This window comes from Diadema antillarum, unplaced genomic scaffold (genome assembly GCF_040938485.1).
Source record: "Diadema antillarum isolate AM-2024a unplaced genomic scaffold, OU_Dant_1.0 scf00000062, whole genome shotgun sequence".
Classification (NCBI taxonomy): Eukaryota; Metazoa; Echinodermata; class Echinoidea; order Diadematoida; family Diadematidae; genus Diadema; species Diadema antillarum.
Window position 1 is genome coordinate 1 of NW_027270951.1, and position 72,089 is coordinate 72,089.

Genomic DNA, 72,089 nt, shown 5'->3' on the forward strand with positions numbered 1-72,089 from the left:
CAACCGAAATCAGGAGTTCTCGCTATCATTCTTCGTCATGGCTGTCCTTATGAATGGTCATTCTCGAAATAATATCGTAATTATTACAATCGTCCCAAGTTCTACTCACTTCTTCTTGAATTCGTAGTAGCGGGCGTTCCTCCGTTTCTGCCGCCTCTTGTGACAGCAGAAGACGAGAACGAAGACGAAGATGAGCAGGATGAGACACGAGCCCGCCGTGGCGCCGGCGATGATGAGGAGGCGGATGAACGATTCTGGAGGAAGATACAGAGAGAGAGAGATCGGTCTGAATATTCATTACTACTATTTTTGTTGGAGTGGAATTCCACACAAAGGCAGTGAAACTGTTCTGCTTGTCTTGAATGAATAGAATCGACTCAAACGAGCATATATACATGTAACATTACAAAGGCATTGTTGTTCCTTTTGTTTACGCGTTTAATTGTTTCGGTTTTGTTTTGCTTTTGTCTCATTTCTAATATCACAGCCGGTACATTCTTTCTAACAGCCAGGAAAAGCCATAGATAAATGGCCCATACAACTTCATCCAAACTTTTAATCTATATCATAAAGTGCCATGATTTGCACGGAGTACGATCATGTTTGTGTGCGCGCGGGTCTAGGGCAATTACCCCCTGGGCAATTACCCCGGACCCTTCCCCTGGCCTTAATCCTAATCCTAATCCTAATCCTGAACCTAATCCTAACCCTAACCCAAACTCCTAACCCTAAACCTAACCCTAATCTTAACTCTAACCTTACCACTAACTAGTATTTAGCCGGGGGGGGGGGGGGGGGGGGGGTAATTGCCCTCTGGGGGTAATTGCCCAGATACGGTGTGCGGTGTGTACATTATATGTACCATCTACTGTTTTGTGTATTGAATGCTTTGCTCGTCGTGATGTATGCCATTTTCAAGGTTCTGCAAATGAGAAATAGGATAAAAATCGAGGAAATTTAAACAGAAGATCCGCAATAAGGTGTAGAAAGTTCAAAGTGCCACACGTTTTCAACCCACACGATTTCAACCCACTGTAATGGTTGGTGCACTCACTTCATGCATATTCAATAAGATGATAATGCCATCACCTCCAAACGGCGCTCCCTTAGTTTGTACAAAAAACTAGAAATGTCGCTACGGCGACTGATGCCTCCGCCATAATGCATGATTCTCCCAATAGGTGTATAGTACAATGTCAGCACAATGTGTGATGACAGTTTCACATAACTGGCAAAATATCGAAATAACAGGTTTGTCAGAAATATCTTGAATGTTCACTTTCCACGAACTGGGTTTGCTATAATTGTCTATTAAAGAGTGCAGGTACACATATTTGGGGCATTGAGAATTTTTACTTGACTTCTGACCGACCTTATTATAAGTTTATGCATTGAGTATAATTTTCAAGGTATGAAGAAAGAGTGTAATTACAGTACAAAATATATCTCTTTTTTTCATTTAAACCTGACCTTTGACCCTTGACCTTTGACCTGCTGGCTGGAAATTTCCAAGAGAATCTCCATTAAGTAATACATGTACATATATTAAATTTTAAAACTAATAATGCAATCATTGCATATACTAGTATATGAGGGAAATAGTAACATTTTGAGGAGTTGACCTTGACCTTTGACCCCCTATTGACCCATGACCCCTATATTCCCTAGATAATCCCTGCCAGTCAGTCCATGCATATGTACCAAGTTCCATGAAGATACATTGAACCATTTGCGAGAAAAGTGATATTGCAACATTTTCACCTAACCTCTGACCTTTTGACCTTTGACCTTATGACATGAAACTCTCTCTGGAGAATCTTTACGCAGTAGTACATGTCTACACTAAGTTTCAAGAAAATAACTGCGGGCATTGCATAGATATGGGGGAAACAGCAACATTTTTTAGCATTTGACCTTGACCTTTTGACCTTTGACCTCTTGTCAATGTCACTAGAATTTACTCAACTAATTGTCCCATCATACATCATCCTTGGACCAAGTTTGGTGAAAGCTGCTTCATCCAGTTTTGAGTTATCACGTAAACAGATAAATTTTAGGATTTGACCTTGATCTTTGACCTTTGACCTCTGTCCGATTTCACTGAAAAACTAATCAAGTAATTTTCCCATCATACATCATCCTCCAACAAAGTTTGGTGAAATTTGCTCCATACAGTCTTAAGTTATTGCGTAAACGGATACAATTTCATGATTTGACCTTGACCTTTGACCTTTGACCTTTAGCCGATTTCACCCAAAATCTAATCAAATCATTGCCCCATCATACTTCATACTTGGACCAAGTTTGGTAAAATTTCAGTAAATATTACTTGAGTTATCGCGTAAACGAAAGCGGACGGACGTACGTACGGACGTACGTACGGACGTACGTACGGACGTACGTACAGACGTACATACGGACGTACGGACGGACGGACGGACGGACGGACAACCCGAAAACATAATGCCTCCGGCACCACTTCGTGGCGGAGGCATAAAAAGAGAGGTTTCTGTTTTTCCCACCCACACTTTAGCGACTGCAAACCTATGGTCCTCGTTGCTCTAGTTGATGACTACACAGCAAAATGGGTCATACAAATTTTCCTTTTTTTTCAGATTCATTAAGAAATTAGAAATTTAGGGATTTAACGACTGTTGATTTGCAGGGTAAAGGGTGATTTATGCAGCGGTGACATATTAACTTCATGTCATAACTAAGCATGATTATGTGATTGGGACTAATAAATGCATTATCTTGTGAATGCACAATAATGGATATGATTGATATTCATCATCACATTACATTTTTATTCGATGTTCAATGTTGATTAAACTTTGGTCATCCTACAGTTGTCTTAGTATCGCTCCATTCAATGGAGTGGTTATATAGATTTGAGGATGAAGATGGATGATTTGCACTGAAGAGGGTCATTACTGCTGCCAAGTATCGCATTGAAGTGATGTCGGGTGGAATTATACACCACACTACACATTGACATTAATCTTGTTAATACGCTAATTATCTTTCTGGAGTTTCGGATTCTGTTTTAAGAGGCGGTCGTTAGGGAAGACAATCAAAGTAATGCTCAAACGCACGCAATTACATTACAATAAAATAGTACAATACCGTATGTCCCCAAAAAGAAATTACAACCAGTCTTTCTGCAACGATAATCTTTAAAATAGTGAATCAATCAAAATGCAATTTCAGGGTATGAAACTATATAACTTATTACCGACATCTTTAATAAAACCCTATCCGATTCGCTTCAGTTGCCACAGAGAAATTGCGCTCCTTGTCGAGCATGCTCGGAAGCCCTCCCCTCCAAGTTCAGACCATTGTCATGATTGTATTTTATGGATGCCAAGAGCATCCCAGTATTAAACTTGGAGGAAATGGATCCATGACATGCTTTACCATGATCCATATTTTTTTGTGACCATTTAAACAAATTTGACTGGGGTTTTCTGCAAGATGTAGATAAGAAGTAGAGATTGGTTTAATTAGTCTGAAAGTCATCAACGCGAAATCTGATTGTATCTTCTTCTTTTTTTTTTTGGGGGGGGGGGGGTGTCATACTGTATGCAAGGCGAGATGAATGCACAGGCTGCCGCGGATTTCACGGATGTGGTCACTGATACCAATGAGGGTGAAAATGATAGCAATATCATCTTCAATATCAGCACTGCGATTACACAATGGTATGAAGGAAAGTAATTACGCCAGCAACTATAGTCATGTTTGATGCGGCTGAACTACTATTGCTAATGATAAGAAAATTAATGAATTACAAGTAGTGATAACAACAGTGGTGACAATAGTAAACTGATTATCGAGCTATCGCTTATAAAATGAAAACAATAATGATGATGATATCAAAAATAATAATAGATATGATAACAGCAAGTATCATTATTACACAAGTCATTATCATTACTATCTTTCAGTGATATTGTTATAATTAGGTTTTCTTCATGTTGTTACTCATTTTCACATGTCACACGTATTTTGTTAATTTACGTTTGTGTAATTATTACAAATATGTTCTGTTTATGATAGAAATGAAAATAAATTTGAACTTTGAACTTTACTACTATCATCATTTACGTTATCATCATATATGATTTTAGCGTTACCAGCGATAACACGTCTAATTGACCATGATTATCAACAAAATCCTATCAAAAGTAAACTGACAGATACAGGAAATGTGACTGTCGAGTTAATCAGTGCTGTGCTGTCTCGGCGTAGTGAAATTTCACGTAACACTCGACCTATAGCCTCTCACCTCCCTGCTTTGACAGAAGAAACGTGCATAATGTGTGCTGACCCCCCAGCACCTGACAATATTTTTGCGACCCCTTGATCCCGACTGTCAAGTTCATTGCTATGTTAATACCCCCCCCCCCTCTATCGCATTTCGCTCCTCCCTGCTCTTTCAAACAATTAGCCGTGTATAATACTCTCCCAACCTATACAGACAGTGAGGTCGTGTTGGTATATAGGGGAGTCCAGAACCACGATAGCTTGAGGATAGCTGAGTACTGCTTTGAGAAGACTGCGGGAGGCCGTCGGGCAAGAATTCCGCCCAGATTGTCTTACTGGCCCCATTCGTTGCGACGACGCAATAGAAGAAGGTGTTATTGAATACGATCCCTCCTTAGCAGTTATCTAAACACTTCCTTCGGTGACGCTTCATCGTTAAAGGGCAATTTTACTATACCGTTTTCAAGTTTGCTGTAATAGATAGGGTAAGGTCAGACGACCGCACTGACAGAAGTTTCACCAAAATCGGATCTAAAGTAAGAATGTTTTGGAACGTTAGAGTCGCACAAATTGAACATGACATTAGTCACATTCATGTAATACATGCCGACTTCATTTTTTTCTTTTTCTTTTTCTTTTCTTCTTCTTCTCCTTCTTCTTCTTCTTCTTCTTCTTCTTCTTCTTCTTCTTCTTCTTCTTTGTCAGACAGTGATATTAGTAGCAGTCACTGTGTCCAATATTATACTGTTCAGGGAAAATATTGAATTTAGAAATCTTTACCTTTCGCTCAACATTTACCATGTTCGTTGAACATAACTCAGCTTAAAACTTTGAAAGCTGGACTATAAATTTCACTCTGAGAGTCTAGCATTACCTTTCATGACACACGAGCGCAATTTGGGATTTTGTTTGCCTGTCTGTTTTAATCTAACGTTACACTTTATTAATGGTTTGACGCTACGCCATAAATGATTCGCAACTGCGATCGTTTAATAATGGTCCGGTTTGAGCGCAGAATCGTTCTTGATGGAATCTTGTTTTGTTTTGTTTTGTTTTGTTTTTCTCTCCCTTTCTCTTCTTGCGTCTGTATCTGCGTCTGGGGCATTGTACGTGTTAACGCAGAGTGGCTGTTGTCGTACATCAAATCACAGAGCTGTCTTGGCAATGTATCCCGCAATCCACACACAGCGCGGTCATGACTCCTCCAAAGACACCCTTGATGATTTGCGAATTGCTTCGCAGCTGCATCCATCATCTATAGATATGTATGTATGTATGTATATGTATGTATGCATGTATGTATGTGTGCGTCACTCCCTCACTCTCATTAAAATACATTATAACTGTACAACCTACTTATATATTTCATGGAGATAATGGCACATACATATTTGTCTCCATACACAGAAAAAGAGAGATGGAGGGAGGGGAATCCAGTGTGAGTGGTGTGTCTACGTGTTTATCCGAGGAGGCGGATACATATTCCTGGGCCCTGTTTTATGAAGAGTTATACTTGATTACAATAGTTGATTTCTATCATAAGTCTATGGTAGCCTGTGTGGTAAGGAAATTCATTATCGATTCTATCTTTTGAACAAACGGGGCCCAGGTCTGTCTGTCTGTGCGTATGACTGTATTTCGTCGCTCGGGTGACAAGATCTAGATTCTTTTATCTCATATTTTGGTGAAAATCACTTTTTTTTTTGCTTAACTGTGAGATAATCAGTTAAGTGATGTCTTATCCTAGCTGTTTTATCCCCCAAAATGAAGCCATCACGGTATTTCAATACAAAGGAGAAACCAATTTGTTACAGTGCTTTGACTGGCCGTCATGTTTGTTTGTTTTTCATTAATTTTTCTTTTCTTTCCTGAACATTTGATACATTTGAGATACAAGGTTTTGTCACGCCAACAGCTATTTGATAAAACCAGACATAAGACCTGCTATCGCCGTGGAAAAGGGCTGCCTTAGACCGACCATGATCGCCCTTGTGTCCGATCTCTCGAGCTGGCGGGTATATTGCATGCTCCGTGATAATTGGCATCGTTCACGCGAACCGACAATTCTGCCGATTTGCGAGCGCGCGGGCCATCATTCATCTCGCGTTGATGACGTTTCGCTCAGCTGTCATGGACAACATTGCACGAATTCTCGGCATTCACGATGAAAAAACAAAGAAATGAATTTATTTTTTTTCTGTCTTGCTCCCTATCCCCACAGAAGGCACAATTGCCAGGCTTGAAAATTTTGCACGATTTGTCAATGGGGGAACAGCGTTCTATATTGCGCCATGAAAACGAAATGGACTCGCAACTAGGCATCAACTTCCGACCCATTATGAAATGCACCTTGCGTTACTATAAGATGCTTATCATATCAAAAAACTAAATGAGTTCCCAACATCGTCCTCTGTGGATCGTGGGGTTTGATATTACTTTGAGATTATGGGACATTTAAGATAACTATTTCACTTCATAGTTTCCTTTCTGTTTACAGTCCGGAGACTTTTGATTTGTTCTGACCATCGACACAAAGCTGATGGACTAATTAAAGGATGAGGCAAAATGGCGTTCAAACCCTTTAATTATCAAATACTGAATACCAGAGGTAAGATAAAGGATTTGAGAACATGAATACATGAATACTTGAGTATAGTGTAACACATTGTGTTCGAATTATCATCTCACATCAGCAGGCCATAAAATTGACATAAAATCTTTCATACAGAGAGCGACAATGCAAGGTATATAGAATGAGTCTATTGTTGAACAGAGTGAAGAACGCAACACACAAGGGACAAATTCCCCTTATTTCCTCTTGTTTTGTCATCGATATGATTATACTTTCAAGCAAAATTAACCTGTTCCCTGGGGGACCTGGAGGCCTGTGTATTTAAAGTCTGTGGGCATTTCAGAATTCAGTATGGAACGGGTTAAGGCAAATCCATGAATGTATATATAGTATAAAGTTCACACCCACCGATTTCTAAATAATGCTTGCATCAAAGTAATTTTCATTTTCTCTTGGTCATTTATAAGCATCTGAAGAGATTGAAAGTGTTCCTTATCGGTTTACGACTAAAGATACAAAAACAAAAACAGACATGTACTGTACTACTAGTAGTATTCTTTCTGGAGATGAGCCTTAAAGGGATCGTGTAGTTTTGGTTCAGACCTAATTTCAGGTTTCTAACATTTTTTGGTGAGATAATGAGAAACCTCTTATGAAATATGAAAGAGCATGTAATTCTATAAGGAATTCAACATTTATTTGATGAAAATTGGTTTTGAAATGGCTGAGATATCCAAAAAAGAGCGATTCTAATAAAGTGTGGGACCCACACTTTCTTACAATCGCTTTGTTTTACTTTGTTTTTGGATGTTTCAGCCATTCCAAACCCGATTTTCATCAAATAAACTTTGAATTTCTCTTAAAATGGTATGCTCTGTACTATATCATAAGTGTTTTCTTGGTATCTCGCAAAAAGTTAAAAGCCCAATTCTCATCTCAACAAATACTGTACCATCCCTTTAAAGCGCAACACAGTCCTTTACTTACCCGTCAAAATTCCGTCAGGTGTGGTAGGGTGTAGAGAGGTGCTGTCGATATTAACCGTGGTTACGTATCTAGTCGTCATAGAAACATTAGATCCATCTGTCGTATTACTCGCCATCACTGATGTCGAGTGAAATGATACTGGCGACGGCAACGTGTCGTTTGAAGTCGATGCCGAGAACGACAGCGTTGTACCTAACTCCATAGACGTGTTCGAGGCGGGAACCGACGTCGTTGAGTTCGAGGCGAGAGCCGACGTCGTTGAGTTCGTGTCGGCAAAGGCAAGACTAGTGCTGCTGGGACTGGTACCATTTGCTTCCGGTCCCTGGGTGACAAGGGGGTCGAGTGCCACGGACGTGTTCTGCGATTGCGTCGTCCCGTTACTGGCCTGCGTGGAAGACAGGTTGACGACTGTCGATGGTGCGGATGATGGCTGCGGCGATGATGAGTTGGAGAATGAGAAGGATGATGAGGAGGATGGAGAAAAAGACGCTGGTGCCGATGTTGAATTCGACTGTGATGACGGAGATTCGGATTCTGTCGCTGATGTCGACGAAGGCGACGACGTCACAGTGGTCTGGTTGGCAAGATCCTTCCCGCTCTCCGCTGGTTGCGTCGACGTCTGTGCGAGACCAGTCGACAGCAGAACTGTATGATTAAGAAAAGCATAAGGTATGGACGGTCATTAGTCATGTTAGGCTGCGCAAACACCACGATTCATCGGTATGGGCGATCATCCGAGCAATGCACGGTGATAATCACGGCTCGTTATTATTGCTACCCAGATGTAAGATGGCACGAAACTTCGCACTTTGGATCGACGAACTGACATGACGCACAGAGCAAACTACAACACACTGTAGCTCGTTGCCCTGTCAAATAATGCGTCCAGCGAACGAACATCTTGAGCGGTGTGATTACAGAAGCGTGAAATTATGATCACCAATAACATGGACAGCCACAAGAATTACATAAGACATAAAATCTACAAACCCGTCTTCTGGCAAGCGTGTTGAACAATAGCGGATCTATACGCAAGCCACACAAGAATTCTGCATACAGGTATATACGCACAAGGATAATGAATATTTCTCCGTCAAGAAAAGGAGCGCAATGCGACGCATGAATCCTTCATGTCTGTATCTATCATTTCCAAGCATTGATTTCCTCATTGGGTTGAATCTCCTCGGCGCGGCTGTGTGATCGATCAATAGCTTCGACATGAATTCGGCACATTTTCTCCGGCGCGCGAGCCGTGACTCGAATTGCATAATTACTTCCTCAAAGTTTGGTGCAAGGATAATAATGCGCCGGAGGCGGTAAGATGATGAGCCGGCGGCAAGACGGGGTGCAGGTTGTTATTTTTGGAATATACCTTCTTATCCGATGTGAATGTCTCGCCAGCAGAGAGAGGGAGAGAATATACAGTACAAGCAAAAAGAGACAGAAAAAATTGAATGAGAGGTAGTAGTAATAGTAGTAGTAGAAGTAGTAGTAGAAGTAGTCGCCGTAGAAGTAGAAGTAGAAGTAGAAGTAGAAGTAGAAGTAGAAGTAGAAGTAGAAGTAGAAGTAGAAGTAAAAGTAGAAGTAGAAGTAGAATTAAAAGTAGAAGTAGAAGTAGAAGTGGTAGTGGTAGTAGTAGTAGTAGTAGTAGTAGTAGTAGTAGTAGTAGTAGTAGTAGTGGTAGTAGTAGTGGTAGTAGTAGTGGTAGTAGCAGTAGTAGTAGTAGTAGTAGTAGTAGTAGTAGTATAGTAGAAGAAGAAAAAGGTAGTAGTAGTAGTATAGCAGTCGGAGGAGGAGGGGGAGAAGAAAAATTAAGGAGGAAAAGGTGAAAACCGACGTGTATAGAAGTATGATAGAAGATGAAACAACTATAAATCTTTTATCAGCCATACAAGACTAATTTACTAACTCCTCTAAAAACGTAAATAGTCATCTATATTTGAAGGTCGTCCCTGACAACAAGAGAAATGGCAACAAAATGAGAATGAAAAGCTATAGATTTTAACCCTTTAAAAATACCTGAAATAACCTGGTGAAGTGAAGAGCTATAGTTATCAGGTCTTCGAGGAAAATTATCCATAAATTTGAGACAAATCACTGCGAATTATTATGTGAGTTCACCCACAGATGAGTTGGGTTTGGTTTGGTATGATTTGGTTATGGTTGAGTTGGGCTGGGTTGGGTTCGATTCGATTCGATTCGTTTCGATGCGTTTCGATTTGATTTACTGGTTTCTGCCTTTATCATTGTATGTCGAACTAGCTTAAATAGCATATCTAATAAGTATCTTTATTTCAGGATAGGCAAGTGGCAAGATACGACGTGGAAACTATATTCATACCGGGTATCTTTAGTCAATACCAACAACATTAATGTTGTTCAGCGACTTGAGATATTGCTTCCACTGCCATCATGCGTATGGCGCGAATCAGACTTATTAGTCTATTCAAAGTCTATTCAAATTTATGGATACTCCCTCCCTGTAACCGGGAATTCATACAATGAGTTTATTCATCACTTTGTGCGTTCTGTCCTTTTGGTGCCTGAACTCTAATTTGTATGCACTTGCAAGATACTGGGTAAACCCCCAGCATTGCCCAGTGGTCTTTCTAGTTTTGAGGAACTTCTTTTGTTTTTTATAGATAAGATTATGCTGAAGAACGCATTTAGATCTGCATGCGTCTTATACCCGATCTGTTGGGAGACTGCCAGGGCTCTCGTGTTACCAGCCGCAGAGTGCCTGTCTCGATACTATTGTGTTCATTGTATAATTTGACGGGTGACTATATAGTGACTTTCAAAACAACCGCTCCCACGCACACCCTGTTTTAAACAGGAAATCAACACTATGCTTTTAACTTAACATATAGAAAAAGAAGAAGAAGAAATGTTGATACATTTGTGTATATCCGCATTTTTGTCTTACAATCTGGCGGTCATAGACCGGTTTTTGAAAATAATATTCACATTAAGCATATTCCGTTAATAGCCCGGGTTGCTCCAGACTGTTTATACCAGAAAGTTCGCCCGTCGCTGGTCAACAAATTAACCATACCTACTTGAATCCAAGTATTGAAGAGTGCTATAAAGTAGGATCTACATATAGGTGGATATATATAGCTTGATGACATGACCATCTATAGGAGAAAAAATACAAATAGATTCAAAATGCATCAATACTTCGGCAAAACTAATACCAGAACCTTCACAATTCGCAAGACCGTTGAAAGCAAGCGCATTGATAAAGATGTTTGAATATTACGTAAAGAACAACACTTTCATTGGTAAATAATTTCATACAGCGATGTAATAGGCACATCAAAAAAATATTCTCACATAACAACGTAAGAGGCTGAGTTTTATAGGGAGTAGACCGGTTAGAAGTTAGTAATAATTCAAATTAATGAGCCCGAATTTTATGCCATCGAAACAAAACAGTAGCAAAGCTATATATCATCCACTCAATTAAACTCGCTCTCCAATCTATGTTTTATGGAAATGTTTTTCACTGCTAGGCAAAGAAACCGTTCAGACGCTGCCCATGACTTCGCATATTACAACTCTGTGTCTTATCTGCCTTTATGTCGTTTTCTCAGATGACCATTATCTGCTCGTGGGCAGAAAGTACATCCGTTCTGGCCTATTAATCAAAACCTCTTTACAGCAACGAGTTTCAGGCTTTTTGCTTACAGCGAAAGCAACAAATATCTCTGAACTCTGGTGTAGGCTCTCGTCAAGCAGAACAGAACGCAAGAGCACACATACACACTATAGGGAGATGTCGCTCCCACACAGTCACTGCATACATATACAAACACACAGACACCAGGGACGGGGAGATGACGGGGGGGGGAGGTGGTATAATCGCCTTTTTGAAGAAGGAAAAAATGAAATAAAATCAACAAAAACAAACAGACAAGAAAACCCATGACAACCCGCGAGGATTCCGCGGGGGGGGGGGGGGGGGGGGGGAGCATTGCTGACACCTCATCCCCACCCCCACCCCCACACCCCATCCCCCCCCCCCCCCACAAACACACATAGACTGTACGGTGCCAAATGCAGTATACAAGTAGTAGACAGAGGATATTTCGTTCATCGTTGATGACCGGTTAAGGTCGGATTAGTCTTTCGCGATGCGATCATCGCACTTGGTAGCCATGGTAACGGAAATGATGTTGACTGAGAGAGTTTAACTGCGAGACAAACTTGAACTGTAAATTTCATTCAATTTTCAGGCATTCCTGAAAGCCACGTGTTTGTCAGTATATTCATAGGCCGTAGTCGACATTCAGCAGTGCACAATAAAACTTTATGTTTACACATTCAAAACGCAATATAATTTTAATCAAAACAAAAATACTCCTGTTCTATACTCCGTGCGTTTTCACAGCCTTGCAAGTACTGCATACGTCATATATATATATATATATTTTTTTTTTTTTGGTAATGTCATATTTCCCTTTTACTAGTAACATGTTTATGGACTTGGATTCGTGTACTTATAATACAAAGTGTTATTTGATACCAGATATAATCTCGAACCTTTTTCTTTATGTTATTTGGGTTCACCCTTTTGCCGTCACTTCTTTCTTTCTCTATTTTTTTTTTTCTTCAGAAAAGTCGCCTGCACTCCCAGGCGACTTTCTGTAGCAAACAATTCTTGACGCCTGATTGGACCTGACAGTATCATTAATGGGACTGCGTTGGTGGGGTGATTTTACAAATTGGTGTTAGCTCTCGTTCTCTCCAGCTCCACGACTGCAATTTTCCCCCCGGTCCATGGCATGGTCGTCTGTCTCGACGACAGGGTCTACAAAGTTCAGCGCATTTCTCCGACTTCATGTCATTGATTTGGGATGTCGATTTTTTTGTTTCCTGATTTACGCACAATGCATACAGTGGACTCCCGTTATAACGAAGTCCTCGGGACCGGCAGTTTGCTTTCGTTATATCGACATTTAGTTATAACCGAACAAATAAACACTAGAAAAAAATAGAACCGATGATTTTGCGACCTGGACTTTTATTTCGTTGTAAGCGGAATTTCGTTATAACCGCGTTCGTCATAACCGGAGTGCACTGTAGTATTGTGGGTATCTTTGTTGCGTCTGTTTCATTTTATTTCTCGCTGGGTTCCTTGTTGTCATAATAGTATTTGAGCTCGCAGTAGAAGGAATCATCACAAAACACAAGAAGCTGGTAACTATACTTTGAACTATATATACGGCTCTTCATACAACTCCTTATGGAAATATGCACTTGAATTAGAGTGATTATTATTTCATGATGCAGTACAATGGGGGGGGGGGTCGTAGGGTTATACTCCTTAAGTTATTCTTGTCCTAATCTTATCCTATAAATCAAATTTGTAATTCCGAATCCTACTGTGCATTCTCTCTTCGAGAAGATTAGATAGAAATATGTATTTTATAATTTGTTAATATTATGAATATAGACGCTATATTCGCTTATTTCATTAAAAGAACTCTATTATCAAATATGCTTCACACTAACGAATCAGATATAACAAATACAAAAAATGTGCTTTTTTAACGCTATATACCAGTACCTATTCTACCTATTTTACCTATTCTACACAAATCAAAAGATACATCACGAAACCAGAAAATGTGGTTTCTGTTGCTTGATTGGGTCAAAACGACAACAAAACTTGTGAACAGCAAAGACTGACACCACATTTCCTTCCCGAAGAACGAATTATTAAAGCGTAGGTTTAAGATCTCACGGGCAATGCTTATCACGACTACACCTGCTAAGAACAGTTAATGTATGTTAAGGTCGGTCCCTCCAGGCTAATCTGAGTTAAAACGCATTGCCGGAGACCCTGCAAGAATTCACAAACAAGTGTCAAAATATATTCGTCGTAGTATTTTACGGACTTGGTTCTTGCTCTTGTCTGCTAATCTGGGCAGCCAAATATAGATCCACACTTTTGGGGGGAAATATATATTCATTTACAATGTTCTATTTTTTTTTTCGTTTCCTACATATACACAAGTTTCATAGACACAAACCTGTCAGCATTTTATTTGACCTTCTAACGTACATATAAAGCATAAGAAAATACTTGTACAACCAGTGAATAAATGTGTAACTAGGCATATCTGCCATACGTTAAACTGATTATCCGCCAATAGATTACTGGGATGCATCATGGATTCAAGACACTCTTAATAATCTCTTTTTTTAATCTAAAGAAAAAGAATTATGAATCTTGATTCATCATCATCGTTCAAATTGCCCAACAGAATGGACATTTGTGAACACTATATTGTGGCTATCGTCCCAAAGCAGTCCCTAAAACAAATTTGATCTTGCGACTCATACGAAAAAGGCGAAGTATCCTCAAACTTGCATGTAATCCATATTCAAATAGTATGATTAGCGAAACAATCAGTGACATTTGAAAAATTAGAACAGTGCATGATGTCAGAATGATACAATGATCGTTCAGAAAATGAAGATAGAATTTCATAAAAAGCGCGCGCACACACACACACACACACACACACACAATTATTAAATGACATCGAAAGAGTGCTTCAGCTAGTTCATCCAGAAGTCACGCTGAATAACATAATCCAATTGGCAAGTGGATATAGAAGATGCGCTTCATGTTAAATGAAAATGGGATGTTTTACTCATCTTTCTACATTCACTGAATCCACACACATTTGGGGAACACAGTCCCCCTTCACAGTTGCCACTTAGATTCACCTTCAGCGTGCAGTTCAGAGGTGAATTTCTTCCTGATCTGGCCCCTATTTTCCAGACTGTTATAACCGACCATCCACTATTCATTTGCTTCCGACTCGCTCCCTCTACGCCAAATCAACTCATACTCTCTCTAGTCGTATTTGTCAACTAATCTGCCTAAACTCGTTCCCTTAAAAAGTGGTGATCTAAAAAATTCCCACGCAAATCAGACGAAATAAACATTACAACACACCTTTTTAGACATTGACAAAACTCGTGCTTTCTTTCTCACGATTTGGCAGTATACAAAGCTAACGATCTACAGGCTACTGCAGCGATCAAAAAGGAGAATCGGAATGTGTTCAATTCCGTTTCGTCTCCAGGTCAGCAGGGGTAAGATTGCTCTTCATTTTATTAGGTGATCCGAGTATCCTCTCGGATCACCTTCTGTATCTGTACGGATTCTTTGTTCTTCTTCTTCTTCTTCTTCTTCTTCTTCTTCTTCTTTCTTTATTTCTGGACAAAAGTTGTGTATCTACTTACTCAAAAAGTGCTCAGAGTATCAACTTCAAACTCATACCATATATGTATCATGTCCCAAAGACGACAAATCTAATGTATCATTGTGATCAGTCGACCGTGACGTCACTATGACGTCATTATATGAAAACACATTCTCAATCATATCTCATTAATGGAATGGAATTTTTCAGTGAAATTTACGTCACATATATTTCAACTGATGCGCATTCTACTCATGTTCTCAAAATTTACATTTTTTCTTGGAACGTGCGCGTACGCGCGCGTTGAAATATTTGTATGCTCAAATCGAGCTCAATTTTTTTTTGCACACGTTTTAGACCATTTGGAGCATTTTTTGAAAAATTGAAAAAATTGAACGGACGCGTACGCGCGCGCGCATATACGCACGCACAGCTCATATGTAATAGAAATTTTCACTTTTTTTACACAGATCGGATGTATGAAATGTCAAGGAATATTTCTACTAAGTTTCAAGTCAATCCGACTCAATATGACGTCATACGGGCCCATCAAAGTTGAAATTCCGCGCGCGCGTCAATGGCGATATACAGTGCAACAATGCCAAAAAACTGCCAATTTTAAATCCGATTTTACTCGTCAGGATGGACGGTGACCCCCCATTTTCTTTACATGTTCTGAAAGCTGATGAGTTGTACATGTCATTTCATGGGTTGGCGATACTGAAAAAATGATTAAAAGATATCAAATTTCTTAATAAAATAAAAAAGTAAATTTTCAAAATGACGTCATCAAATTTCAAGTTTACTCGAGCGTATCTCACTTATCCTTAGCCAATTTTCACCCAGATTTCAGCATGTTGTAGCGTATTTAATGGTCTTTCATTCATAAAATAACAACATTTTGATTGGATGATGGCATCACCTCGTAAAAAGGGATTAAAGGTAACATTGTCAAATTTGACCAGTTTACGTGTTATCTCAATGGGAGTGCAGTTTTTCTGGAAATGAAAACTGACATGACTATCTTTATCGAGCACTAGCTCACTTATGCTTCGGTGAATTTCTCCCAGATTTTAGTATGTTGTAGCTGAGACTTTGGGCTATCGGTAATGTGCCCATTTTTTTTTCATGTGGAGTCAGCATCACGTCCAAAAACTTGGTTGAAATTAAAGCTTATCTTCGATTTATTGAAATATGTCTTTGTTTCTGCAACTTTCTTTGCAATAACTCAAGACAAACATACCCTATCACCACCATATTTTGCACATGTTTAGTTCATGTCACGTACATTATTTCACAAAATAACAACTACTTGCTCAGACACCATCTTGGGTATGTAAATTAGGGTCAAAGGTCATACAAGTTTTATCCTGTATCTTGGTGAATACATGTTCTATCTTTACCATACTTTGCACACGTAAAGACCATGTTACAAGGATCATTTCACAAAATAACCACTTTTTGCTCAGATACCATCTTGTCTGTGGAAAGTGGGGTCAAAGGTCATATGTACGTCTTCCTGTATCTTCGTTAAGACGTATTATCTCTATGGGAGGGAATTTTTCTAGATGTGAAAATTGACATGATTGTCTTTATCGACGACTAGCTCACTTACCCTTCGCTGAAATTCTTCCAGATTTTAGTATGTTGTAGCCAATTTAATACTCTTTAAGTTTTGTTTATCCAAGTTTTAATCGGATGATGTCTTCACCTCGTGAAAATGGATAATATTTAACCTTGTCAAATTTAACCAGTTTACGTGTTATCTTTATGGGAGGGAATTTTTCTGGAAATGAAAATTGACATGACAGTCTTTATCGAGCACTAGCTCACTTACTCTTTGGTGACTTTCTCCCAGATTTTAATATGCTGTAGCTGAGACTTTGGGCTATCGTCAATAATCGCTCCATTTTTTATACGACGCCGAGATTACGTCAAAAAACTTGGTTGAAATCAAACTTATCTTCGATGTTTTGAGATATTTCTATCTTTCTGCAACTTTCTTTGCAATAACTCAAGAAAAACAGCCCCTATCATCCTCATATTTCGCACATGTTTAGTTCATGTCACGTACATTATTTCATAAAATAACAACTACTTAATCAGACACCATCTTGGGTATGTCAATTAGGGTCAAAGGTCATAAATGTTTCAACCTGTATCTTGGTGAATACATGTCCTATATTTCCCATATTTCACACACGCAAAGACCATGTTACAAGAATCATTTCACAAAATAACCTCTTTTTGCTCAGATGCCATCTTGGCTGTGCAAAGTTGGGTCAATGGTCAAATATACTTCATTTTGTATCTTCGTTATAGTGTATACCGAATTTGGTACCAAAGATGGCAGACCTGACTCTCTTTTCTAAATGAGAATCCAAATATCACACGGCCAATGTCCCCTAAACGCAGATGAAACATTTATGGTCATGCCTATTATTGGGATCAGGTTTCAAATCATTGATTTCCAAACAGATCGGATCACCTAATTTGTCAGTCTTGACAAATTCCAAGTCTAGTTCATTTTGACTTTTCAAGCTTTTCTCTTTTTTGTTGTTGTTGTTTGTTTTTATTAGTTAGTTAGAAGTATCACGTTGGAAACACCTCTTATCCTACATCCAGGCTATATGGTGTATCCAGATCACGTGGCCGCTTGCACTGTAAACAGTTGTTGTGTTGTTTAATTTGTCTGTTGTTGTTTTTTAATTAAAATTCACACTAACTTCGTCACTTGAACTCAAATGAGTTTCCTTCAGACGTTTCGTTGAGCCACGGATATGGATGTCAGAAATTAAATCAACGCGATATCTCTCGAACACCTGCGAGTAAGGCTTGGCATTGGTTTAACTTGTTTCTGTTTTTGTTTTATATTTCCCTTTTGATTCGACAGAGAAAATTTTGAAAATATCGTTCTGTCGCTATTTTTTGAAGAGCAAAGCATCGATACGGACAGGTTTATCAATCAGTTGTTAGGAATTCACTTCGATTACACCGGAAGGACGGATCAAAGTCGACCAAGACTAGTCAACCAGTCTTTTGAACTTTATTATGAATTATCCCCGCAATTTCACTTTCCGTGTTTTACGCAAACTTGATTTCTTAATTCACACACATCTTCTCAGAATTTCATCGACGGTTGTTTCGAACTACACGACTCAAAACTTTCCCAGCTCAAACTACGCAATGCAGGAAAACTGTGAACCCTACGAAAATATTAAAGAACTTCATTGTCCTTTTCATGCTTTGCGATTTCATTAAACTTCGAACACTTCATATATAAAGAAATTACGTAAACTCAGGCACTGAGTGCCATAGACAATGAATTACAAATGTGGCCCGCTCAGTAAGAACCATTTCTTTATAATAATGGTAAATTGATATTATAAAACTTCCTTGCTCAGTATCACTGTGGAACATTACACCCGGAAGTGGCATGTTCTAATGCTTCCGGTTCAAGGCAGTGGTTGACCACCACTTTCGAAAATTGGGAAGTGGTAAGCAACATGGCCGAAGGGCATTACTTTCCACAATCTGGTTGAGACCGATAAGAAACTTTATACACGCGAAAGGAGGCGGTCACCACGCAGTCTAGGGTCCATTAGTGCTTTACTCTCACACCAATCGGGAAATGACGAGTGACAAACAAACAACGGAAATGTAACCCGAAGACTATCGAAATCAACCCCGGGCAAACAACAGGTCATGGATGAAAAAAGCCACGAGTACTCATAATCAGCAACACAACAACTTGAATGTTGTCGCAAACAATGTGTAATATGCTCCATCGACTGCAAGCATGCACGTGGCATTTCACGCTTTATAGCGCCCGGCAGCACACTCCCTTCGAGCAGGGAGGTGGTCCCTGCTTCGAATAACCATGATAACTGTAATATAATTTCCAGTGGAGACACCGTGTAAAATAATAACAAGAAAATAACATGTAATATACAAATTCTGTGCCACACACAAACCAGTCACTAAATTTGTGTATATTATGCAAATACACTAATCTGCTTCAAATCCTGAAATTTGCAAGTTTTTTTTTAAATCTGTTAAGAGGTCCTTGAAAGCGGACTATAATGGCTTCACCACCAAAACACTTCGTGTAGCTTCATTAAAACATAAGATACTTAAAGTAAAGTGTCTTCAGCCCTCAAAACGAGGTGCACTTTTTAAGAAATTCACCCCTCACCAACCACAGCAAGTTCATTATTATAAAACCGACATTGTTTGTATTTCGTTAAATTCATTTTAAGTGTATCTTTGGCATACGACAGCTAGAGTGTTGTGGCTCAAGTAGTAGTAGTGCCGAAAGTGGCTTGTTCAGTGACTAAACAGACACAAAAGAAAGAGCTAAAAAATCTGTGGATTGTAAGAAAATTGGCACTATAGTACGTATTTTGATAAGAATGTTGTCCAGTAAAAATAATTTTAGTTCAATTTCCTTTGAGAGCCATATCAGGGTGGTTTTACGTCAAACAACCTCGATAAAAATTAATATCAACCAAGATCTTAATATCAACCAAGATCCCCTTTTTACTTCGTCCCTCTCTATATATCTCCCTCCCTATCTCTCCCTCTCCATCTATCTATCTATCTATCTATCTATCTATCTATCTATCTGTCTGTCTGTCTGTCTATTTTTTTCTCTCCCTGGACTAGAAAGCTATTCCTTTCCTTCCGACTTGCTTCTCTATATGGTTATGGCACTTATTAACGATTATACCATCATCTGCAATCGCATTTGATAGCCACAACTGAGACATTTTTTTTCTTTTTTTTTCTTTTAAATCAATGTTTGGCTTACATGGACATGCTAGGAAGAATCTCTACGTGCCCCCCCCCCCCAAAAAAAAAAAGTGCCCAAAAGTCCGTAATTCATACATAGTGCGCTCAATGTGTCTTCCTGTCGATTTTAGGAAACGGTTTAGAATTTGCCATGAATTATGCCTTTCTTGCTTTCGCGTTTATGCATATTATGACACGAGCAATCAAAATACGCAAAACATAAAAAACTAAGAAAACAGGAAAAAATCACAGTATGTGTACATAACAAAATTGGAAAGCATGAACCCTACATAAGAATACGGTCCATGATCAAAGCAGGAACGGAGTGTATATTAGGTCCTACAATCAATTTATCCGTAATCAAGAAACATGCACGAGTTCATAACTGATCTATATATCGAACACAAAGTTAATAACACTGCTATATAAAGTGTCTTGATCTCTCATACACTGTCACCATGCTTCTGGTACTGCAAGTATATACACCTGCATTCGTTTATATGAAGATCTTCATCATCAGGCAAAACAAGACCTTCGGATGTCTACAGCATTAAAAAAAAAAGAATAGCTCACACCTCCTTTCCTGCAAATTCAAAACCATTTAGATGCACTATTGTGGGTTGAAAATGCATCAATATGTAAAGGCTCTGGATTTTGTACTGATCTGATTTTGATATGCTTGCTTTACCTCCAATCTCACTGCTGATTCTACAGACTGTCGTTCTGAGATTAAAGGAAAAATGAATAAATCGATGGTTAATATAGAATTAAATCATGTACATACTCGGTGTCGAATTTTGAGTGTAGGTTCAGAAACTGCCATTCGGGAGAAATGGCTACATTTTGTTATGAGTGCAGGCTATCCCAAATTCCCTGTCGCTCCAAAGACGACAGTACTGCATGAATGATAATGCTTGGAACTTCTACCTTAAGATTAGAATAATATGCATTATGTTTTTACAGTGCCTGCAAAAAGAAAACACAAAACAACTCGAGCCTGTCAATTAAGCCTATCCAAAACAGTTTTTACTCTCTCGGGAAATAATGCCAAATAATATCAAAGATGATATGATGAAAGATTATGCGGCGTCACTCTGCTAAAGTTTGGACGTACACAGGACAAATACTTCTACTCATGAGCTACGTCAGTTTGTTGTTTTCTTCTTTTTTTATGTAGCCCTTCAAAAGATGCAAGACCAAAAGAACGTCGCACCTTTCTAGAGAGAGAGAGAGGAAGAGAGAAGGGGGGGGGGGAGGGAGGGCAGAGGAAGAACAATACAGGTGCCGTGATCCGTTCCATTCAGATTTGTTCCCCATAGCGCGTTGCCATGGAAACTATTGTTGGAAGGATGTCTCGCAGTATGGACGTGTGGCTGGAAGATCAATCGTGCTGGTTTCTCACAGGGAAGAGACTGCTTCACCAGCTGGGATAGGTGGGCAGGGTTTTTGTTTTCTTTGTCATGTTGCTATTGTTTATTTGATTTTTCTTTTATCTCCTTTGTCTCCTTTTGTGGAGTGAATCACTGCTAGAGTCTAGAGTACTTTCCAAGGATCACGGAATGGTAAAAGTCCATCTAAATGAACTGTCAGTGTGAAGACTACTAATTCGAACTGCACTTCGAGAAGAAATTAGCACCATTTAAGGTCATGGAATGATAAAATGGATTGTCAATGTACCAACCATAACGGTCGATCTGCCTTTATCAGATTAGGGGAACAAGATTACCGCCATTTAATGTCAAAGAATAAAGTTCATCAAATGAATTGTCAGTTCACAAGCTCGTCGTCAAATACGCATTCATTTAATTCTAAACCCGGACGAAAGAATGAGAAAAACAGAAATATTCTCTTTTTTTTGTTGTAGTTGTAGTTGTAGTTGTAGTTGTTGTTATCAAATTCAATGAGAAAAGCAGTTTCCAAGCTGCTAAAATAATGAGTCAACAACAATGTGGAGAGTAAATTAAACAAATTAAATCAGCCAGCTCAAGAGTGGTATATCAGACATTACATTTAGTCCTTCGAGAAAGCATACATCGTTGGAAGAATGAATAAACAGACATCATTAATCTTTCTGTGCCCTCTTCATGAACATTCTTCTCCTCTTTCTCCATCTTCTCTTTCTCATCTTCCTCATAATTCATATTTGCGATAATAGTATGTACTATGATAAGCTGCCCCACCCCTTCCCAAGAAACAATGTCAATTATAACAGTAGAGGGGTTAAACGGTTGCTGTATGATTGAATAAACGCACGAGTCGTCGCCTGAAAATGTCAGATTTCCATAACTTTCATATTTATGTTTGTTCCTTGTAGTGTGCATAACTTAGTGTTCTTTTTCAGTCAGAGAGTGATGTCTGTCGGAATAGATCCTCGCGCAAGGAGAACTAAATGACGGAAGGAAGGTGTGTGTGTGTGGGGGGGGGGGGGGGGGGCTTTTGACCCCGACTGTTTGTACAATCCTCTGGGTCATTGTGCTATGGGATTTTACTAACGTGACCCACTTTCAAAGTAGAATAAATGACAAGAAAGTAAAAGTACTTAGGCCATGTGCTACAGAGTAAAGGACTGGAAAAGGAATAAGATACAAAAAAGAACATGCCTTATATCTGTGGAACTGTGATACGGAACACACAGTGAAAACGATTTTGTACCAGATTCCAATCACTGCGGAGAGAATTCATATAAATGTCATCATTCTGGAAGACAGTGGGTGCGAAGAGGTGACATGTTTTCCCGCCTGTTTTGAAATCTTATATGCATCGAGATATTTATACACTTTTTTTTCGCCCTGGCAAGCGGCGTCTCAGGAGGGAATACGTACAGCGAAAAATATTTGCCCTTTCTCCCCCTTGCCTTGTTTTTGTTTGTTTTATTTTGTTCAAGGGCTGCTCTTGTTTTCGTTTTTATGTTCTTTGTATGTCTCTTTCTCTCTTTATTTTCTGTGTGTGTATGTGGAGTGTTGTAGGGGAGAGGCTGTTTTCAAAGACACATTTAGCAGACAGCTCTTGGTTGCCCTGCATCTGCTGATAGCGAATTATCAGAATGTTCGCCAATTCCCAACGCTGTAGCCGAGAATCTGCAGCTACACTTCCTTGCAGTTTACTTCGATGGAATTTTAAAGGACAAGTCGACTTTCATATACATGTTGTTTTAGTGAATGCAACACTATTAGTAGAGCACATCAGTGAAAGTTTGGGGGGAAATCTGACAATCCCTTCTAAAGTTACGAATTTTTAATGTATCTGCGCACTCACTGCTGGATGAGAAGACTACTACAGTGTATGATGTCACATGCGTACAACGATATAATGAAAATAAAAAGAGAATTTCACAAAACTTTACCTTTTGAATAAAATGCACATTTCTTCGACTCGTTACTGACGTATGTTAAGGGTAATATTGTTCCTCCTGCCTTCTAAAAAAGAGAAGTTGAGTATTCTTTTGTTATGCGAGAAAAGTGAAAATATGTTTAATTTTCTTTATTCTTTCTTTATATAATTGTACACATGTGATATCACAAGCTATATAGTAGTCTTCTCATCCAGCCGTGACTGAGCAGAAACTTCCAAAATTCATAACTTTTGAACGGATTGTCTGATTTTCCTCAAACTCTCACTGATGTGTTCTACTAATATTGCTGCATGCTCTCAACCAACATGTCTATGAAGGTGAACTTGTCCTTTAAGTATATAGAGTCCTCTTTATAACCAGAACACGCTAAAAACACGTGGATGCTCACATTACGGCATTATTTGATTTGATTTGATTTGATTTGATTTGATTTGATTTGATTTATTGGTTTCTGTATCATCATTGTACATATACACATACATGTACAAACATAAATATCACAATATATATAAGTATTTTCTTGTTCATTGCCTGTGTACAATGTACAGCAAAAGTACAACAAAACATACTACAATGAATAATACAGAGGGGCTACAGCATAAGCGTAGCTTGATTTGCGTGCAGCCCCCGTAGCATAACATAATATATAATTTACATCGGAAGGAGAATAGGATGGAGGGATGACTTGCATAGAGATAGGATAGTTGAAAGGAGAAAAGGAAGGGAGAGGCTTGTCTGCTTTCACTAAAGGTTTATACAAAATAAAATCACCTGTATCACTGATTTAGCAAGACATGACAAAATATTTCTTCAACGAGGTACAGGTGGACAGTTGATACAGGTCATGGTCGGTTACATAATCATTATTACATAATAGATTAATTGTGTCGATATTTGTACGAAAGAATTATGGTGATTATTTGAGTGATTCGTGGAGTGACTCCTGCGAGTAGACAACCACTGTATTAATTTCGCCCGGCAAATGGATTCACAAATTCTTCCTCTTTATCCTTATTTCCTAATTCTTCGTCTCCTCTTAGTTGTGACTGCTTTTACTCTTCTTCTTGGATCTTCTTAGATTTCATGTTCCTTTTTTCCATCTCTTCTACTCCTTATATTTTATGTCCTTTAATGTCCTTTTCTAATCGCTCTTTAAATTCCTATATTTCATGTTCCTTTTTTCCATCTCTTCTACTCCTTGTATCTTATGTCCTTTGATGTCCTTCTCCAATCTCTCTTTCAATCCCTATATTTCATGTCCTATTCTTGTATCTCTTCTACTACTTATATTTTATGTTCTTTCTTCCATCTCTTCTACGTCTTGTATTTTATGTTCTTCAATCTCCTTCTCAAATCTCTCTTATACTCCTTATATTTCATGTCCTATTCTTCCATATCTTCTACTCCTTATAATTCATGTCTTTTTCTTCTATGTCTTCTCTTCCTTATAATTCATGTCCTTTTCTTTTATATCTTCTACTCTCCCTATATTTCACGTATTTTTCTCCCATCTCTTCTACACTTTATATTTCATGTCCCTTTCTTCTATGTCTTCTCTTCCTTATAATTCATGTCCTTTTCTTTTATATCTTCTACTCTCCCTATATTTCACGTATTTTTCTCCCATCTCTTCTACACTTTATATTTCATGTCCCTTTCTTCCATTTCTTCTACTCCCTATTTCATATCCTATTCTTCTTTATCTCTTTCCCTGTCTGTTTGTTTCTTCTTGAATTGAATTGAATTGATAAGGTTTATTGTTCCTGAAATTGGCAGCCCAGAGGCTGAAATACATTCAGTTTACAGAGTACATGTACAGTGTGTATATAGATAAAAATCACAGTGCTTCAAAAATAACATTTGAAGGTGTTTACAATAAACATATTGAGAAATTATACATAAAAATCACACAACTGTTAATCTAAAACAACAAAAACTTACATACATGTATACAGTACAACAACGGAGAAAAAAAAACTACTCAATACAATCACTTTCTTTTAAAACTCTGGATTATGAATATTTATAAAAACCCTTAATCTAAGCAACAACAACAAAAATACATCTGCAGGGTTGTACAAAAATGAGGAGACGTTATTGCACAGCAATTACAAAACTTTTCACCACCCCTCCAGCTAAAATTACCAAAATATTGAAAAAAAATCAATGAAATTATTAAACACCAAAAACACCTAACATAGTATAATTCATCAAATATTGCATTTATATTTTACTGTATTATATCATAACAGAATCTATGTAACAATTACACTTCATTTCTTTCCACATACATGTATTGCCAAAATAAAATCATTTCTTCTCTCTTTCCCTCTTTCTCTACTTGTTCTTCTCTAATTTTTCTACCCTATCGGAGTTGCCTATCTTCATCATGTATGACTTCGTCTTCTCCTTTTCTCTTTCTCTTTTTCCATTTCATGATACCGCGTACAATTTTTTTCTTTGTTCACTTTCCTTTCTTCTCTTCGTCTTCCTTCACTTTTATATTCGCCCTTATCTTTCTCTCTGCTTATTTTCATAACGTTTGTGTTCCTTCGCCATACATTTTATCGTATTCTTCTTCTTCTCCTTCTTCATCGCCTCCTCCTCCTCCGTCATTGTCGAAATGTCTGTGAGACGTGGTGACATGACACTTTGCTCCTGCAACAATTGCTCCGGTCTTATCATTTGTCTCCAAGGACTTGGCATTGCTTGGGGTTAGGGTTAGGTTTGTGATAGGGTTTTAGGTTTAGTTTGATGCGAGGATTAGGATTTGGGTTGAGGGTTTTATTTTAGAATGAATCTATGTGTGCCTTAGCGTGCAGATATTTTATTGGAGCAATTGTCGCAGGAGTAAATGTCATAAAACCGTATGACGTAGGTCTAGCTCTTTGCCCCTCAGTATCGCCCAAAGATATTCGTGTTTCTTTCAGCCTATTATTTTGCTTTTACCGGAATTGACACCTTATACAACTAACATAATGCATCACATCATTTACTAATAGTTGAGCAGAGCAACCAATTGTAAGACTGAGCAAACATTTGACGTTCCAATACAGAGGGTAGTTTTTGGTTCCATGATATTTTGCTCCTGCAACAATTGCTCCCATGAAATATTTGCACGCTAGGCCAAATATAAATTCTACCCACAAACATAAATCTAAACCTAATCTTAATCCTAATCCTCACATCAAACTAAACCTAAAACCCTATCACAACCCTAACCCTAACCCTATAATGTCGTTGGAGAAAATACGACCAGAGCAAATGTCGCAGGAGCAAATGTCATGTCACCTCTTCTGAATCCATACAACAATCAACTTATCGACGTATACCATGGCAATATGCACTGCCGCCAATACCACGACCAAGTCTGACGCTACCACGTCGCCAAATCGTAGCTCAGCGGCGACTTACCCGCTATGATATGCGTGGGAACGAGCTGGCAGTGGCTGGGGCAGCGGATTGATATTACAATACATAGGACTTATGCACTTTAATGCGGTAACATGAAAACAATACACGTCTGAGCCGTGCATTGTACCCGAATTTTTTTGCGACGACTCTTTCGTCATGGACCGTGACACGACTTTCAATACCAAACCTCTTGACGCCCTGAATGTTCCCACAGTTCATAGTGGTGAAAAATATTATTTGGCATTAATTCCAATGTGTTAACAAAAATACTGAAAGCCTTAAGGTGCAGCTCACATTTTCCCTTGTGTAATATAATTGGTAATTCGAAACCTGACGGTAAGCAAACATACTCTATGAAAAAAAGAGAAAAATAATAATGCAATATACAAACATATTTTACTTCACACACATAGTCGCCCTAAGCCATGTTGCATAAAACTAGTATATGCAATTAAGCACCGAAAGTCAGAAAATCAAAAGTAAGTCAATTATCAGCCAATCAGCATTGAGGATTCAGACTAAGCTTTTATTTTCTGATTTGTGTTTGATCTCAACTTTAAAGCAACAGGGCACTGGTCCCATACACTCATATTCGTGTTCATGTTGCCACTTCCGGCATGTGCCACACTTTTTACCATGCATGTTACTGGCCCCAAGCTTCGATGTGACTTTCACGTCTCAAGAAGGCGCCATCAGCTTATTGAAACTGCATAACTGTGTGACAATGCTTCTAGTTTCCAGGTTTGTGCCAAAGTGTGAACATTGATATTTTCATATATCTTTCTAGACTTGTCAGAGTCGACTGAATCTGTGATTGTCCAGCCTGACGGCATTCTCTTTATGAAAGTATTAGCCATTGACGTTCTTGTTGGGATTTTTGTTACGAAATGAAATAAATAAAAAGGAAGTAGAATTGAACACAGAGTAGGTGTCCTCCTTCAAAGGCTTTTTCTACATATCACACAGCATTTGTCATGAGTGCATGGGCTTCTCAGAAAGTTCTTGAAGTGGGGAGGAAATCCGTTCGAATCCCCTGGAAATGTCACAAGACAATTGTCACCTCACATCATCTTACTGATCACCATGATAACTTTGTCAGCGAGCTGGAAATGACGTAATCCTTCGAGACATCTCACCTCATGCTCCTCCCATAAACATGAAGAATGATTAAAAGAATGATTTGTGAGCCATCATCACTTTACTTGCATCAAGTCCACCACTAGATTTTGTTACTATAATTTGTTGCAATATCATCTGGGATTATTATCATTTTAATATCATCCTCACTATTATAATTCAGATGATAATAATCAAAATCATCATCATAATCATCACTCTAGTACTTCCGTAATATCCCGGGATCTTTAGTTTTACCTTTGCTGGTTAACTCATGTACTCCTGCATTAACCGGAAGTACATTCACATCCCATGGAAACAAATTATAATCATTCTCTCTTCCGAATTCCTTCTTGACTCTAAGTTTTTAGGGCTGCGACATGAGAAGAAGTGGGTCCAACGAATTTGAATACAATCACAATAAAGTAGGTGAAATGTGCTAGCAACTGAGTATCTTCAAACTGATAATTCATACATCAATGAGGAAATTCAAAGCCCCCTTTTAATCAATCTAAATTGTGATAGGCCTATTGGTGGATGATAGCATGCCAGTTATTCATATTAAAAGGTGCATTAGTGAAAAAAAACTGTATTTTCACATTTTAATACTGTTATGTGAATGAATGTGTATATTAAACACACCTATAGACGATATCAGCAATAATTTTCAGGATGGAAGGCAGCAGATTATAGAATAGAAGAAAACATTCCAAACGATAGAAACATGGCGAGATAATCTCAGCGTCGGGTCAATATGTCAGTCGGCTTACCTGAATCGTGCTCCCAGCTATTCTTAAGTACGCCGAGACTATCCCCTTCACACTGTCACTATAATACACCAAGAGCTCGTCAAGTCCAGATTCTTTGCAAATCTTTCCGTCGAGGGCTGCTTAAAGACCTACACGGACTGGCGGAGGGGCGCAGCAACTCTGTGCACTGAGCTGCAATTTATTGTTCATAATCAAATCTGAATTTGAAGACTGATGATATCAGCGCGACCCAAGCCTGGAGTTCAAGTCGCCAAAACAGTGCAGCACTATAGCAGCAAAGCTGGTCGATGAATGGAGATGGAGCTACGGAAGAACCATGGAGCTTCGTGGAGGAATGAAGGCACCAGTCAAGTGAAAGTATACGCATCTCCAGAAACAGAACTTAGTGCGCCTCGACGTATAGAGATCGCGATAGGCTAGTCTTAAACAAGGCGTATAGGAGACTTGGTAAAAGACAAAGAAAAAAAGCGTGTCACTACAAGGACAAACTGAAGTCTCTGAAGATTCAATGACACGAGTCATTGGACTCTTTTGTGTACAGCTCTCTTTACATAGTTCAGTGTCTGTAAGTCACTTGGAGGTCCTTTTCTTTTTCTCTACGTAAGGATTTGCAAAGACATCTAGTCTAAGCAAAGACATGACCTACGACACGTTTTTTTTTTTTTGTGTGTGTGTGTGTGTGTGGTTTTTTTTTTTCAACGTGTTTCTACTGAGCAATATCCACATAGCCAAGACATTGAAACGGCTTAGTTACATCAGAATATCTAAAAGTGTTGTTTCACGTAACTTATGAAAAATAAAACGAAGGCAATGTTCTTTTGTAACACGTAAAACACGCGCGCAAACACACACACACACACACACACACACACACACGCACACATGCACAAACTTGCAATTACACACGGCAGTTGATATCATATCTCTGAATAGTTACTAACATAACCTCATGATATCACAGACGTTGTACCACACGAAATAACTACTTTGCAATTTTAGTTTCATTTCCAGATGATGCAAACCTACAACATAAGGAAGGAAACATCTCAACACACATATTTACCCATAAAGATAAATTTATTGTGTAACACCTATTTTGTTGCTATAATTCAAAATCGGACAGATATACCAGGTGAGTGGCCCGCTTCAGGCTACAGACATAAAACACAACAAATATTGCATACGTCTTGAAGAAGGTTACAACTACAAACAGTCGGAGCACGCTGCCAAGTGTCCCTACGAGCTCCGGTCATGTAAGGTCAAAGTTGCCATTCCAAAGCGTTAGGTATGCATCCAACGCATTTGAACTCTACACGGAATTGGTATAGGACAACCTTTCTGCCCCTCCTCCCCTCCCCCCCCCCCCCTCTCTCTCTCTCTCTCTCTCTCTCTCCCATTCTCTCCAACCCCTCAAGCTTTACACAGGGTGGGTGAAGCCAAACCTTGAACGAAGTTTCCTGAGACATTTTCCCCCAACAATTTGCAATGATGACTGTGACAAAGTTGTACCCATTATCTTTGATTACTTGTGGACGTTGTATGAAATGCGCGCAAGTGTATGCGTGGAGACACGTGAATTTGCCTTCAACGAACACATACACACATGCACACAAACACATACCACCACCACCACCACTACTACCACCAGCACCACCACCTCACCACCACCACCACCACCACCGCCACACGACCACCAACCCAACACCACCATACTCCATTTCTCTTTAACCCCATCTCTGCTATAGGAATGTGCCATAGAATGAACTTTTCAAACAATTCGCTCTCTCTCCATACCAGAAGATGGTATCTTCCCTACCTGTGTTGTCTACTTTGTAAACTATACAGTTAGAGTGTCCAAAGTCCATTACTCCAAATAACTACATGGTCTGATGTCGCTCCTAAAAACATACCTCTAAAGCACAAGTTTTCAAGTTTTAATTCTCAGTTGATCTTCCCTTTTCTCCTTTATTTTTGTGGTGTGGGAAGCAATCAACAAGTTCATTGTACTTTGCTGTCCTATACTTTATAGATTTTCGGAGCCAACACTATTCATGATTTGTTTGTAAAGTTAAACACAAGGTCGAAATCTATATAGGCATTTTTCCTCTCTCGGATATCCTCTTTAACTGAACATGACACGCACATCTCCTCCTATAGCACTAATAGTAATATAGGTAGGCCTACGTTCTTCTAACCATGGATAGGGTCCATGTTCTAACCATGGCTTTGAGTTGATTGCAAATCAACTCACGATAAAAATCGGATTTTTCCTTTGCTTTCACTGTTGTATTATGATACAGTGCCCTGATTTTTCTTCGCTGTAAGGGAAGAAGAAACCCTTAGCTGCTTAACTTGCATATTCTTCGTTGCTTGACTTCAAAAACGTTGTAGAATAATACAAGACTGAATGAATATACGCACTCGGTGACCAACAATAATAGTCTATCAAGTCTATGACTGTTTGTATAGTGTATTAAAAGGGCTTGATGAAATTCTGAGGTACGCTTATATATGGTCGCCCCCTGGCAGACATTGCTATACAGTCTGTCGTGATCTCTGGAAAGGAAGAAAAAAGTGCTTCGTCCGCCTTCTACCAGGAAGAAATGGATAAAATGTCAACCTAATATAGGATTGTGAGGACTATGAGGATAACATGACATTGTTATCAATAATGTATCAATTTCATCGCCTGTAACTAATCCATACAGCGACAGCACTTGATTCTTTACATAAGATTTTTGGTATCGACAACACGATTAAAGAAAAAAAAAAACATGAGGCGAAAAAAGAAACAACGAGGACTAAACGATTTGAAAATCGTAGACCTGACACAGGTGCGATGATATTGCCGATACTTTACGTTGTTCACTATTGCAAGTGCCTATCCTTCCTATCAGTATCATTTTTCAACATTGTTTAAAGGACAAGTTCACCTTCATATACATGTGGATTGAGTGAAGGCAACAATGTTAGTAGAACAAATCAGTGAAAGTTTGGGGAAAATCCGACAATCCGTTCAAAAGCTATGAATTTTTAAAATATCTGTCCGGACAATCACTGCTGGAGGAGAAGACTACTATAGTGTATGATGTCACATGCGTACAACGATATAACGAAAATAAAAAGAGAATTTCACAAAACTTGACTTTTTGAATAAAGTGCACATTTCCTCGACTTGTTACTGACTTATGTTAGGGGTAATGTTATTCCCCCTGACTTCTGAAAGAGAGAAGTCGAGTGTTCTTTTATTTTGTGAGAAAAGTGAGAATATCTTGAATTTTCTTTATACTTCCTTTATATAGTTGTACTCATATGACATCACAAGCTATAGTAGTCTTCTCATCCAGCTGTGACGGAGCAGAAACTTCAAAAATTCATAACTTTTGAACGGATTGTCCGATTTTTCCTCAAACTCATTGATGTGTTCTACTAATATTGCTGCATTCACTCAACCCACATGTCTATGAAGGTGAACTTGTCCTTTAAAGACTGTAGTCATCATCATAATAAACTTCAGCTATCATTAGTTTAAGGTTCAGCCTAAAACATGAGATTGAAACCAAGAGAGTTTACATCAGTCATTAAAACTATACACCTCGAAGACAAGGACCTTGAAGTACTTAATTTCCATGTCAAGCAGAAGAGTGAATCAAATGCTGCGATATTATTATTAGATCGTGAGCCATCATTAAGCCACAGTGAGCCAAATCGGGTGTGGTAAGGGTATTTCCTTGCCATTTGAGCATGAATTCAATCCCTTTTGTCACTGAATATCACTGAGAAAGGATGGTCTGTCCATCCTCTTGTTTTAGATTTTTTTTTCAATTTCTCTATGATGATATTAATGTGAAATGATTTCCCATTGTCAATACTGTTGTACTTCCTTTTCTATTGGGCAACGTAATATGTGCCACAGAGATGTAAGGTTTTTAATAATCATCTATCTCAACCGTTAAAGTGTGTGTACACTTTTTGGGGTAAACTGCATCATGACGCTAAATTTGTCAAACGAAGGGTCTTTCATGTTGTGGGCAGGGTGAAAAATGTTGATGCTACGCGTTTGTCAGTGAGAGTTGCAGAGAAAAATTGAACGAGAGGATAATCCGGTTTTCTTAACACTTAAAATGAAATTAGCAGTGTTTGAATGATGTTGACAACGAACAATGTAAAGAGCAACCTTGAAATAAGACGTTTCATTAGAGCGCCACCTACGATATGTATATCGAAAGCTAAAATCTACGCTTGAAAATTTCTCGACATGCCCTCCACGTCCATGACCATGACTCTGCTTGACCTGCACAGTCGTACCGTCGTCGTGCAGAGATATACGCGAAAAATATGCACATTATCAATGTGGATCAAGCAATATTTAGTATGATCTAACGTTTTAAATAAGATTTAAAAGAAAAAAAAATCTAAAGGAAACAGAATGGTATCAAGGGCTGTGGCCGCATGCTGCGCTGAGAAAACTTCATGAAAGATATCTTGTTTTCGCGACGTTTCTTTTTTTCTTCGATAAATAAGCATATATGTTAACAAAAATAACACTGTACTGTGTTGATTTCTCTATAAAAGAGTTGTTGACCTAGATATTGGGGGTACAAAAATGTTATTCAAAGATTTTGTCCCATTTGAAGAGCCAACGCATTTAGCGCCCCCTCAAGAACACGGCGCCCTAGCAGACGCTTGCACATTGTTGATGTGATACGCTCGCCAGGTGACAAGTCACGGCGCCTCGTACAAAAGGAACAATCAAATACCTTTCCTGGGGGACTTTGTTTGCTTGTTGTTGTTGTTGGGTTTTTTTCAACGGCCAGATCGTGGGATGCAGTAGGGCCTACTTACATGCGGTATGCTCTCAGTGACGTAGACTATAAAGTATGGTCAATACCAGATTCTTATCAAACACAAGATTTTCCCCTTATATGATTCAGGTATTTTAAACTCAAAGTCTAGGTCTTTTGATTATTTTGTTTGATTTTCGGCTAGCAATGAATGTCTCTATATCATTATAGATCAAACGTGAAGAACAATGGACAATGGGAAAACCATTCATCGTAAAAAAATGGAAAAAAAGAAGCTTTCAACGAGACAGTTAGAACGTGTCGACTCCCCCATTGAAGGCCCACTGGTGACACGTCACTAAAGTGACAACGCATTACATATTATTACATACTTAAAATAACTTTAGAAATATGACTAAGCGATGATAAGACTTTGAAAAAGCGCAACAGGGACTTGGAGTATAAAATTCAAATTCGAGTCCTTCAGTGAGAATGCTACAGAGAGGTAATTCTATGAATGACAGAATGATTTTGTTGTGTTATTTTGTGTCTTTATAACGGAAAAAAAAGACGATTTCATTTCCTTAAACCCGTCTCATGTCGAAAAGCCTGAAATCCTAATGGCATTCTGAAATAGGTGGTGCGTCGGACTAAAAGAATTAAAGTCAGTTACTTTCAATACTATACGGGATAGCGATATCACAATCCACACTATACTACAAGCTTGCGAAACATGAACACTCGCAGAGAAATGGGATTACGCGCCTATACCAATATTATACACGCACCTGGACTTCGCACCTAAAATAAGTTGTCATCATTATCATGTGGCATGGTATACCGAAATGTCCCACAGTTCAATCTTGGGAGTCGACTTTACTTTGGCGGAACAATAATTGTTGATATTTCTATTACGTCATTCTGATTCATCACAACCTGGCAAACTTCCACACAAAGAAAGACCTTTGGAATACAGAAAAAAAACAAGTCGAAAAGATCACTTGAAAGGGAAGCGCTACACAATAGCCCATTCACAGATCACATAGTGATAATATTATACAATTGAACGTGTGACACGTTTGGTTTGATTTTACCGCGTACATGGCGTAGCTTTATACAGCCCCGGGATTTCATCTTGCTTTTATTGAGCTTGGATGTCATGCTCCAATGGAAACCATGCACTTGCATATTTGATGGTACTATGAAAAGCAAAGCATTCACGCCGGCTAGAAATTATTTCTCACTATATGGTGCAGATAAAGTAAAAAATATATATGACATGCATCGTTTCTGAGGAAGTCTAACAACAAATTCAACAACTCTCCTGCTGCCCCCCCCCCCCCCCGGGAAAAAAAGGAAGAATAAAAAGTGACTGCACATTAAGATCCAGCGTGGTTGTCTAATGCTCTCAATAAATCGATTATAAATTATGTATTCGTCGTCCACTTCCTATAGTAGATTCCAAGAAATCTGTTGACGTCATCATCGATTTTGAGTTTAAAGATACAAGAAGTGACTGATTTACATAATCTTTGCGGCTCGGCGAAGGAACTCACCAACTTAGGAAATATCCGCAGATACGAACTTACATGCACGAGGGTATTCGACACCTTTTTAAGCACATTTCAAGCATAAACCATGCAAAAACTAAACATGCAAATGATGTCATTAGTCTGATGCTCATTGTACCGCATGTGATGGGAATAGAATAATGATAAAAGGGGGTGGCATAAAAGAAGATGTTAAAAGATGGTGAGAGAAAACGAGATGGTGGTGAGAGATGGAGAAAAGCAACAGGTGAACGGACGATGAAAGAGAGAGCGGGAGGAGAAGAGAGATGACATCTGGATGAGGACGGAAGACTATCAAACAAAGAAAGAGGCAGGAAAATAGAAGATTTTGAGGGGAAAAAAGAAAGAGCACATTGAAAGAACGAGTGACTGAAGTCGCTACAATAACCACGGAACATCGATATAATTTTTTATGATAAGAATTAATCATGATTACGTTATGACCGTAATCATAACATTTTAAGGAATTAGGAAGGTAAGATAGATGAGGAGTATGTGCATGACGACATAGATAGACTGACAGATGCAGTATAATATGGGTGTTCGTGATAAAAGAGGAAGGCCGATCCCAAAATAGGCAAGGTAAAGTGAAGAGGCCGTAACTTTAATTGACTTTGACTTTATACGCTGTAGCCTTCAGATTACATTTTGCGGTGTCGGATGGCCTTGTGATGTTCGGCGTCTTCATTACACAGTGCGTCTTTGAATGGAGGGGTGGATATAACTTTCATCAGGAGTTTGTGAAAAGTTGCGGAGAAGCCACAAAATCCCGTTCCGTATTGTGTCCAACGCGCTCGCTCGCGAGCAAACCTTTGAGCAAGTTCTACGATTTTGCCCAGTCATGCGAGGGATTCCATTCGCTATTTCGCAATCCTGTTTTTTTTTTCTGCAAACCACATTTCAGACAATACTCACGTACAATGCGAATTAATAAAGCCTGGAGTGGACATCATTTGACCCAGTAAACCAGTAAACCAAGCGTGCCTAATTCCGTCTGCACTCCCACAATTGAAATTCACACTCCTCCATGACATTTCTTACACAATGCAGCTGTACTGCCATTATCATTTCTGAAAGGTCCCATTTCTATCGACTGAATTCTATCAGCGACTAGGCTGTGTGCTGGAAGGAGGGCGATTTTCCCGCCTCCCTACTTCATGTACTTGAACATAGTAAACTCTACGACGCGAACGCTGTGATAACATGGATAAGACGACGCTATTATAGGCAAAACATATATGTGTGCAAGTATTATGTTCTGTACATGCGCGAGAGAACTGTTTCCAGATCTAAAGCTCACTATCTGTTTCAAACTCTGTAGGCATACAACTGTTGATATGTCGATCACATTCTTCGATCAGAGCAGGGCAAAATTGCTTGTTAACAGTGATCGTAGAGTGCAGTCAAAGTGAATATAAATGCGCCTCAGTTGAATAATACATCTTTCTCTCCTTATACAGTTCCGTTCTTACACATATTTATCACAAGTATAATATGACAGCATCGTAATTGGCCATTAATGTTTACAACATTTACCATCCATATCGTTAGAGGATCTTCGTGCGTATATAACTTGCTAAAAATATACGCACATGAAAGAAAACACGCTTTATTTCTCAAATCTCTTGCCCCCCCCCCCCCCAAAAAAAAAAAGACAGCAGGAGGAATAACTATTCATCAAATTCTTATAATGGTCATTTTGGCAAATTAACGAAAAACAGACTAAACCCCGATATACTTCTTTATAGCATTCCCGTTGTGAAATATTATATTTTGTTGGGGGTTTTTTTCAAGCCCAGGTCAAAAACAGATTGGTGAAAAGACGCCCCTGATGTCTCAAACTTCTGCTGTTTGAACTCCAGTGCACTTCCAAGAGATCAGAGATCAGGGCTATGTCCATGAGAACTCCCCAGGAGTGCTAGGGTATTATCAACTGTTAAATAGACCTCAGAGCCGGAGGAATTATGCAGGCCTATACGAGATTAAAAGACAAGGGACGGAAACAAACTCCATCACACACACAACGGACACACACAAGCATAATACGGAAAAGAGCAGGATCCTCTTTCTTTGATGAGATGAGAAGAAAATGGTTTTCTCTCCATTCACTTTCTAAGTACGAATTTGAGGCCACCATCCCCCCCCCATCATCTTATTTTCGCCTGAAGTATAATAGCTTGAATTTTATAACAAGTCATGGCATAGCGATGCATCGCATAATATTCCCATGAAATAAAACACTGTGCACAGTACAATAATGTACACATTGAAAGTAAATATCAATTGCACAAATGTATGGATGTATCACATTTTTGTATTTGAATTTGTAGCGTCATTACTATCAGTGGAGTAAGTAGGCCCCTAATGCTTGTAAAACAAGCAACCACGGGCTGTATAAGTCCCATCCAAAGAGCTGGGCAATGAGGATAAAACACCTTGCCTTGGGACACAACCGCCACAGCCAGTGGACTCGATCCATGCGCCTTTCCACTGAGCCTCATCAGCTATTCTATTGAATGGACTTTTCTTGAACCCGACTGTATATGAGTATATAATTCAATGGTCACAGGGTGGTGAGAGTCAATGCACCCTCCCCCCCCCCCCCTGGTTACACCCCTTAGGCATGTATCATAACTGTATATACCAGCGAGCGTTTAGTCTATTAAACAATAAAAATAATTGTTGAGCTGTCGCCATGGAGATAGCATCAGCTAGGGCCGTGGATCTCATATTAGGGTTATCGCAGTGGACGTGACGATTTGCAATGGTTCACAACAGGAAAAATCAGTCATGTTCACGGTAGGGATAAAAACAAAGATGAGAATTACACCATGGGAAAGAGGGAAGCTAAAGATAGCCTTGTAATGACAGATTTCGAGTAGATTTAAGATCCTGCGACTGCGTCCCCACGTCGCGCAATGAGATGTTCCTCACTGACAATAATGTCATAAAGAGGGATGATGTAGAGAGTGGAGGAGGGTCTAGAGATCGTGTGTCATGGATCTCACGACACATGGCGAACTTTGTGAACGGATATGACACTTGACAGTGAACTTGACAGCTGAAATATAAATAGCTCACATCACCAATAAGCCAGTACGGCGGGGCGAAAGGGGGGGGGGGGGGGGGGGGGGAGAGGCTGGCTATCCTGATGTGATCACTGATGGGTGTCCCTCGCGGGAAGATCGGCACGCACGTGAAACAGACAAACAGACAACCGGATACACGCCGACGTTGTTGCCGAAACCCTATACGCACTGACAGGAGGGCGGGTTGAGCATGCTCGAGGCTGGAACAGGAGCTACATTAATTGCAGTATATCGTAGATATATCTCCATGAGCTATGTATATCTACTGTGCCAACGCTCTTACCCCCAAGCTGTTGATCTGGACGTTCCGTTGCGGTTATTCACCCTCTCCCATCGCGGCATTCGCCCCGGTAATGATGACAGAGTTACGGTGAGCGTTTCTAGATCTCCACGATACCTTCTCGCTCACCTGCGCATCATTGCCGCAGTACACCCCACCCTTTCGCCACAAAAAAATAAAAATAAAAAAGAAGGGGGAACACGACCTAATGACCACATAAGTAGGTTTATGAAGGTAAAGTTGCCCTCATTTGCAAAAGTGTCCTTTCGTCACATTAGTAAATTAACGGCACACTTTCTCTTCTTACCGCAAATAAAGGCCATCCCGCTCCGTAACGCGGATCAGCGCACGTCGATCCAACTTCTCGGTAAATGCGTGCATGCGGTCAGCGCATCTTTTTTTTCAAGAACAAGTAGAGATGATGGGCCAAATTCTTTCCTTGTTTCACAGTAGAAGATGAAATGGCATAAATTGAACATAATATTTCATGACAGCTCCACATACACAAACCACAACACGACCGCCAACCACAAATCGCAGTCAACGTCATCGTTGTTGAATTATGTTTTCCAGTGGGCCGCACGTTTGCCGAACTACAGAGGGAAATGCAGACATAAAGTCGATTTGGCAATTCAGGAAGAAGTACAAAATCAAAGAATGTCGTCATGAATTCAAGAGTTGTGGCAATGCTAGAAAACACTCGGAAGCAGAAATAAACCAGTTGTGAAAAATAACTGCTTGATAAGATATAGGTCTAACAGGACTCTGAAACTAGAAGGGCGTGCCATCTATTTTCGCTCTGCCTTGTACAACGGTATGAGGGTTATTGCTGTTCATACCTGGCCAGAGGGGTAATGTATAGGTATCGGCTATCACACCACCAGTGCATTGTATTTTTTGCAGTTTATAAGATTATAGAACTACAAGACAAATATTACAATCATTGAACGCTGCACAGTCATTTGATACTTTAAATCGTATATTAATCCGAATTATCGAAGAAAAGACACATTTCATACACAAATCTCCGTTCAAGCCAAAAAAAAAGTTCACTTAAGGTGTCAAAAAGAACCTTCTTCCCACAGAAACTGATCCTGTTTTTCGTCAAGAATGCCGAGACACGTGATTTGACAGAAAAGTGGATTCATAACACATCCGTGGAGCCGCGATAAAAGATTTAGGTAAATGGTATTCGTATTACAGTAATGTGTCTTAACATCAACAACGCTGGCATTTTCCTGGTCTATTGCGGTTCCAGGAAGGTAGAAGACTCTCACTTCGACCTATTTGAAGGTACGATGTACCAAATTATACCTCAAACGGTATTACGGACGGAGGGAAATCCTGGTGGGGCAACAACATGTCACACATTCTGACACCGAAACAAATCACCACCACTAATCAAACTAAAGTAATAAAAACTTTATTCTTCCCTCGCCTCCTCAGACGGTATGGTCCCAGCCTCGAGCCATCTTGTCTTCCAACGTGGGCCGAACAGGCCATACCCACTTTGTACCAACACATGGATATTCATGACAGATGAATCTTCTTTACAATCTACACTCAAAAGGGAGCAGGATTATACCATCCTCTAACTCCGCCGCCTTTTTTCTTTGCAAGATGCCTATGGGTCGATTTCCCCCTTTCAAAAAATCGATACACTAAAGGTGACCGAACTTCCTGTCGCTTCTTTCACACACACAAAAAAAAGATAACATGATTAATTGCGATACACAGCACTGACATATTCGAAAGAAACATATGAACAATAAATAAAACACAAATACAAGTCGAGGTTATCTGCGGTCATCGCAGAAGACACAACTCGTTGGAATCTAGAGGGCGTATAATCAGTGTGTGTGTTTAACTGTCACAGAATGATTAAGTTGTTGAAGTTTGGACAATTTCATTGTACAATGTACTTATGATATGAATTTTGTGGAACCGTGAAGAGAATCAACTCATTTTGTTGTGTTGTTGTTCTTGTTGTTCTTGTTGTTGTTGACAATGATGATGATGATGATGATGATGATGATGATGATAATGATGTTGTTGTTGTTGTTGTTTCAGTAGTTGTTGTTTTTGTGGAGGAATAACAAAAAATGAGTCTACAACGAAGACTAACCACTAGGAACGTTCCCTTGCCCACCTCACACCTACTGCTTGTTGTACAGACTTTGATGTATGATATTACGGTACAGACGCAACACGTATTATCCAGCATTAAACTCGTTCGAACCTTGTGTTTGAAAAGGTTTGTCAGGTTACAGTATTTAAAGCGGGGAAGTGATAATTAGGGCACCGCATTTACAGTTAACTTCTTGAGGATAGAGTATGGCAAATTTAAGCGTTGGCCTGTCGCCCAAAGTTCATTGGATGACACTCAAACACACTGAAAGAGAGTGGGCAGAATAATTGCAATGTTACGAGCTTAAAGCTGCAAAAGTAAGAATTACATAAGAGACTTTCAGGCTAGTAGCAGATTGTCAAAAAGCGATTAAAGCTGACCAAAGTGGACACTGTTTCAAACATAAAAAGCCAATTTTCAGGTTCTGTTTGTTTGTTAGTGCGCTTGTTTCTTTATAAAGTACATTGTATAGACCCTGACGGTCTATTCCATGAGATATATCCGAAATTCCTCTTGGGGAACCTATAACGTTAAATGCGTCCATAAGTATACTTTCAAAAAAATAAATCACTGAAAAACTTAAGAACCTGACTTGATTTGAGGAAGGAAACGAGCACATTTGTTCGCGCATTCAACGAATTTAGATGAATGTTTTCTGCCCTCGTTGAGTGTGCAGATTAAGATATCTGAGTTTCTTCCGGCTTCAACAACGATATTTGATATTCTGATATTGCATCTGCATGATACGTATATAATTGTTGATTAACTTGATTTGTGAAACTCAAGACTAATGTTCCATGTATTTTCATGAATCCATATAAAACTGCAGGGCGCTTTTGGAAAGCAGCTGCACTTTTGTACAAAATGAATAAGCCAACCTTGCAGGACGATATAAAGAAAGAAAGTGTCAAATAGATAAATGAATGAATAAATGAATGAATGCATGAAGAAAAGACAAATGGATAGGGTCTAAATAACAATACATAAAAGCAAAGAAATGAATGAACGAATACAGAAATATGTTTTAAACGTCTAGCTATAGGTTTTTGCGTATAGTGTTCGTTTGCTTGCAGTCATGTCCGAGTCCATTCAGAAAACTACTCATATCATAAATATCACAATGCGGTTGCTGTTATGGTAACTTGGTTTTATAAAGACAGTTTTTTAGAAGAAAAAAAAAGTGTCGATTATTCTTAACAAACAAGAACGGAAAGCATGTGGGTTTTGGTTATATGGGTATGTAATAACCATTTACATGATTTAGGAGAATGAACGCATGACATCTCAAGTATTTTGAGGTTACACGTTCATGTCAAAACTTGTATCGTTTCCATGACAACACCTACTTGTAATAAGCCCTCCCTCTCGCCATCCCACCCAATAAGAAATAGGAATTCATACCTAGATGGAGTTAATGTTTTTTCTTCCTCTTGTTCATTTCAAACTTCGAGTCTTGAGAGGTCAAGCTGGCTAGAGTAATTTTATTTTGCAACCCATTACATCACAAAACAATCAAAACGTCTATATTCATAGGAATATACCTGTAATTGTTGTTGTGAAATAATCAAGAAAATAGCAATAATGAAATATCCTTCGTTAGCACTGCTCTTCGAGGATTTCTTGTTTACGATTCCAAAGCCTATCTATTCATTATTCAAGGAATGGCGGAGAACTCATAAACCTCTGACAGACGCCCTTGAAACGACACTTCATCGGAAATACGACTTTAAACCAAGTAGACTAATACACTTCTTTCTGTTGACTGGATGTGTGGCTTGTACAAGCATGGGTGTAAAAATAAAAATAAAAAAACAGGCAATTATATACAGAGGATATGGTAAGTGTGTCCTTGTACAGATACCGTAAGTAGTCAATCGTGATCTTGTTGTATTTTTCAAATCCTTTTTAATTGAGGGAATCCGCTCCTAACGAGCGTTGTAGCCCGGCCTGATTGGTGATGGAATATGGGCCCCCGGGGCTACTTGGGGTGACATCCGTGGTCAAAAGCCTCGTGCTTTCTTCGCGCGGATTTGGCGAAAAAAAACCTGTTTTTCTTCATCTTCTTTTCTTTTCTTTTTTACTTCTTTCTCTTCCTCTCTCTCTCCCTCTCTCTCTCCCTCTTTCTCTTGTTTCTTTTTATTTCTCTTCTGAGCCCCTCTCCCCCTTTAGTCTGTCATTCAAGGTCTCTCACGAAAACACAATGCCTCGCTCTATTAAACAGATTTCCAGAATATCCGTTCTCATAATCGAATGTGCTGGATTTGGACGTGTTGGATATTTACTCGCGAAGCAGCCACTATGATTCACATGACGGCAGTAAATAGCAGTAATAACTTTGATGCGATCTGGTACCACACAGCAGAACAACATGCCTATATTTCGTCTTAAATACACATGCTTGTTACATTCAGTCCATAACAATAATAATAGTAAAATGAATAATGATAATAATAATAATAATAATAATAATAATAATAATAATAATAATGATAATAATAACAATAATGATAATAATAATAATAATAATAATAATAATAATAGTAAAGTGAATGATAATAATAAGAAGAATAATAAAATCAATAATGATAATGTATGATAATAATAACAATGGCAATAACAAAAAAGAATACAAAAAAAAACTTATTTATCCAGGGTAGCCTCTTTAATTACCACCCTAGCGTTGCCAGGACCCTATTTATTCCCTCGGTCGAGAGGGACACAGTGGGTAAAAACATCTTGCCCAAGGACGTATAAGCACTGGACAGGAATCGAACTCGTGTCCTCCGATTGGGAGTCGGGAGTCTTATCCACTATGCCGCAGCGTCCCGTCCCCCCCCCCCCCCCTTTCATTTTGTGACCTAACCAAACGTTTCGTGTAGTGTCTAGTCAGCAATAAAATAAATGCGCTGCAGAACTGAAACATACAAGTGTATAATAAATATGTAGGCCCTATACACGGGTGTCGGACGATAAGTGATTGACGGAAAAAACAGAAAGCAAATACAATGAAATATTATATCCATATCTAATTGGGCATGTACTCGGTATGTATGAATATAACCGCATGTGTGCATGCAGGTATGTACAGTGTATGTATGTACGTATTCGCTGTGTTTCGTTCGTATATGCCCACTGATGCTGGCATCGTATCAGATTGATTGTTTAATTGATCGTCAATTGATCGTCAATTGATCGTCTACGCCGTACGTCATTCATAATTATGGATGTCCTTTTCTGCGTTGATTATCAGGACTAGGTCTATGTAGCATGGAAACGATTCGAAATAAAACGTGATGCGCCAAGATTTTTGGTATGTTTGTGACAGAACAAACGATGTTCAGCATTAGAGAACATTGTCCAGAGAATCGGGTCGCCTCTTGAGATGGGTACGACAAATCATTGTGATTTCAACAATGACAAATCAAATTCTCGGTCCAGTGACAATGATACCGACCTAGATGCGTCACGAATTCCTTTATAGATAACAGCTTTTTCCCTAGTGTCGATTCTCCCTTTAACAAATGAAGGTAAAGAGCGTAAAGAGTGTGCACTGCCGTCCATGTATAGAGCATACGACAGGTGGACAGGTGGCGTGCGTGACATTCAGGGGCTAAGGAGAGGGGAAACTAGCATGAGAGGAATGTGACCTTAACGGTGTCTTCAGGGGGGTGTTTCATGAAACTTTTTGTCAGTGATTTACACTGACAACTGTTAAAAGCTACTGAAATCCTTGCGTCTGATTGGCTGATTGCAAATTTGTCGCTGAAAACATCCGACGAACTCGTTGATGAAACGCCCCCCTGGAACATAAACAGACAACATAAAGCGATAACAGTTGTATTCTTCGTTTTCATTTTTCTACAATATCGACTTCTTATCATACTAGTAATTACCTCGCCTACCTCTCATCGTATACATTCTGTCATTTTACATTTCCCGACATGGTTTACAGCAAGTAGGTAATTATGCTGACGTCACACAATTACTTGGAAATTCAGTTTTCAAGTGTCCTCCAAAATTCTCCTCTTTTACACAGGGATTTGGATCTTTACACTATCTTTTTCGTCTGGCCAGAAATCACTACAGGAATTCAGGAACAGACAATAGGCCATGTATCAAACACAGAAAATGATAACGCGGCATCACGGAAAGTAGTCTCCACGGATTAGACTCTGATTCCCTCGTAATCTTATCGGAATCCAAAGAGCTGAGCCGATTGCTCCTCAGTAATTGATACACTTGAGCGAGTAAATGCGACATTTCCCGCGCTTACCATTCTTTATAACACATTCCTAATCTGGCCAAGAAACGGGGATTTCCATGCGACCACGCGCACAACAAAGAGGTTCGACAGTACACAGTCCTACAAATTCTCAGAAGTGAATACATTATACATCTCCTTACGCCTTAAACTTATATCGAAGGGCGATTTCTCTCCCCTTTTGTTTTGTACGGAGCATGTGGTTCCAAACAAAGGCCAGACTGAGATTCCTTCAACTAATTTGATGGTCTACAGTAAACGCATCCAATGTCGAAACATTGAGAACAATATTGCTCACTTTATTAACAGGAAAGCCACATGAATTATCATATCATCGGGCGTTATGAAGCGCGTTCAGAACACCGGATCAAATTTCATTGGATGTGAATTACTAGCCGCTTTTTTTTTCGGGGGGGGGGGGGGGGGGGGCGTTGCTTTGAATATATGTGGAAAAATTTCGAAAACCCATCAATCGGGCAATCATTAAAAAAGAATCAACAATACACTGATTTCACTGGTTCTCCAATCAGACTGTTCATTGTAATATCGATTAGGAAACAAAAGGTTGATCGAGAGGAAAGAGGGCAAATAACAGGCCACTGACCGAATGGGAATGAGAAACGAGACAAAAAAAAAACCGCCAAAATTAGCAATTATGACATACATACACTATACCCTTACCTTGATATTTACGATCCAACATGAAAAGCAGATGGACTAAATCAATCGAAAGGTCATACATAATTATATTTGCTCACGTTCACATAATATCATACATGTATAGGAAATAGCGTCAATTCTTTCTGCGCTATGTTCCGTTTGCCAATTTGGCGACACTATTTTGCGTGTATGATTTAATAGCGTTTGATATCTCCTTCGTAATCAGTCCTAGGCTTCTTTCTACGTACGTGCCTTCCTTACATTAGACGATAGATGCAATTATTAAGTGTCTACGGCCGTCAATTCGAGCGGATCCAAGGAAACTGGACGGTTCCGCTGATATGGGGGGCCCAGAGAAATTAACATGCCGACTGACCATATTCCCTCTCATCAATGTCATTAAACGTTGCCAGGTTCTAGCAAGATAACATCATAAAAAGGCAAGTGTGAATTAATACACAACACACTGCACATACACACACAAACACACACACACACACACACACACTCACTCACACACACACAAAAACACACACACACACATACCCCTTCACATAATCCATGAACGAACAAAACAATTTTTAAGTTATAAAAACTAAGGGATTTTTGGTGCTTATTGAAGAAAATGTCTCACTCGCCCTTACTCTCCATTCCGTATTATGACTGTATCTTCAAGGAATATCTTTGTGCATATCGAGAAAAAGATTACAAATGGGGAGTGTCAATAGACACGCCCGTTACTATTTGCTCCTCCCCTTCCAGTCCACAGCAAGAATGTAATGTGTAACAGCCAATGGGAAATCGAATTAAGTACTCTTCTCCCCTTCTACAGCAAAGTAGAATTGGTACCAGCTAAAAGGAAATCAAATTAAGCTAAAACTGATTAAACATTATTTTGGACAAGCATCTAATAAAAAAAAAATCTCACTATTGATTGAAATTGTAAACATGTAACTAGGTAATTTCTTCCAAGTATAATTGTTACTTTAATTATAGCTGCCTGATTTAATTTTCCAATTTCCATCTCCGTTACTGAGAAAGTTTAATCCTCACATCGGTGGAAATCAACCACTTTTGAGAAAATTTATCTCCAAGGAAAGGTGTTTTGAGTTAAATGCAGTGAGGGACAAACGTAACAGATCGCTTAAAATTTCAACAAATTCGAACAACTGACCTATAGTTATATAGAAGGTCCTATGTATTCCTGTCACTTGGAATGTGTTATTGTTTTAACTTACGGGTAACCATCACCACTTTATGCTATACGCTAGTTCAAGTGCATGAGACTCTTTCCATCAATTTGTAAAGGACAGGCTAACAATTGAAGACAAATACTGTTCAAAAACTCAACCAAAACAGCTTGTATTCTTTCTTTCTTTTTTAATTCCAATAAGGAAATCTTTGATGATAATACAAACTTGTCCTAAAATCGAACAAGGAATGTTGATTTTTGTAACTAGTCATTGCGAAATGTTTCATTTCGCCTTATAGTATAGCGCAAACTCGTGGAGAAAATACTATGGTATATGTTTCGGGTCAAAGTCAAAACCCAAATGAATCTTTCTTGACACAACCAAAATGATGAAAAATATGTGTTTTCGTTGCTGTAACAAGGGCAAGCTCGTATAATGGGTGTTATGGCAAGTATATACACATATACACAATTAAAGGAAGAGATAAAAATGTTGTCGGGTTTTTTTTTTCTCTCTGCCGGAATTGTCACAAGATTGGTATATGAGATTAGATTGCAGTCAAACGATAATTTTGCTACACTTCCTACTATTCATCATAATTATATGTCTGGAAAATATGAATGATCTTTAATTGTCTTGCTCCTACATGCATATTTGTTATATTACCATTTATATTTTACCATTGTGATTCGTACCGAAGAAATATTACGCTTTCAAGTGTATTTATTTCCGAAATGAAAAGGCCATTCTTAAAGTTTCGATGATCTGGATAGATTCATACAACTTTGGAGAGGAAGTAACTTTAAATCAGTTCTGTTTGCTTTGATAGCGACAGCAGCGACAGCCAGCAATTCAGTTTCGTTTCTATACCTTTCACTGTAGCACCTCAGTTCTGGTGGAGTATATTTGCCTTTTTCTTTTTGACAAGAATTGCTGATTTTTTTTTCCTGCAGGCAGGAGGGAATGTCAATATCAAATACGTATTCTTTACACATGTACTAGGGATAGGGCCTGTCGACTGAGGCGCCGATACATTGTTCAATTTTGTCAAGGGTACAAAAAGAATCTTTAGAAAAAAGAGTGATGGAACCGAGGGTCGCAAGAGTTTGAAAGGGGACGCAGTGTCCCCATCACAATGAGGTAAAACCACCACGCGTAATGGTGGTTTTTGGGTTGAGGAGCTATAGTGTCTATTTCTATTATAGAGATGATATCATGCACCAGAACTGTCAATGTAGGCCTATTGCCCATACACATAATCAAGGGTAAATTGTGACAGCATACCACACGAACAGCTATCGCAACCCTACGCTTCAAAGACTTTGATATGATTCACAATTTGCTCGCATCTAAAATGTATTCTGTTCTCCGACTTAGGTGTATAGGACCTATACAGGCATGAAAAGTTACTTTGTTCCAACTTGTCGTTTCATATGTCGAGATAATATGTCACAGGTGAACAAATAACAACCAATGAAAATATAACGTGGCCATGATAAGCAGATAAGATAGTTATTATGCTCATGTGAATATCATCGATGTGCGATCATGGTTCGCGTTACGAAGAAGATGGCATCTTGGCATGATGTTTAGATGGAAGTTGTATTTATCGTTTGTTTAGGTTTTTATTTTCTCCTCTGTTTCTTTTTAATTTGGGGTTGGTTTGTGCAGGAAGTGTCTTCAGTCAACCACACATGTCATACTCATCCGTCGTGACGTTCAGTTACAATCACCCACTACTATCACACAGATAAACGGGTAATTAGAGGCGTGGTAACTAAGCAATGCAACCGGTTTTCGAAGTGGCACGGACGTCTTTAACAATTAATTAGCGTATAACGGGCCACTTCCCGTGTATAGTCGCAACAACTGACCAAAGATTTCTTTCGGGAATTAAAAAAAAAAATCTTGACAAATTATCCCTTCCACTAAATCACGCCGTGCGAATGCCAAGAAAACATTCTTCTCCGAAATTATGACGCACACGCAATTCCTACCTGACTTCTTCTTCTACAATATGACACTACTGCTTAGCAAAAATGTCATGATGACATTAATAAGATAAAGCTGAGAGTCCTAAACTCCCGTCCTATATCCGTATTTTAAACAACGGCTTTCTATTGATGGATGAGACCATTACAACCGACATACACCGACATAGACATAAGTTACTAGGGACGCTTCATTACACGGAAGATATAGCTGAATGCCTCAGTCCAGGCGCATTTTTTTTTTTTTTTTTTTTTTTTTTTTTTACGATAAGCATTGATAAATCAATTACATTGGACCAAAACGACGCATGAGATGAGTTGCAGGTTTTGTTTATATATAGGCATATACTGTAATGGGAAATATCTCATCTGTGTCTGGATCTATGGTTGTGTGTCTATATGTGTATACATGTACAATAATGTGAATGTCATATTGATGAACGATGGTGAATATGATGTGAATGATGTGTACCAAACAACAGCAACAGTGTCGGTGAATATCGGTGCCCCAATTTTCATCCACCGTTCCCTGTATATTATACGGAATACACTTTGGACTTCACCGTTCGCTATCATTCCCGTTATCGTGAAGTGGAATTGACAAGAATGATATTTCATTACGCGTTCAAATCCGGTCTAAAGTTCAAGTTGACAGTAAACTCGGAGTATTATTACTCATCCTGGTAGCTTTAAATTTTGATGGACTGTTGAAGTTCCAAGACATTGACGCGCTTTCGCACGTCGAGGAAGCTGACTTTGCCGTACACCTACACCATACCCTATAACGGCTTTTTACACTTGTAAATTTTTGCTTAGTCCCGTACCAACGGTGGGACTAAGGGGGGCCTTAGCCCCACCGTTAGCACGGGACTATCCTTAGCCCACTTTCTGTTTACACTCGTTTTTGCCAAAGTGGGCTAGCCCCACCGATAATCACGTACTATCTGGCCCTGCAAAATAGCAGGGTTAGCACCGCAATTGCGGTAAACAGAACGAAAAAATAATCCTGGGCTAAGCGACGGAGACGAAGTCCGACCCTCACTGACCAATCAGAAACGGGGTAATCAAGTGCTGCCGGTGCGTGCGTGTACGTGTACAGTACACAGCGTAATCATGAATATTCATGTGGTTTGGAAAGTACCGGACTAAGAAATACGAGTGTAAAAAGGTCAATTTTCTCCTTAGCCCCGGACAAGAGCTTAGTACGGGACTAATTGGCGAGTGTAAAAAGCTGAAAAAATTGGTACGGGACTAACGATAGTCCTGGGTCAGAGAAAGTACGGGGTCAAGAAACACAAGTGTATATGAATATATATATATATATATATATATATATATATATATATATATATATATACATATATATACATACATAATGTGTACACATGAGTCATATCAGAGGTGTCTGCTTGTGTTATTCTAAAAGGAAAGCAATGGTATGTTTTTATCCCATTGTCTGGACGATCCCCTCATTAAAAAAAAAAAAAAAAAAAAAAAACAGACAAATCGTCATATCAGGTTTATCATCACTAGTATTGATTTAAACAATTAACCAACATGAACATCGCATCATTGCTACCCGAATTTAAATTTATGAGTACAGTAACATGAGTTCAACGCAGCAAACAGAGAGAGTAGTATAAGTATACACGAAAATCTTTAGTTACCATGCAATGTGTTTACAAAGCAGCTATATTCGTCGCATCTAAAGAGTTCGTACACAATTGTTAAATTGATCTTCATCTAATATATCCCCATACAATATACCTTTTTACGAGGTTGTGACCAATTCCACTGTCTAGTGAAAACATGAAATATCCCATCATCTTTTTTTTTTATTATCACTTCATGTCATATTCAAACAAGACGTTTGTTCTTCCGTTATTTGATTCTACTCTTTATGAATCATTGTAAGAGATCTTCATGAAATGAAATGAAGAGGAAAAGTGTCTTTTGTTTTTTTAGGTTTTTTTTGTTGTTGTTGCTCCCTTACATGCATTGCATAGCTATAATGAATACAACTTGTAATGGGGGGTAGCAAGACCCAGCGAGCCCAAAATATGCTATTATATCATGGGGGTGGGGGTTGATAATACGAAAAAGACGTCACAATGCGTATATATATATATATATGATACTTATTTATATATTTGAAGAGTTTGTTCGCAAAAACCGATAAGTCCATATTTGCCAAATGGAGATATTTGCGATTAAAGGTCAAGAAAAATAAAGAGAATAATAAGAAAATATTTGCTTCTTTTGACCATAACTTAAAAAATGTACCTTTATATGTAGTGACCAATATATAATTCAAAAGGTATCATTTTGTACTTTATGACAGAGACCGTACTTCAAAATCTGCAAATAATGGACTTATCGGTTTTTGCGAACAAACTCTTCATTTCTTAAAAATGAACACAAAGATAAATCTAAACTAAGCTAGATACCATACCCCGTTGATAGTGATTTAAGTGGGTACATGCTTCATGGTTATTGAACTAATTTCCCGGTAGCAACAGATTAATTTTCGTTTCGGGAGCCCGATGGATATTATTTCTTCATAATTCATTTGTTAATGCAAGTGTGATTCAACCTTCTCAATGTATAGTTGATTCATCACCGCTAGATTGGACATCACTACATTCAACTCAACTCAAGAGGATGACACTGCTTGTCTTTCAGTTTCTTCGTCTGACAGAAGTATAGATAAATACTAAACAAAATTGCTGACACATAGTAAGCATTCGAGTTTCAAATCACTTTCGGGTTTCGAGAGGGTGTATCGGAAGCCTGCAACTCTCCAGTAAAGGCGAAACTGAAAATGGTAGTCCCTTTCAACCAATTAGGCCTAAGGGATGGTAGAGTTTTGGTTGAGATGGGGCAGATTTTTTCTCGGGGGGGGGGGTGGGGTGAGATATTAAGAAACTACTTACGAAATATGAAACAGCATGCTCTAAGAGGAATATCAATTTCATTCGATGAAAATCGGTTTCATAATGGCTGAGATATCTACAATCAAAGTGGTCATAATTATGATAAAAGGCGGGATCCACCTTTTATTAGGACCACAATCAAAATATGTTATCCCTTTAAGAGCCTCTGTACAGGTATGATTATAACCGCCATACGCTAGGCCTAAAGTAGCGATTTTCACTTGTTCGATTAATGGCTTCAGAAAGTCGATAGGTAATTATGATTTAAAAAAAAAAAAAAAAACTCACACTATGCATTCTACATTATACCAGGGAGGTGGGTAGAATATTTCTGTCCACTTCCCTTGATTATACAGTGATATCAAAACATGTCGCGTAGTTTTCAAATATAATTTCTCTAGAGGTAACATTTCCCGACACCATGTGCTGTTCGTAATGTATTCCGCGATGCTTTTGTGAATGTATGGCAAATGCGATATTTTGATGTGCATTTTTTTTCTAAACTCATCATGACTTCGTGAGATTCACCGGGTTTTATGGTTTGATGGCTGGTGTGTGATGGCAAGCACGGATGTGTGAACCTGAGCGCCTGCGTAGCGTGTTCAAGTGGCCCCACGATATGATTAATGTTTGAGATATCATTTTAATGTCAAGGTGCACATTATGAATATACGATTCTAGTGTCGTTATACATGTCGGTATATGCAATGCAAATAACATTGGTTACTGTATGAGACACACCCTATATGTGCAATATTGACGGTCTTCTATCTACATGATCTATGTCGTCAGGCGTCAGCTGCGAACAATGCCAGCAGTTATAGTTCTTGTTCATCAGCATACACAAATACAGCGGACTTCGGGAGCGAGTATCCACAAAAGGGGTAACATGCACTGTTTATTCTTTACGATTGTCATTGACCGAAATCTAGATTCACGCGTCAACGTCTCCTCAGAATAGGTCAATATAGCCGTATTATTAATAGGACCTAAATGGACATGTGTTCATATTCAGTCACATTTGTTTCTTGGGAGTAAACATTAGCCCATACGTGAGGTTTGGAAAGGACACATGCAGCATTCAATGTTTGTGGAGTTCTCGTGGGTGTAGAGAACTTGGTAGAAAAATGATAAGGTTTATACAGTGCCACCCCTCCCCCCCCCCCCCTCCCCCATAATACAAGACATACCACTGCCACCATCACTACCTTACTTCTACCAGTGTCTACCAAGGAGCTTGAGGCTCCTTGCTTCTATCATGGACCTACAAGTTCCATGCTTCTTGTATATACCACCTCGACTGGGGCATAACCAGGGAGGTGCCAGGGAGGTGAGACAAAATACCTCCCTGGCATAACATCATGGACCTATACGGATACACCAACATCAATCTCATGGAAATCTCATAGCAGAGCTCGTGGAAAGGGGAGGGGGAGGGGGGGCTGTACAGGTGGAAGTGTGCGCAGTGGTAGTAGGGCCTATATTGCGCCCTGCTTCACTTTTCGAGTGGTTGAGGTCAGGTTAGCGCACTTTTTCGATGCCAGCCTGAAATCGAAAGCTCTCGTCTCAAGTAAGACATGATGAATATTGACACGGGTTGCCAAGTATGATGGCACGGATATCGCTTCTAATACGCAACTTCCGCTATGATCCCTAATGACACATAGCATGTGCGAAGCTCAATAACAAAACGTAAAGAATTTTACACTTGAATGTAAATCCTGTCAACAAGAATTATCCACACCTGCAAACTGACAGTTTTAAAACTTTCTGGGTACAACCTGAGAAATACAATAAAACAAAAGAACAGAATGAAAAGAAAATTAGAAGAACAACAACAAAAGAAGATAGCTTTGTTTGTTTGTGGGTTGTTTTTTTTTTTTTTGCATGATGACACTAAAAATTGATATTTGATAACATAAAACATGGCAGCTTGTAATACATTCCTCATTTATTGAATCATAACTCAGGCCTACTTTATTCATCACTCTTTTATTTGTTCTTTTACTTATTCTTTAATCTATATCTTTATTCATTCATTCTTTAAGCATCAATTTACAATTTCTTCTTTTAGCCATATATGCATCTATCAATTCAACGATGCTCACATATCAATAAGAATTTGTTTTGAACACATAAAGATTATAATATGCCCTACTGAGAAATGTGTGTGGCAGAATGTCGTATGGAACGGGTATGATAAGCAGGGATGCCCCATCTGATATAAGTCCATTCGCTTCCAACATGGACACACTGCTTTTGTTAAAACACGGTTTTCACTTCAAGGTAAAGTCTCTTATCTTTTGTATGATGCAGTTGTATGCAAAATTTGCTCACAGAAAACACAGGTATTGTGAATAATGTTTCCGTCGCAAATTCAGCGGTGGTTGATTGTAAAGCAAGCAGTTTACGTCGGGGGAAACTCCATAAACATCCCCATCAAATAAAGTAAACACAAACAGGGTATTCTTCGTGCAAGTCGTTCATGTCGCATACATTTTACCCATTTCGCAATTGAAAATGGCTGTCTTTTTCCCCGATTTGAATGTTTCTCCTACTTGATTGCGGCAAAATCGTACAGTACAATGCCATTATTTTTGAACTTCTGTAAAGTTGTCCATGAACTATGCATGTTTCACTTGTATACCACTGTATAAACGTTTAAAGTTTTGACATTATTTATGGTCTCACAAATACAGGGGTCGTAAATGCATTCATGTGACTACTGCAGTGATGACGAAATCGTTACATTATTGCAAGCAGTGACGTCACACATCAAACCATGTAACTTATTCAAGAGTCTGACTTGGTGGCGACGGGCGAGAATGAAATGTGTATGTAGGCTATGTAGCCATATGATATAACAAATATTGCCGTGTCCATTCATATAACACTTGACAGTCCCTTATGGGAGTTTATTTTTTCCCAAGACAATATTTTTCCCTCACACTGCTCGTTTTTGGGAAGATATAACTCCCTTGGTGATGTCAAGTCTTACATTATGCGCCTCTAAAAAGGCAATATGATCATAGCCATGACTTTATTTGCGACCCCATAAGAAAGCGGTCAAATGGCTACAAGCGACTGGGGAGAGACTAAAGGCGGTGAAAACACCTGTTCCTACGTATTGCCCTGTCATTTATGATTTTCTTTTACTTTTCTTTTGTTCAAGGTATGTCTTGTTTTCTCTTCGTCTTTTTTTTTCATAATGGCGTAAATTCTTGTGTCAGCCTCTTTTTCTTTTTGTTAACTTGTTGATGTTATTTTCCCGAATGGAATGCACTCGATTTGAATTGGCTTTTGTTGACGGTGTCCAGCAAAAAACAAACTCGCTTGAAATGCCAGGTGTGCATTTTCAACACCTCAAAACAAACAAATTAAAGGCTTCGTTATTCGAGCAGATAGTGATAGTATTGTAACTGGTTCCACCAGCATAAATCAGCAGTAAATACGCATTTTACGGTGGGCTTGTCATACATACAATGTGCATTCATGGCCGCTGAAAAGAGCATTGGGATATGGAAGCACGAGTGATCGGTGGAATACAACTACTGTATTTTCTTTATCAAAAAACACGTAGCAATGCCGGTGATAGTAACAGGTATATAGACTATTGATAACGTTTTTCGTTTTGTTTTGTTTTGTTTTGTTTTGTTTTTCACTGATCCATAACGACTGACATGACCATTGCGTTTTTCTAACCGGTTTAAGTAAGCATCAATATCTAAGACAAAAATTTATACAGAAAATTCATGTAAATCGTGCATCAGGCAAGATATATATTTATTCCCATGAACTACAGCCCAACATAAAACGGCCGTGAAAAAAAAGAAGAAACGAGACCAGAATCGCTGCAAAGGAAAAAGGTTGACGGAAGAGGAAATACGCACAACTCTTGTAAAGGAAAATGTAGACAACAGCAATCTCCCTACATGTTCAATGAAAAGTCATGAAACAACATAATTTCATATATTCAATTAGTCTAACGTACATGTTACTCTGTTGTTGCTTTATAGCGCACATTGCGTAGTTTGACAAAATAAGGACATTGTTGGGGTTGTCTTTCTTTTTTTTCTGCCTTTTCCCCCTTCTGTTTTTTTCCATACGCTCATAAAAGCTATGCTCATTCACTCTTTAGTTCGAAATTACGTGAAATAGCAAACGACATAAAGTTTTCCGTACCCTTTAATCCTCACGCACCACTCACTATAAAAAGCACTGCACATGCCACAAATCAACAAACGTTCCAGTCATTGTTCTGATCAATACACCTGTTCAGTGTAGGTCATGGTTGACTAGGGAGGGGCGGGGTGGGGTGAGGTCCTGTGTGGTTGGATCGATGTGAATCTCTATTCAGTTCAACTGGGAACAAGTCCTCTCCGAAAGCCTTTGTTCCTGGACTTCGTGGATCTTTAGTGGCACATGGTTGTGCCATTATTTTGTACTTCTCTGTTAGCTGGTTCTCATCACACGTTTCTGCTGCTGTATGAAGATTGCCTTGAGAAAACTCACAAAATTTTAGTCAGTGGACAGACAGAACTTTCTGATATCAAACTTGTACAGAAAAGGTAGGCTTTGGAACTATGCTGTGCACGAAAGATATCGTCCATCCTTTCCCTTCGATTAAATGAGAACATATAGAGGCTGTTTTCGATCGCCATGTGTGATTTTTCTCTCTCCCATCTTTTTAAACCCTTGTCATCGCTTGTAGATTTCTATCCTTTTATCTGCCACTTTCTATTCCTTTTGCTGTCCTCGCCATTAGTCTTTTTCCAGACCTCCACTACTGTTATCCAGTTGGGGTCGCTCCATCGAATCAGGAGTTATATGGATGATATAGTATTAGTTGAGGTGAGGATTGGGCTTTTAACTTTTTGTGAGATACCAAGAAACCACCTATGAAATAGTACAGAGCATACCATTCTAAGAGGAATTCAAAGTTTATTTTATGAAAATCGGTTTTGGAATGCCTGAGACATTAAAAACAAGAGACCCGCGGGTCTAGCGCTCACCTGAGTATCGCAAGTTCACCTTTCACGCAGTCACTCATCTAAATTATTCACAGCTCTACCAAAATTTGACCAGGCATTCTCAAGTAGAAGATGAAAATGTACAATAAGGGCCCAAATTTTTTAAGATTCCTTAATTTGGGGGGATTGGGGCCCCCTGGGGCCCTCTGGGTGGGGCATGGTGCCCATTTTGATAAATTGAGACCTGACCCCCTAGGGATGCTCTGCCAAGTTTGACGAAAATCCATTTTGAGGTTTTCAGGAAGAAGATGAAAATGTACAATTCAGGCTCCATTTGGACCTTCCCAACCACCCCCCCCCCCCCACCCCTGCCCCCAAAAGGGGCACCCCTGGATCTCCTATGAACAAACTTAAAACTACAGTCATTAATGTACTCACTCATAGTATTAGCTCTATAACTTCTGATTCTAGAGAAGATTTTTAAAGATCCTTCATTTTGGGGGTTTGGGCCCCCCCCCCCCCCGGGGGCCCCCTGGGTGGGGCATGGTGCCCATTTTAACAAATTGAGATCCTAACCCCTTAGGGATGCTACCTACCTTCTTCAAGAAGAAGATAAAAATGTACAATTTAGGCCCCATTAGGACCCCTCCCCATCCCCCTCCCCTGGGTCCCAAGGGGGGCACCCCTGATTCTGCCATGAACAAACTTGAAACTACAGTCATCAATGTACTAACTCATAGTATTAACTTAGCTCTATCACTTCTGGTTCTTTATAGAGAAGAAGATTTTTACAGATTCCTTAATTTTTATTTTTTTTGGGGGGGGGGTTGGGCCCCCTAGGGGCCCCCTGGGTGGGGCACGGTGCCCATTTTAACAAATTGAGTTCCTAACCCCCTAGGGATGCTACCTGCCAAGTTTGATGAAAATTGGTCTTGGGGTTTTCAAGAAGAAGATGAAAATGTAAAAAGTTTACGGACGACGGACGACGCACGACGGACGACGGACGACGCACGACGGACGACGGACGACGCACGACGGACGCCGGACGAAGGGCGATCGCAATAGCTCACTTGAGCCTTTGGCTCAGGTGAGCTAAAAAAGCAAAATAAAACATAGAACTCGTAATAAAAGGTGGGTCCCATCTTTTATTACGATCGCTCTGTTTTAGATAGCTCAGCCATTTCAAAACCAAAATTTTCATCAAATAAACGTTGAATTTCCCTTGGTATATGCTCTTTCACATTTCAAAAGAGGTTTCTCATTATTTCACACACAAAAAATGTTAGAAACTTGAAGTTAGGTCTCAACCAAAACTATACGATCCCAATACTGCACCTGTACACTTTTTTTTTGAGAGAGAGAGAGAGTAAACAGTAATGTTCTGCTTCCAAATCCGCCACGCAAAGTACTTTGTCCTGTTCCATCGACATCACCGTGATATCCTTGGTTACTATATTTGTTTGTCTGGGTTTTTTTCTCCACCTTCAATTTGGCAAAATGCATGGTTTTGCTCTGATTTCTACGCTCAAAACTAATCCATATATTGTAAAGAAACATACCAAAGCCCAGTTCCGAGGTAAGATAAGGTATGAATAAATCTCAGTTATGTACGCAGTTGTGCGTAACCATTTCACGACATTCAACCCTCCTCTTACGACAAGATGAAAAAAAAAACAACAAGAAGAGATTATAACTAGGCCTACTCTTCATCAACAAATATTCCACAGAATATCTACGGGATTTCCCGAGAGGAGATGACTATATCCATAGCGTATAATGTACCCGGAAGGTATCAGACTATCAAACCTCACGGAATTACCTGGTTCAATACATTGTCACATTATGTGATCCAACGAGGTTTTCCGCATGGAGGATCCGCCTTGGAATCAAGAACTTCGAAAATTAATGTGCTTTCATACCACAGACAAAAACCACAACGTCCATAATTATCATGCTGTACCATTCATGCACCCACAACAGTTGTGACAACTCTCATTATCTGCAACCCTACAGTCATCGATTATCATGACTGGGTAGAAAAAATTCTAAAGTGGTAAAAACTGCCAAAGGCAAGGAAATATAGAAACTGTAGGCCTAATCTAAAAGTACGATCTCATCATCGCATTAAGGGCGAATTCCAGGACAATCCAACGTGACATAGTGTTCAGCCAACAAAACTTTTTTTTTCGCACCACAGGCTATAAATACATGACTGTGCCTTCATAACATCTTGCGACATATTTACAGAAATTCTTCTCACTCATTTCACCTCCAGAAACACAAAAAGAGTTCTGCAACTCCTAAGTACGACATTTTGGACACTAGACACAGTGTACAGTGTGTAGGTCCTATGAAATAATGATTATATCGAACCCAAGCGCCACATTCGGAGTCTGCTCACTTCGTCATAATAAACTTGGCCTCAGTGACGAGTGGTATACATGCGTTAGCTGGCAAAGCAGCTATACCCCGCATGTAGGGACCTATAGGAGCAGTTGCCCAGTTTTGGGCGCTAATTAAATAGCCATGAAATGGGCCGATATAGCTATGTGATGGGTTCGACATATGGTGCAGCTCGCCGCTAATGATGCCGCTAAAAAATGTCAAGTTGAGATGTTCTGTCATGGGGTATACCCAATGCCAGGACTGTTGCTAGAACCGCCGAAGGAGGCGCTGGCGTGTTTTTGTCGTTTAAGGTGAAGGGGCCTAGCTACCTCCTATACCAGATTGAGATGTCCCGATGACAGATGGAAAAATGATCAATTATTGGCACGAACGGTTTCCTCATGAAAAAAAAAAATAAAATAAAACTCACTCTAAATTCAGCGTGAAAAGTTTCTTTTTTCTATTTTCTGAAACGCATTCACACCTTTCTACACCATCACAGATATCGAAATCACTTACAGTACCGCGATCGCTGAGTGATACTGCACTGGGCATACAAAATCATAGTTAGCTGTGTCATGGTTGGAAAACGCATCATGGACATTCAAATCCTCGCGTCGCGCTTTGTTTTTCAACATTTATCTGTTGAATATATATCCCACTAACGTTTCATAACATTTAGACTGAAATAATAAGCAAGAATGTTTACCGAGAAAGGGCAATACGTACCTTAAAATGGCATGTTAAAGGGAGATAACCTTAAAATGGCATGTTAAAGGGAGACAACAGGAAAATAACAAATGACATTTTCTCATCAAAACTACAATGATAGCGGTGGCAAATGCCCGATTTTCCCCAACTACACAAGATGGAGAGCCAAACACGGCAACGAAAACTGTTCATCAAACTATTCCGATATTCAAATTGGAACTGGCTGAAGAAAGTCAACTCTAGACGGAAGTAACGAAAATGATAACTGTTATATGGACAAATGACACGTTTTTTTAAGGTAGAGGTGCAATGCAGATGAGAGCAGCGATGAAATGGCAGATTCAGGCGCAGCGGGCGGATGAGACTTCACAGAAGTCATGTTTGTACAATCTCCTTGGCAACAGATATGCCTATGATACGCAGTATCTTTAATCTGAAGTAGTCATTGAATATGAACACAGATCAGTTTCCATCTCCCTGCTTAGATCACCCAAGCAAGTGAATACAGCGATGTGTAAATTCTGACAGTTTAAATCAATGTTGACCTTGCTGAATAAATGTGTTAATGAACTGGTCTATTAGACTGGGCCAGGACTTTAATTTCACGTTAAAGGGCATGCATAAAGACGAATTGCTCGTAATGAGCAACTCATTTTGTATACCTACGTGTTTCAGTGCAGTTTCTTCTCCCGGCCCCCTGCCACCCTTAATCAATTTTGATCGCGTATTATTACATTCTGCCAAAGCTTTGGCAAGCCGTCTCGTTGCTAGGGGAAACCATGAAATTATACATACGATTTGAAAACATGCCATCGGTATGTCCATTTTTAGCATTAAGCATGCATCTTATATAGATGTTTAGTATTCCGCTTAGAATTCCAATGATTGCAACCGCCTTACTGAGCATCATTTAGGGCTAAATCCTTCCCCTATCTTTCCGTATGTGTACATAAGTGACGGCATGAACTAAGGTAAATTGAAGATATGGCAATCACTTACGTAATAGGTGCACCCCAATGACACTGAACATTGCGAATCCTCTCTGTTGCGTAAGTAATGATCCTTTATGCTCCATGGTGGGTATCCGGTTGCTCATCTACAAGAACAAGTCTGAAAATGCTCAGAAACAGTATCAATTCTTGTAAGACGTTTGTAGATAATACAGATACGTTCGCTCCGTGTAGCGGTCCCCTAGAACTGTCCCCGAGTAACGGGCAAGCGGATCACCAGCGTTCCGTAGCGGTCCTGTTGGCACAATACGGCTCAATAGTAATCTTTAGAATTCCAGCAGAAGTCAATAAGATTAGGGCAGTTGCAATCCGAAAAGCTATTTCAAACCAGTCAAACATTGACACACACGAAGAAGAATTTCAACCTCCCAATCCTGTATAGGGTCCTACTGATGAGTGACTACAGTCTACAAACGTAACGTACGGATCGAGGTTGGGAGCTGCTGATAAACAGACGTATCATACAAAGTCCACGTTCTCGGCCTCTCGTCTGCACGTGTGTGAGCCAAGCAGTCCTAGCAATGGGTAACGTTGGGCTTGTGTCCTCCAACAACAAAAGTTTTCATGCCCACTTGCGCATTACATGTTCGGAGAAAAGTGAAACACTAAAAACTCCGCATGTGCGCGCGCTGCCTCTCGTCATGGTACAACTACGATCGCCTTGCACGGACCAGTCATAATGCATGGAAATTGTTGAACCACTTAACATACCTTTATTCAATGCTTTTGTTCGCAGATAGACGAGTACCCATGTCTCTCTTTCACCTCTCTTTTCTCTTCGCTCTCTCTCCTCTCCCCTCTTCTTCCTTCTTCTCTTATTTTGTCTTCTCTCCAGTTTCCTTTCTGTTCTCTTCTTTTCCGATTTATTTCTTTCCTTCTATATTCTTTTCTTTTCTCTTCTCTCTTCTTTTTCCATTCTCCTCCATTCTTTTCTCTTCTCTCCATTTCCTTTTTTGTTCTTCTCTTTTTTCTTCTTTCTCTTCTCTATCATTTTCACTTCTACTATTTTCTAGTCTCTTCTAGCCTCTTCTTTTCTTCTCGATCTTTCTTCTTCCCTTCGTTTCCACTCAATGTTCTTCTTTTCTCTTTTTCTTTTTCTCTTCTCCACTCTTAGTTTCCTCCTTTTCCTTCTTTCCATGAGCTCTCCCTCCTCTTCTACTTTATGTGTCTTCCATCTCTCTTCCTATCCCTGTTTACTCTATCTCTTGTCGGTGCCTTTATGCACTTTTATTCGGTTAGGTGATAGCACCAAATACAGGAACCCCTACAATAGCTACGTCCAAAAGCTAGCATTTACTGTCTTCATTTCAGCACAAAGGATCAACCGAACTAGAACTGATTCTCTTTGAATTCAGATGTCAGGATTTTCAACGTGGGGGAGAAAAAAATACGACAAAGGGAGTGTGTATATCTGTTGCTTTACCCCCCCCCCCTTTTTTTTTTTCTTTTTTTTTTCAACATGGGAGCTCCTACTTTAATAGTTACAACACCTTCCCGTTAGGTATAGCAAGGAGCTATTAATAGCTCCTTGGGTATAGCTTTCAGACGTGTATTGCTATTCCGGGACTGTAAAGCCAAGTTTATACCTGATTGCCAATTAGCATGTGGCTAGTTTTATTTCGTGTAGTTGTTTGTGTCCTTGCACGGCGTTCACTACTGCATACAAAACAAAAACAAAAAATGTTAGGAATATCACGATTAATTGCCAATAAGCAAATTTGTTATACTTTTGGTGCCAAAAAAGTCAATTTTAGAAACAAACAGAAAAAAAAACTTTTTCCTTGGCAATGATCTACAATATGTTTCTAGCTGATCGTCTCCCCAAAATTTTTAAGTCACAAAACAAATTAATTTTGATTACTTCACGATGACTGGAGTGAGGACAAAGTCGTAGTACAGTAATTTGTGATATTGTTTGATTGAATGTACTAAGTGAAATGTATTATTTTCACATTTTATTATTACCTCTACCATTTTTACAAAGCTGCTTTTTTCTTATCGACAAGAACGCTTGTCCTGCTATCGACCAGACATAAAAGTACAATGTAAAGGATACTCAGCTGAATTTGTTAACTTTCATGTTTCCGTGTTACTAATACGTTTAATATGATTAATATGACGCTGACGTGGGGCACTGTTCACACGGGGATATTTGCTCCTGCTACAATGCTCTTGTCTTATTTTCTCAAAGGACTGGATAGAGTTGTGATAGGAATTTTAGGTTTAGTTTGATGAGAAGATTAGGATTAGGATTAGGGTTAGGGTTAGGGTTATGTTTTTTGGTAGAATTTATGTTTGGCTTTAATAGCGTGCGGATATTTCATGGACGCAATTGTCGCAAAAGCGCAAATGTCATGGAACCTGTTCACACATGCAGATTCCATGTCAGAAGTATCTCTGCCCTGCAGCGGTAATACTGGTGCTGGTATAAGGGATTCATGTTTCCTTTGTCTTATTTGTACAGTCTTCCGGGTGTTGTTGTAATGGTGTATCCATTTGATAAGTTGTTTTGCTTTTGGGTTTGTTATTGTTACGGGGTTTTACAATTAACCCTTTAAGTGTCAATGAGTCCAATGTGCACAAATTTCGCAAACAGACCAATGAACAGGTAATAATTGCAGCGCACAGAGAGTTAAAGAGAAATTAAGCAGATATGAGGGTTAGCCCAGCATTTATAGGCCCTACATCATGTATTTAAAACAGCTGTGCTATAGACACTGCCAGATGACGATGTGATGAAAAGCGCTGTGAAACAGCTTTAGTTTGTAAGAGCGCTATTGTATATTGCATTGTATTGTATTGTATTGTATTGTATTGTATTGTATTGTATTGTATTGTATCATTTTATGTTGTATTGTACTGTATTGTATTGTATTATATTGTATTGTATTGTATTGTTTTGTATTGTATTGTATTGTATTGTATACTTTCGTATGGCATTGTATTGTATTGTATTGTATTGTATTGTATTGCATTGTACAACAAGAGACGAGAAACTTGCAAGTTATGCTCAGTCATAGTGGAATGTGCATTCTGTGATGTCTTTGTTTAACGTAATATTAGCAGGCCTACTTTAATAGTGACATTATAAATAGAAGGAGAGATAGAGGAATAGATAGAAAGATAGACAGATAGATAGATAGATAGATAGATATATAGACAGATAGATAGATAGATAGATAGATAAACAAATAAATAGATAAATAAATAAATTGATAGGTAAATAGATAGATAGATGGACAGATAGATGGATAGATAGATAGATAGATAGAAAGATAGACAGATAGATAGATAGATAGATAGATTGATAGATGAATAAATAAATAAATAAACAAATAAATAAATAAATAAATTGATAGGTAAATAGATAGGTAATCACCAGTTAGAAATTCATTTTCAGTTTAGGTTAGTTTATTTTGCATCAAGCATTAGAAATATACAGAACATACAATAAAAACAAGAAGGTACAAGATGAGACACATATACACGAAGTCCATAAATCATACAACATACAACTTGAAATAATGTCACGGTATTTACACATGAACATATGCAAAGACGTATAAATGCAACTGTTGGGGGAAGCAGCAAGAAAGGAAAAAGCCCTTGTGAGTATATCTGACCCATGTGTTATAGCATGCATACATATCTTTATCAGATTATGAAAACAGGACAATTCAAAACAAGGCAATACATTACAAAATAATCTACGAAGGTATGAACGATAACGATACATGTGTAAATTTACATTTATTAAAGTTTGCGTTGAGACCTAACTTCACGTTTCGAACAATTTTTTGGTGAGATAACTTGAAACTTCTGATGAAATACGAAAAAACATGTAATTGCAAGAGGAAATCATCGCTTATTTGATAAAAATTGGTTTTGAAATAACCGAATTATCCAAAACAAAGCGATCCTAATTAAAGGTGGGACCCGCCTTTTATCACGATCGCTTTGTTCTACTTTGTTTTTAGATTTCTAAGCCATACCAAAACCTATTTTCATCAAATAAGCTTTAGATTCCTCTTAGAATGGTATACTCTGTACTATCTTATACGTGGTTACTTGGTATCTCTCAAAAAGTTAAAAGCCCAATCCTCATGTCCACCAATACTATTCTTAGGAATACACACTAATTAGGAAAGGTTCCCGAAGTATACAGGCATACTTATTAGACACGAATATTATGGACTAAGAGATGCATTCTAAATGTAGGTGAAGAATGCATTAAATCCCAAGTTACACCTAAAAAGAAGAAAGAAACTATACACCTCATTGACACAGAAGTAAGTCATTCCACTTGCTCCAACTGTATATTGATGGACAGTTCCGAAGGTTGGTGTCATGTTCACCAGACGGGCATCAAAACTCTCAAACTCTGCCAAGAGAGTGTATGTATCGTTTGTCAGACACTGTTGAGGTCATCGAGGTCAAAGTAAAAAAGCCTGTTATTTTTTTCCCTACTCATGTTCATCCTTTTTAATAATGCTTGGCATTTTTTGGTTACATTGTGAATATCGCACGGCACCTCTGTTGCCTTTTTCCCTCTCTAATGATCACAATATGAGACCTCTGCTCCTTGTTATCTCAGAAGTCTGCATCGGAGCATACGTGAGCAGGTCAAGAAGCCGTGTTTCATCATTATAAAAAGGGGTATAAAACATACAGATTTCAAGGAGTACAGAGGGAACCGGAGAAAGTGTCGGGTGGGGAGGGGGGGGGGGGTGGACGGGAGGGAGGTAGAAACGGAATGTGCTTGGTTAATAACGATGTGATTACCATGGCAACCAGAAATGTTAACCCCGGGCCCCGGGCACTGTTTCATGAAAGTTGTTAGCCCTGACAAGTTGCCTGTCTCTCTCTCCAAACAAACAAAAAAATCCTTGGTTTTGATTGGTTGAGAAGCTCTGGTCACTGACTGTTACTATGGTAATACAATGTCAGAGACTAACAACTTGTTAGGACTGACAACTTTCACGAAACGGTGTCCCGATGTCGATCGCGGCTTGTGTTGAGTTTGAAGGCGAGTGAAGTTCGCAGTCATGTCCAGACACAGGGGGGGGGGGAGAGATCAGGAGGCAGCAGTTGGTAGAAAAAGCACATAACATTGGAAATATTTAAAGTTTGGAGTAGGAAAGAAGAGGAAGTAAACGCCCATACGAAGTCTGGAAAGAAGTTGGCACAGGTTAGAGAAATTCGAAACCTCATCAAAAACTTGAACAAATGCCCCTTCATATTACAACGACGTATTCTACCCGTCACGAGTCCAGAAATATAGGCCCTAGATGGATCGAAATAGATTTTAAAGAATGAATATATACATAATTAAATACATAGATATACAAAGAAAGAAAGAAAGAAAGAAAGAAAGGAATTATGAGCTGAAGGAAAAAAAGAATGAAGGACGGAAGGAAGGAAAAGAAAGAGGGGAAAAAAAAGAAATTTGATATGTCAGCTTATTTCCTGTGATGGCGAACTCGGATAATCAATATCCATTTGGCAAAACCAAACAGGTCTTTAAAAATGATTTGGCAAGATTATAGAAGATCTCTTTTAATACACAAGATGAAAGAGAATTAATTCAGCACCCTCAAAATCATATTTTCTTTATTTTTCCACAGCTAGCTCTCTATTTCTGCGCTCTCATATTACATCCTTGACTCTCTGCAGTGCTGTCTAAAGCAGGAAATTTAGCCAGGAAAAACGAAACATAATACTTGTAAATGAAAAGTAAAAATCCAACAACAGCAACAACTGTCCGAAACGAAATGTGCAGTAATGTCTAAATTTAGTAAGAATACTTTGGAATAAGCACATTCGCCACTCAATACATCGTATATTTGTACTTGTATTTTCTATAAAATTTGCATTCGTGTAATGCGGAAATCAAAATGATTTTGCTATACGTAAAATGTTTTCATTTGCATTTCTTTCATTTGCATTTACAAACACTGATCAATCAACAATGAGAACAATATTATCATGATATCATTAGCCATTTTCTCTTGTTAACACCATTTTTTGCTTTGTTTTGTTTTGTATTTGCTATTTTACTGTTGTTGTTGATGTTGCTGCTGATGCTACTGATGCTGCTGTTGCTGTTGCTGCTGCTGTTGTTGTTGTTGTTGTTGTTGTCGTCGTCGTCTTTGTTGTTGTTGTTGTTGTTGTTGTTGTTGTTGTTGTTGTTGTTGTTGTTGAATCACACCAATCATTTAGGGGGTAAATTTCGAGATCTTAAAGATCAAAACTTAAACTTCGCGATCTTCTTAATCCAGTGTGACCCGCAGTCGTGTACATGCACTGGCATAAATTGTTTATACTGGTTACTTGTCTCCTAAGTTTACATACAATCTACAAACGGACAAATTCAGTGACATACGGACAAACAGACAGACTAGACTTACAAAGACGTGTCGAATCGTCCCATAAATGTTACAGGAAAATAATTTGACTTGTAAATCATTGTCTTATCTCAGAAAAATAAATAGATAAAAGAGCATCTATTGAATAAAAAAGTGATGGCTGTCATGTTACAATATTCTGGTTGTTCACAACTTTAAAGGAAATAACGATTTTCTCTTGCTATGTGTTTTTTTTTCTGATTCATCAGTATTAGTTTTTGGTGTGTTTATACAATACATGCTCTGAGAAACTTACAAGGACGTATTTGATCCAGTTCACAGTTACAGTCTTCAAATACGGGTCGCGTTATTGCGGACCTCCTCTTGTTTTGACTGGTAACTGAGGAATTTGAAAGACTGGATAGGTCTACATGAAAACTATTATACAGCATGTCATAAATATCTATGCATGAAATAGATGTCTATCAGAATTTACAGGAGAATCTGTATTCCATTTAATAGAATTAACAGATCTAAGCCCTTCGTTAAGCACTCAGGTGCAAAATATTCCCTCTCTTTTTTTTCTTGGTCATTTTCAACTGCTTTTATAATCAAAACAATATATCACGTTTTGAACAATCCTTGTTTCAGAGGTCATTGCAGAACAATTATTAACTTTGAACTGCCTCACTCTTTAGGAAATAAACCTTTTAGGTTTGAATCATTTTTGTTTGAATATTTAAGACGTAAATTGGGGCTTCAGTATGCTTGATATTAGTTGATTTATACACTGCCATAGCTACATGTACACTTCGCTATATATAGCTCGCTGAATTATCTTTTCTTATTATTTTGGTTGCCCCCTGCCCCTACCCCTCCCCCTACCAATTATCGCCGACATAATACAAGTTACAGTGTTTTAAAGACCGAAGAGGTCTGTTCTATAATACATCCATAGAATGTGAACACTCTCTTCCATACACGTCATGTATTGTACTAGGTCATCTAATAGATGCACCTATTCAGATCAAATTGAGGAAGGCCAGCTAGTCGAGTCAACCGTGCCACATGATTATGGAAAGAGTAATGCCGCCCTCAACGTTTACTGCACGCAGAGGTTCCACACTGCTGCCGCCGCGGGAGATGGATTAAACTTTTCTTCCTCCTCCTCCTCCCCTTCTTGTTCTTCTTTAATATTCATCTTTTTCCTCTTCTTCCTCTTTTTCCTCCACGGTGTTGTTTTTCTCTTCCTTTCTGCTGTTTGATTCCCTCGTCTCTAGCTCGTCAATGCTCTCCTTCTCACCACTGATAAAATCATTTGTCACTGATTCGCTGTTCTTATTGTCAAGCTTGGTAGAGTTTTCGGCCTCTTTCAAGAGTTTCTCTTCATCAACCATTGAGTTTCCACTTGACTCTTTTCCCAATTCCTCCTTGTTCTTTCCAGTCGTTTCCATCGCGTTCTCCTTTTTCTCCTCTTCATCACACTTCTTTTCACTTTTTTCAATCCCGTCTGCCTTTATATTATCTCTGTCATCCTTGAAATTTTCGTTGATGATTGAAAGTTTAGCGAGCGCCACATCTTTGGAGTCACCTTCGGAGTGTCCTTCGCTTTTCTCCCCTGCTGCGGGAGCATGATTCGCTTCTCGCTGGATGCCGTCCTCCTTGCCGTTACAATTATCCGTGTTACGGAAATGATCGTGCTGGCTGCCGCGGCCGTCGTCGCCGTTGTCGTCATCGTCCTCATCGTCCACGATGACGGACATGCGGATTATTCGGTGCGAGAGTTTGTACGACCTATAGCGTGAAAGAACATAAACACACAAGAAATTACGGACTAACGTTATTGATAGCCTTATCAAACTACATATCAAACTGATTATTATTGATCAAATCAATCGAAAGACGTTGAGTGAAGAAAATGTGCATAAACACACATACATAATCTATATGCATGTATTTACCTATCTTTTATGCTTGGAAAGAACTTGGAGATATAAAAGGCACGCATGTAAACGAAAGATCTTTCCAAAATGATATTATTACCAACCTTCAATTTTTTGTTGCCAATGGAAATGAAATCAATTAAATTCAACTCAATTCCTCGGTCATCATTATTTTAGCCAATGTAGCTGCGAATTGATATAATGTTGAGGTGAAAGTTGAAGCCTATTCTAAGTTCATGTACATCTAACAATAGATTGTCTAACGTAGTGTGTTTATATTATTCTCTTTATATTCCGGTTTGTGATATTTATCATGGTGGGTTTCCTTTTTGTTTCTTTGCTCAATTTGTTCGTTTGATTGCTTCGTAGTTTACTTGTAATTTTAATTAGTTATGATTTCCTTCTAATTTGCAGGCAAAGCTGATAGTTGCCGGAATCGTTGTAGTGGTTACTAATACTTCGCGAAAATTATACCACTGTTGTATTTACATAATAGAAATTGTCATCATTTTGATTACAAGTATGTTTATGATTATTATTAGTTTTATCATAATGAATTAGCATAAAAATGATATACAGGACTAAGTGGATCGGTGAGAATTGGATGCGCGAGTTTAACTTTGGAACTGTTTAAACCATGGGCACGAGCGCAGCGAGTGGGTTCTAGGCTGTTCCAAAGTTAAACGAGAGCATCCAATTCTCACTGATCCCCGAAATAGGCCTGTTCATCATTTTTGTTATAAAATAGGCCCGTAATTCATGAAATACGACCATTTTCCCCATCATGCATCCGGTACACCTACAACACTAGATATACAAGACTTGAGCCATGCGTTCGGATGGTTCAGTGCCATTGTGTGGATCAGTAAAAATCAATGCATGACAATTGACCAATCAGATTGCAGAGATTCTAAAGCCCATTTTATAATAGTTGTAATACTACAAGTGGTAGTAGTAATAGTAGCCTATAACTTATAACAGTAGTGAATAGTAGTAGTATGTAGTAGTAGCAGCAGTAGTAGTAGTAGTAGTAGTAGTAGTAGTAGTAGTAATAGTAGTAGTAGTAGTAGTAGTTGTTGTTGTTGTTGTTGTTGTTGTTTTAGAAGCAGTGGTAGCAGCAGCAGCAACAGTAGTAGTAGCAGTAGTAGTATAGGAGTAGTAATAGTAATATTAGCAGTAGTACATGTATAGCAGTAATGACAGTAGTGTCATTGTTATTACATACATTGGCACGGTCTTAGTCATTTGTGCAATATTAGAATTAGTATTATCATTGATGAAGATCGACAGGACCGTCCACACAGTTATCATTTGCATCGCTGCCCCAAAGTTGTCATTCTCAACATATAGCCAATAATTCATAGTTAGGTCTGCGATGCCTAGGGATCATTAATTTTTTAGAATGTTAGGTTTTGGAAAATCAAACACTTGCCTCTTTCGTGATCTGTAGTAGGCCACAGCTAGAACAACTCCCAGTAGAAGAAAGGCTACTGGCAACAGTGTCGCGACTATTATGGTGTGCCTATTGTCGGCATCTGCAATAAACACACAGAGCGAAAGCAGAATGGATTGTTTGTGATATTAAAGGGATAGTATAGTTTTGGTTGAGGTTGGTGATTCAGATTTTCACTTTTTGTAGGATAATAAGGACACCACTTATGAAATATGAAAGAGCCTACAATTCTAAGAGAAATTCAAAGTTTATTTGATGAAAATCGGTTCGGAAACGGCTGAGATACCAAAAAAAAAGTGCAACATAGTGATTCTAATAAGACCCACCTTTTATTAGGACCGTTTTATTTTGGGGGAGATATCTCAGCCATTCAAAACCAATTTTCACAAACTTCGAATTCCTCTTAGAATTGTGTGCTTTTTCATATTTCATTGGAGGTTTCTCACGGACCTGCGGAAGAACAGTCTCCGGGCTGAAGTAATTGTATATCATGTCGTGCTTAAATAAATGAATTCAATCAAATCAAATCAAAACTTGACAAGTGTCATGGAGAAATTAATGGTGATCTTCGTTTTCATTGTTCATGCTATTATTATTGAGTGTAAGTCCAAATGTGTTTCCCCACGCAATTCTGTCAGTTTCTTACCATTGTCGTGACAATGCTACCGAAAAAAAAATAATCAATAGGCAGGCATGAAGAAACAGATTAATCATTTTGAAAATGCTTCCAAACGTGACCAATCTGCAGTCTGTGAGTGACCGAATCTACCGTAGGTAATGATATGTAGAAGTGGCAGAACGATGTACACGTATGTACTATAGGCTTTACAGCCTTTGGTTCTAATCTATTGTTCACAGACATCTCGAAAGTGGTAGTATTGTCAAAAGGTGTGCATATCAGGCTGTTTCTCTATCCATTTGAACATCACTACATACAGCTCAGGGTAGCAAAGGTACACCAACTTCGAACAAACTATAGTCATCAAATCCATCAACTGGGTAAAACCTGTGGGAAGCCTGAGTTTTTGTGGTGGTTTTTTTTTTTTTTTTTGAACCAGCAATTTTCAAGGTTTTCATGTCAGCATCGAAAAGAATACGTGATTATATATCAGGTCACAGTGGTCGAATGCCGTTTTGACTAGAAAAACACTACTGCAGTAACCTGCCATTTCTATCACTCTGGACTAAGTGAATGGATGAATAAGCGATTTTTGTTGTTTTGTTACTTTGCCTCACAATCCAGTCCGCATAGAAATTTGCGAAATAGATCAAATTTGCGAAATAGATCAAGTTGAACACACGAATCTTTTGGGTTTTTTTTTCCTTTGGCCTGTAGATAACTTTTCGGTCCTGACTAAAAATCCGTTTCTTATCATGGTCATGGACCTCCGTTTTCTCTTTCAAACTGCATGTATTTGGTGAAAACATGTGTAACTTTAAAATTCAGTAACTTTCTCTCTTTTTATTCTGTTCGTTCTGGATGAAATCATCATTCTGTCTGATGATTTAAACATACTTTTTTTGTTATCATCTATCATCTATCATTGTATTGTATTGTCAAGTTATTTTCGTCACCAGCTAAATTGGACGCAATTACAAATAATTATTGAATTCAGAGATGACGATATAAAGTAGTGTACCCAAAGGAACGAAATGATATCTCTTCATTCAACCCAACTAAATAAAAAACGAGTGAATGAAACCAAAATTAACACCTCCCCCCCCCCCCAAAAAAAAAAAAAAAAAATGAGAAAGAAATGCTTTCATTTGTAACGATAGTTGCTGACGTTAATCATGAACAAACATGAAGAGAGAAGTTTTACTTAAGTACCTCTATCAGTCGGATAAATGTACGCCTGCGTTCCAGTAAAAGTTGTCTGTGACGAGGACAC

General features: G+C 38.8%; 2 protein-coding genes across 2 annotated transcripts in view; both read right to left on the reverse strand.

Annotated features, from left to right (window-relative positions):
* Positions 1-109: 109 nt before the first annotated feature.
* On the reverse strand, positions 110-25,807 carry LOC139716163 (uncharacterized; the record flags this gene model as incomplete). The annotated part of the gene is made up of 3 exons (XM_071627722.1): positions 25,753-25,807; positions 7,826-8,470; positions 110-254 (listed from the first exon to the last, which is right to left on the reverse strand). Coding segments are annotated over exons 1-3 (845 nt in total), but the record flags the coding sequence as incomplete, so codon positions are not given.
* Positions 25,808-67,972: 42,165 nt separating this feature from the next.
* The window catches only part of LOC139716147 (uncharacterized), an 8,806-nt gene continuing 4,689 nt past the window's right edge, over positions 67,973-72,089 (reverse strand). The window contains exons 3-5 of the mRNA XM_071627706.1: positions 72,029-72,089; positions 70,177-70,279; positions 67,973-68,595 (exon numbers count right to left, since the gene is read on the reverse strand). The exon at positions 72,029-72,089 is cut by the window's right edge and continues 383 nt beyond it. Coding sequence (XP_071483807.1) covers positions 67,992-68,595; positions 70,177-70,279; positions 72,029-72,089 — 768 coding nt within the window. The 3' untranslated portion in view covers positions 67,973-67,991. The remainder of the gene's footprint in view (positions 68,596-70,176; positions 70,280-72,028) is intronic.